Source organism: Oreochromis niloticus, unplaced genomic scaffold (genome assembly GCF_001858045.2).
Source record: "Oreochromis niloticus isolate F11D_XX unplaced genomic scaffold, O_niloticus_UMD_NMBU tig00002363_pilon, whole genome shotgun sequence".
Classification (NCBI taxonomy): Eukaryota; Metazoa; Chordata; class Actinopteri; order Cichliformes; family Cichlidae; genus Oreochromis; species Oreochromis niloticus.
Genome location: NW_020327624.1, coordinates 17,012 through 84,081, shown reverse-complemented (window position 1 = coordinate 84,081; position 67,070 = coordinate 17,012). Strand labels below are relative to the sequence as shown.

The 67,070-nt window shown below is 41.2% G+C and overlaps 1 protein-coding gene across 1 annotated transcript; it reads left to right on the top strand.

The window, feature by feature from the left end:
* Positions 1 to 8,025: 8,025 nt before the first annotated feature.
* Positions 8,026 to 18,754, top strand: LOC112845009 (junctional adhesion molecule C-like; the record flags this gene model as incomplete). Its single annotated transcript, XM_025904526.1, has 4 exons — positions 8,026 to 8,112; positions 9,131 to 9,457; positions 18,010 to 18,336; positions 18,663 to 18,754. Coding segments are annotated over 4 exons (833 nt in total), but the record flags the coding sequence as incomplete, so codon positions are not given.
* Between the last annotated feature and the right edge of the window lie 48,316 nt (positions 18,755 to 67,070).

Genomic DNA, 67,070 nt, shown 5'->3' with positions numbered 1-67,070 from the left:
GGCGTTTCTCTCAGTTGGTTGTGTTTAGGGAAAAAGCAGCTAAATACACTGAGACTGCTCCACATTGTTAGTGAGTTAACTCTGGATATCTGTGGGTTTGTCAAACTTGGAGTGAACAAAAGCAGAAAAACAGTAAAAGATGCAGACGGTGAAAGTCTGGTTTATTTTATGAACACATGAAACTTACAGTTTACAGAGCAAAGTAGCATACATGATAAATAGATACACATAACACGGACAGTGAGAAGTAAAACTCATCGTCTACCACATGTTTATTTCTGTAAACTTAAAATAAACCACTGAAATTAGAGTTTGGTGTTTTAAGTCATCCATTAAAAAACATGAGTCAACATTACTGAAGTGACACTTTAACAATGCTTCATGTCACAGTCTTTATGATGATAAAACATGTTCTCTCATTAGCAGATGTCTGCGCTGTCACTTGTCATGAAAATGTCCAGAGCCAGGGTTCAGCTTCCTCTTCAATTACCACTGATCATGTTGTGGCCATTTTTGTTGAATGTTTATAAAACGCAATTTGTATTAATTTTGTTTTTTTCTTTAAAGTTGGAAGAATATGCTGACCTAGTGTTGTTATGCAAATTGATTGGTTTTTGGAAAGTGATTGGTTTATTAGCTTATGGACCCTCCTATTACTCAAGGGATTAAGAGCACCCTAGAGGGGTGTGGTAAAGATGTTTTTTGTTTGCCAAATGTCAGATGGGATGACGGGAGGGTTTAAAATGATTTTTTTGGACCACTTTTGAAGTTGTGAAAACAAATTAAGTTAACTTTCGTTTAATTTTAAGTTGTAAGAAGTTATTTGGTTGATTTTTGTTTATAGTTTTCCACGAAATAAACGCCATATAATTTTTAAACAATGAAGTCAGAAGTGCGTTCTAAAACAAGCCTCCCGTTGCCACCCACGGCCTTTTCTTGGACTTTTTGGTGTTTGGAACATAAAAGGCTGTGACAGATCATTAATAGGGTCACAAAAGATTTGTCACATTATCCCCATAAACAACATGTTTTAATCATTGTGACACAAAGATTTATATTCTTATTTCACAATGTGCATGAACTCAAAATCTTTAGAGTTTCATATTTCTAAAGTGTTGAAAAGATACATTATTCCAATGTATGAATTTCATTTCTTGTAAGTAAAAAAAAAAAGAAGCTGAGGTATACTTCATGCACTTATCAACATACAGTTCAGAGGCTTGCATTAGAGTGCATTGGTTATACCATTGTGAATTTAGCTATATAAATATGCTCAAGAGTCTATCATATGTTTGACATGCAACTAAAAATTCGAAAATATATATTTTTAAATCAGTAACTTTGCAAATTTAGAGGAAATGTTTTTGGACAACAAATGTGTCACATTTTAAACAGGGTTTGAATAATCAGTGCTGACATACAGACATTTATGCGCTGGGTATAACAGACATGCTTACCGTGTGAAAGGACTGCGGATGTCTTGGCGCAGAGAAACACGCTGTATTGTTGTTTTTCTCTATTTGCATAAGTAACGCCCGACTGTCAGAAACGCTCTGTGCGGGCAGCGGGTAGCAAAGTCGGCTCCAACGCACCTGCAGGCATCTGTTTGAAAGAAAGGTGTCGCTGCAGCTAGGCTCTCGGGATAGTCAGGCTTTTATTTATATTTGCATTCTGGTGCGTTAAAACTCACAGCCTCTGTGTCCCGCTTGGATCACCATTCCGAAAATTCAGATATTTAAATAAAATGATGAATCGGCTAGTGATGAGGAGGCACGTAGATCCGTAAAATGAGGTTTGATTAAATTAAACTCTTATGAACAGCGATGCCTCTCTGCTGATGTGTTCCAAACAAACGATGCTTTCTACATGGTGTCAGGAGGAGAAAGATATTTTTGTGGCTATTTTTATGATCATTATTACTATTCCATTAATGATTAATATTGATATTGCATTTAGATGTTTAAACATATTGGCACCCAATTAAGCTTTTATTACAGGTCCAGCAAGAACCACTTTAAACTGTTGAGGTGAATCTATAATTTTAAAGGCTTTTGAATGTTTTTATATTTTTACACTGAAGACTTCAGTGGGTGAGAGACTGAGTTGCAGGCTGACAGGAAACTGCAGGTTTGCAGAGTGTGCAGGGTAGGAAGTGAAACCGAAAGCAGAGTCTGAGTGCAAGTATTTTGAGTAGGTTATGAATCTTTAGTATCTTTTATGTATCTATATCTTTGGATTAAGCCTTTAGTAGAGGCTCTTGATTAAAACATTTACTCAACATATTACATATATAGTTCCAATTAGGGTATTACATGTAAGGATGAGCCTCTGTTCTGGTGAAAGGTCAGAAGTGCAACGGGTGAGATGAGAGAGCATTTAAGGACGAGACACACATACACCCACATATTAGATAGACCCATATAGGTGAAAGTTTAAATCATGTTTTGCTTGCAACTGCAAAGTTGTGCCTGCCTATGTGAAAGTTTGTGCAGAACGTGTGCCTGATGTTCCAGACAGATAAGCGAGCGTCCGGGGACAACAGGAAGACACCTGGCTTCGACGCGAAGACAATGTTCTTTTTAAACTGTGTCAAAAGTTAACTGAACAGTTGTGGTTTTGGATTGACGTAGGAGATCTTGAGTCTGCCTGGCAACAGAAGGGGGCTGTACTATTTTACCCCTATAAAGTCTTTGTTCTGACTATTGTAAGACAGTTCAATACTGAATCTGCACAGTATTGGCTCCACGCTGCGTGTATTCATTAAATCTTCGTCTAATTGCACCCGGCCGGATCAGTGGTCATTATTTTGGATTCCTCCTTCAATTTCTGAACCCTAACAATGGCCACATTAAAGGATGTGCACAGTGACGGTGCTAACTACCTCACACTGTGTCTGGGGTCCAAAAAAGTTAAAACGATATACCTTGCGGCAGTTGTGAAGTGACGAGGAAAATACTGTGTCTGATGGGGTGTTTTATATAGGTGGACTTGGTTTCAGTTGGCCTCTGACATAGTTGTAAAGAAAAAGGTGGAAACTATAGAGGTATAGTTAGGGGTGTGCACCTTTCTATGTGAACATAGGGTGTGTGTGCTCGGATGCTCTTGTTAAGGAAACAACCTTTATTGTTTTTATGACTTGTTTTGCTGACTGTTGGGCCCCACCTGTAACCCCTATGTCTAATCATCGAGTCTTACTGTTGCAGTATGTTTGTGTGACTAGTAGATAACTATAGGGATAGTTGCATTAAAGGAACATTGGGGGGTCGATACAGGACTATTGTGGATAGGTGAGAATATGTGTATTTTAGAAGTATCACAAGAAAAGTTTATTTCTAAAGGGATAAATGTTATTTGTGGTACTCTGTTTAAAAACTACTAGGCTCTGTCTCTTTCGGAGCACAAAAGAAAGTGAAATGCTCCTAAACTAGTTAAATTAAATTATCTATGTCTAAATAACAGAACGCTGAGACTTATGCGATCCTTAAAAACAGTTTAATTAAAACACATAATGCTTTCATTAAATTAAACGCAAATTAAACACTTATGAACTCACATGACCCCTGAACTCACGTGAACAAGCAAAAGTACCTGGTATAAGAGCAGGTGCACGTGTACATGCACTCACATGAACGCGCAGGGTGGGGGTGGTGGGGGCAAAAAAAAGTGCAGGTATATTACTACTCCCATCTTTCCCTGCTGCTGCAAACCTTCCCACTGTCTCTCTGTCCTCATACATGTACTGCACCAACCATTGTTTGCATGCACACAGAAACAGTGCAGCTCCTCCTGACCTTCTCTGTACATCTGAAGTGCTTGTTCTTGTCATGAAGCCATCCTGCTGCTCACACGTCACTCTTCCACCTTCTCAACACACTCTTTACATGTCAGTACATTTACACCTCTATCTGTCATCACACTAACCTGCTGTAAATCCTTTCAGCTGGAGCTTCTTTGTAGACACTTCCCTACATTGCAGCCTGATTACAATGCAGACAGTCGGCTACAGTGTGGCTGGATTTCCTTTCTTAGCGTCCTTTGCTATAAAATACCAGGATGTTAGGCTGAGGCTGAGTCGCTCCATAATATGAGCCGCGGCCCGGAAAGTACAAAGATGGAATATTGTTTGTTGTTCTGGAAATTTCCCATGAAATAACCCAGCACTTAAAATGACTGACGCTGTACTTAAATGTACTTACAGTGTAATTATTTTATTCTTTCTGTACAAACCTACTTGTTACACAAACTTACAGGTAACTACAGGCTACTTGTGCCTTATTTGCAGGTCGTGTTATAAAGTGTTACTGAAACAGCTGCTGACCAAAGTGATGCACATTTAAATGAGTCAAAGTCCTGAAATAATTCAACAGATTAAAAACAAAACATAAAATGAGAAACCATGAGTGAAACAAACAGTATGGTGGTGCTGATCATTGTTGCCTCACAGCAACAAGTTCCTGAGGTCATTTCCACCACCTGAGTGGGGCCTTTCCCCCCACACTCCTCTCTGTGTGCTGTGAGTGTCTCTCTGTGTTAGCTGGGATAAGGAGAAGAGGAAGAGGATGGAGGCTGTTGAAGGTCTCTAATGTTGCGTTTTGTTCCACAGTTTAGGAGCAGCTGCAAAGCCCTGATCTCCTCTGTGTTTGAACCTGATCTGGAGACAGTGAGAACCAATAACTGAGGGCAAAATAAGGACACTCAAACTAAAAGCATCTACAGGGACGACTTTATGCTAAAAACACCAAACCATGAAGCACTGGTGCAGCTGACTCACACAGACTCTCCTCCACACTGTCCTCAGTTATAAAGTGCTTTACAAACTCAAACATTATGACTAACAGCTGGATTTTCCTGTTTCAGCAGCTCTGTTCACTCACACTTATTAATATTAATGCTCATTACAAATGTTACAGCAGCTGATCCACAAATCTTTGTCTGTGTTAATAAAGTTGGATCAGTTCAAATAGTTTGTTGCTCTGCACTTGAAAGCAGCAGTTTTTCTAATGCACCACCTTCATGTTTCCTTCATATTTGAATCCCCCTGTAGATACTGACAGGTAACCATGTCACACAGAGCTCAAGCCTTTGAATCCAGCTGTGATTGTTGATTTTCTATTGAATGGACTTTTTCAAATCCAGCTGTAGGCCTGTGTCTGTGAGCTCATTAACAGCTGTTTATTTAGAGATACGTGGTCCTCACAGGACAGCCACTACAAACATATGATTTTATAGAATATGATGCATTACTGCAGATTCAACACAATAGAAAGGATTTGAAATGAGCTCAGCCTTAAACATGTGCAGCAGTAATATTGATCCATAGACACTGATGGGAACATTTTTCTGCACAATAAGTACTTTGACTTTTCAGACTTTATGTCCAATTTGCCAGTACTGCAGTTTTGTGTGTAGTGAGGTGTTTTCATGGTGTTTTCATGGTGCTTTTACTAAAGGAAGGCTTCTATCAAATTCTTCCAAATGTTGTCAAACTGAGCTGTGTGATGAAGTGAGTGTGACAGAAACACTCAGACCAGGGCCGTGCAGAAACCTTTATAGGGGCGGGTGCTCAAAGTTAAAAAGGGGCACATCGAACCAGGCTGAATAACAACAACACACATTCATCAAGAATCTAATATGGGATCGCATCATACTACATCACTGTTGTGAGGTGGCGACAAGGCAATGCAAACGTAGCCTATGTTTTACCTGATGGGTACAATGTTACTGTTGAGGGGTTGCTGCTGGTAGTGCTGGAGGGCAGGGCTGTGTTGATCTGAGACTGTAGACATTAAAAAGTCCAAAGGAGAGATGGTAGCTGAGTAAACAAGTGTCATAAGATAATAACAAAATGCAAAGATTGGTGACAGCGCTTGGAACCATAAGGCAACAAAAAACTGTGAGAAATAAACTCGGCTCTGCCTGTGAATCACTCTTTGCTTCTCTTCTTCCTTCCATCCCCTCATTTCATCCACTTGCTGTCTATCTGAGAACAAGGCACAACTTGCTATCGCAATAAACTATAATCTAATTATCCACACCTAACAACTCTTGCACTTAATCTATAATAAAATGATGACAGAAAAATGTTATAGCACTGCCTTTAGTAGCCTCACACAGCTCCTACTGTTTCCTCCTCATGTCCTTACCAGGCATGTCTGGACAATGTTATATCATGAGTAATAATTTAAAAAATCCATATACATAAAACAAACACATGCACACACAGTGACATTTTAGACCTTCTTCAGAATACTGTATATACTGTGGGCATATGTTTCCATCATGGTGTTGATCCAGAATCCTTACATTATTATTTATTACTAGAGCTACAATAATAAAGCAATGAGGAGGGGGAAGCAATAAATATGAAATAATGTATATATGATGATTCCATTTGTTTCACTATCCACTCTGTGCAGGCGGAAAGCTTATTACATTTTTAAACTGTAGAGATACAATAATTTTACTGCTGTAAAATCCAAATTTGTCTTGTTTAAAATATAAATCTAATATAATCTGCTTCTTAATGTATGTTCTTTAAAATACAGCGTGTTTTTTAAAATATTATAATAATGCATAATTATGTGGACATGCATATTAGATCGTTTTTAGTGAAATATAATCCCCCAGAAAGGCAGGAAAAGCGCTGTAACTTACTTTAAAACTAAATGGTAATGGTAAATGGCCTGTATTTATATAGCGCTTTTCTAGTCCCTAAGGACCCCAAAGCGCTTTACATATCCAGTCATTCACCCATTCACACACACATTCACACACTGGTGATTGCAAGCTACGTTGTAGCCACAGCAACCCTGGGGCGCACTGACAGAGGCGAGGCTGCCGGACACTGGCGCCACTGGGCCCTCTGACCAAATATGTTCCCTAAAACGGTGCACAGAGCTACAGACCCATGACAGCCTTACCCAGTTAGCCAGCAGCTATGACCAGCACTACTTGTGCAGTTAATAAAAGGACAGGTAATGTTTGTCGCGCTGTTGCACACACAGCACGCTCATTTGTTTCAGTTCGTCAGTTGCCACAAGACAACTTACCAACGTGTACGTAATAAGCTAATACTCCTGGGTGCTATAGACTACAGTGTACGCTGTACACCTACTTACTGGTTTTGTCACATCAGTCTGTATGGAAGAAATATAGTAAGTCTGTGTCTCTGAGTTAATTTGTGTTTCTCCTACAGCTCCGGACTGCAAAAAAATGCGCGTGCTCTTTGTGAGCTCGTTCCCGGCTCGTAACCAGCGCGTTCTGCCGTCAAGGGCGATCATTGGTTAAATGTGATCATGTGACTGATGCAAGCCAGATCCTTTTATTTAGCAAAACTGTGATTAATAGTATATATTATTGTTGAGGGGCACAGACAGGACTCCGCACGCCCACACACATTAAAAAATTTTTTTATTTATTTATTTTTTTTTTAAGTTGCCTCAACAAAAGGGCACTTTGGGCACCCATCAGGAAAGGGGTGGGTGCTCAAGCCCCTCCAGCCCCCCCACCTCTCTGCACATGCCTGACTCAGACTGTGTTTCTCTGCTTCATCAAGTCAAATCTGGTCCTCAGAGACTGAATAAAGTCCTGTCCCACTAACAGCAGCTCCAACAGTCTGTTCACTGCTTTCTTCCTGTCAGTCTTCATCTTTCTGCTGCGTCTCCTCTTCACACTGACCACTTTCTATCTAACAGTGAGCTCCCAGTGAAGCAGCAGCATTCAGCCTGTTAGAGTCAACACAAATGTCTCCATCCAAGCTCATGTTGTGCTTTGTTGTCCTCTCAGTCCCCCAGGTGGAGGTGGAGGAGGGGGTGGAGTCTGTCCAGCTGCCCTTCAACACCACACTTCACCTGCCTGAAGACGCTAAAGTGGAGTGGAAGGACAGTGGATATGATAAGGTCCACGTGTATGAGAACGGCTCTGACCAGCCTGAAGAACAGCACCAGGTTTACAGAGACCGAACGAAGATGAATGAAGACCTGCTGAAAACTGGAGACCTCAGTCTGACCCTGAAATACCCCACAGATGTAGACAACTGGACCTACACCTGCACCGTCTACAGCAGGGAGGGAAACATCCTGCTGAAGAAACAAGTGGAGCTGAAAGTCAGAGGTCAGTGCTGTAGATACAGGTCAAAGGTCAGAGGTCATGTAGGAGTTTATTCCCTAAAAGCTTTTAGTTTGAATTTATTTTCATTTCATTCAAATTAAATAAATTCTTTCATGTTTTGATCTAAAAGCCAAAAATGTCAGGCGGAGCAACTGTGTGTTTAAATGAACAGACTAAGAAGACCATTAAACATGATCCTAACTTCAAAATAAAAGCCTCTGGCATGATTTGAGTTTGGATCAAATCAATAGTGTTACGTTCCCCCCGAAAGGGTCTAGGCATGCGAGTGAGGGGACCAGTAACAAATTAGTCCAGAAACAGAATGAAAAGGAAAACAGACAGAGTTGTTCTATAATAATATAGTTTTATTACAAATGACGTTAACTTAAAGATCCGGCAACGCCGTTTTACCAATAATGCCAAAGAAACAAAGGAAACACTCGCAGCAACAAAAGAAAAAAACTACCAAACAAATAAGGGAGACACTTCCAGGGCCCAAAAGCCCATCTACTCACTACTCGCAAGGAGGCTGTCTGTCCCAAAACCTAGCAAAAAAAAATGCGTAGAGCCACAGAGGGGGAAAACCACCCTTGCTCACAGCGCATCCCCAGCTTAAATAGCCTCAGAGGTGATTGCTGACTGGATTCAGGTGGCAAACGAGGCTAATCAAAAACAGCTGTCCTGGGGAGAGAGAGGAGAGTGAGAGAGACAGACGGGGTAGGAGTGGCAAGAGAGGAGGAGGCGGAAAGAGCGGGCAAACACCCCACCCACACCTTGTTGCTGGGCACGTGAACAAGTCTGGGACACAGCCAGCGGACAGACAAGCACTGTTTGGAATCCGGTTTGTGCCCATGTGGATAAGGATGGTGTCGGCCTCCAGACGGGATCATATTCTCCCAGGAAACTTGTCTCACTTTCAAGAGAAGAATAAATGTGTAGTTTAAGCAGTTTTTGTTCCAGCAATGTGATGGAGGTCAGCTCTGTGTTAAATATGCATTTATATAAATATATGTCCTCTCAGTCTGTCAGGTGGAGGTGGAGGAGGGGGCGGAGTCTGTCCAACTGCCCTGCAAAACAACAGAAAACCTGCCTGAAGATAGTAGAGTGGAGTGGGAGCGCATTGAACCTGGACTCATGATGGTCCACGTGTACGAGAACGGCTCTCACCAGCCTCACAGTCAGGACCAGGTTTACAGAGACCGAACGAAGATGAATGAAGACCTGCTGAAAACTGGAGACCTCAGTCTGACCCTGCAACACCCCACAGAGAGAGACAGTGGAGAATACAGATGTGACGTCACGAGGAATGGCGTGATTAGAAGGAAAAAAGTGCACCTCACAGTCAAAGGTTTGTATGTCTGTGTGTTTATTCGAGTTTCTGTGTGTCTTACTGTACCTGTTTTTTGTATCTTAAGTAAGTGTAAGGAGTAAATATTTAAACAAGACATTCTTCAGGCGAAATAAAGACACTCAAGACAGTTTAGATGGTAACAACGTGCGCACGCTGGGTGAGCGCTGCTGTCTCAGGCTCACAACCAGCGTATGTGGCAGTTCTTTATTTATAGCATTTCAGAGTATGTGTGTGTGTGTGAAGTTTATGATCTCAGAGTGTGTGTGTGTGATTCTGAAGAATGGGCCCCTCTTTGTATTTGGGAGTGTATAGATAAGAACGTCCTGCTCTCCCCTTCCTGGGAGTGAAACGGCTCGTAGAGAACCAGGTGCAGAGGAAATATACTGGGTGAATCATATCTGAGAACACTATGCTTTTGTCTTTCATTTAAGCTTCACTTCAGCGAAACAGTAAAATCATAAAATACGATTAAATGGAAAGAATAAATGGGTAAACAACTATTAACACTAAAATTAAAGATAAACTTTCAATAACGTACAAATGGCAGTGGGAATAATACTTGAAACATTTGAAAATCTCTTAACATATCCCTCCTGTTGTTAATTTGTTTTTACACATTTTAACTTTTATCAGCATACAGTCTCTGGACAGTGCATTTTTAACTGTTGCTTCATTATTAACAGGAGTGTCTTTTTCCTTTTAGTTACAGGTTGTTTCTTCATCTTCGTCGTCGGTGTTTGAGTCAGTGTCGGCGTGCTCCAGCAGTGTCATAATTTCTTTTTGGCCGACAGGGTCCGGTGTAATAGCTGTGGCTATCAGTCTGTTGATCATGGATCTTATGCAGGGAATACAACAACAGCCACATAGGGTCAATATGGCTGCAAAAACAGCTATTGACACTAGGATTGATGACACTAGGCTGCGGTACTTTCCAAACATGTCCATCCAGCTGTCCCACATGGAAGTGTCCACTCCAGAATGTTCTTTCATTCTCTCATTCAGGGTCTTCAGTCTTTCCAGGGCTCTGGTCAGACTGCCGTCAGCTGCAGTGTTGTTAGGTATGAAGGTCCAGCATTGTTCTCCACTTCTTTGTTTCTCGTTGCGCTGCGCGTTCTTCTGGGCATAGGCTGCAGCTTAAAAATGGTTCCCCTTTCAGGACACGTCACATTTGGAGCCTGCCGGTAAATCCTCGGGCAGTGTGGGTCACATGGGTTGCTGGTGCAGGCCGTGTTCATGCCTACCAGGGCCAGTGATAAGAATACTGTGAACACGAGCATGGAACACATCGTTGTGACAGTGGTCAGTTGGCATCCTCTTGTCCAGCATCGACGTCGTCTGTGCGGTTTCTCACCCTCAGGGGCATCCTGGTTTGCATTTAGTATTTCCATCTCCATCAGGTCTCCCTCTGTGAGCGTTTCTCCTCTTCTCGACCGTGGACACACCCTTGGCCTCCAATGAGTAGACACCCAGCAAGAGGAGCGAGTGTCTCAGTGTTGCCACTGATAGCCCTTCTCCCCACCGAGTGAACACCAGAGGTTAGAGCGGTCTGCAGTCTAGACTTTACTGCTCACTTTTCTATTCGGGAGATTGTGGTTCTTGGATTGGTTCAACCCTTTTTCAACCTGCAAGAAACTGGAAGAGAATCACTCGGCAGTTGATTGTTCAAAACTATTTCTCTGTTTTCCAGCAACTTTGTCATCCACTCTGCTAGAGTTGTTTCTCTTATTGACTTGTTTGAAATTTAATGTATAGAAGTGTCTTTAACTAGTGTTTTTAACTAATTAGACTCCCTCCTGTTGACGCATGAACAACTTCATGTGTCACAAGAGCTACTGTTTTTGTATAAAGACTTCGGTTGTAACGGTTTCCCATCACATATGATCAGATCATCCTGTAGAATTGCTCCGCACCTCAACCATTTCTTTCGCTCTAGTAATGGCACAAATGTGTGGTTCATTTCTCAAGATATCCAGTGGAATTTGCATAGAGGTGTTGTCACCATAAGTGCGTCTACTGTTTGTACTGCTACTGATTTTGCTGCTTGGTCTACAAAATTGTCGCCCTCTGTCATGCCATATTTTCAAAATGGCGTACTGCAGATCAAATTCATCATTGATAAGTCAAACCAACGAAAAAACAAAACTAGAAGTCAAAAAATAAAAAATAAAATAAAAAAAATATTCTTTCGTTAACAGAAATAAAAATAAAAACAAAAGTAAAACTATCTAAAACTGCAATGAGTGGTCACAAAATTAACTGATTTTGTAGCAAAAATGTGTTTAGTTTTAAAATCTTAAGTCAAAACTAAAGAAAAATAAAACTAATGAAAATTGCAAAACTATTAAAACAGTTAGAGTAAACATATTGGCTGTCTCTGTGTCTCTCTGTCTGTCTGCGTCTTGACACAGTCAGCTCCTTTGTACGGGCATGTAGTTCCTGTTACACGTTTTCCTGTTACAGACACATTTCCCGTTTCTCCAGAGTAATCGAACTCTTTGTTGAATTTAACTGTTTTCATCTAGTCTGCACTTCCACCTAAATGTAAGTAGAAAGGTTATATCCAAGTTACTGAATGCTATTTTTATAGATGCAGTAAGGAGAACAGAGCACATTCCACGGGAGCTTCACTCCCATCTCTGGTGGAGGCAGAAAAATAGGGAGCCAAGGTCATAACTCAGGCTCATTAAGAGTCAGAAAGAATGTGAATGCTTAGTCTTGTGGCTATCGCGCATTGTATATAGCTTCTTTTCTTTGTTTAGTAGCTTTCTGCCTTCACCTAAGGGTGTACCCTAAATATGTGACTCAGGTCTCCATAATCGGAGTTTATTTAAAGATAAATAAGATGATCCATTCATTGCTCGCAGATCATGCACTAGACGTATGTTGCAGTATTTAGCTTTCTTCAACACTTAAACAAAATATCACTTCTTATCCATTACCATTCTCTCGTATTAAAAAACAAACAAACAAACAAAAACAAACTAAGTTTAACTTTTCTGCTTTGTCACTTAAAACAAAGCATCGCTCTCAACCCAGCTCTCAGCTGGCTCCGAAATTATCATCATCAAGCATGAAGTTGCATGAAGAGAGCTGTTTCAGAAGTCACAGCATGGGGCACTTTGATGATTAAAGTGTGTCCTAAAACAATGTCAGCTGACCTTTTACTGCCTCTGCTGCAGCTACACCGGCCTGCACACAACAGAGTCTAATTTGCAGAAGTAAAATGCAAGCAGACGTTGTTTTTCTCCAAATGCCTGTGTTAAAACAGCTTTCATGCAACCTGCACTTCCAACCCTTTATTTTCATTCACTCGTAAGAGTGAGATCCCTTTATTTTCATTCACTCGTAAGAGTGAGATCCCTTTATTTTCATTCACTCGTGAGAGTGAGATCCCTTTATTTTCATTCACTCGTGAGAGTGAGATCCCTGACTTCCAACCTTTTAAACTGCAGAGTGACCCCACACAGGACCGTCAAACTCCGTCTTACAGGCGAGTCCTTTCACTCATAAGAGTGAGATCCCTGACTTCCAGTCCTTAAAGGACGAGTCTTTTAAGAACCGTGTCAATCTAAAAACCGATTTTAGCCGCAATGTGTTCTTGAGTGTTTATATTCACCTGCTTCGGATGAAAATGCCGGTCAGAGAGAATCCTCCTCGCTCCCTGGGATCGTGGACCTCTTGCTAAAAACGCTGGCCAACGGCGAATTCACGTAGTTGGTCTTTACTGTTTCACTAGAAACAGGCTGTCATGACAGACTTTGCAGCGTGGGTTCACGAATCCAGGAAACGACAAGGTCACTTCATCCGGCTCGAAGGACCAAATAAATGTAAGGAGTAAATATTTAAACAAGACATTCTTCAGGCGAAATAAAGACACTCAAGACAGTTTAGATGGTAACAACGTGCGCACGCTGGGTGAGCGCTGCTATCTCAGGCTCACAACCAGCGTATGTGGCAGTTCTTTATTTATAGCGTTTCAGAGTATGTGTGTGTGTGTGAAGTTTATGATCTCAGAGTGTGTGTGTGTGATTCTGAAGAATGGGCCCCTCTTTGTATTTGGGAGTGTATAGATAAGAACGCCCTGCTCTCCCCTTCCTGGGAGTGAAACGGCTCGTAGAGAACCAGGTGCAGAGGAAATATACTGGGTGAATCATATCTGAGAACACTATGCTTTTGTCTTTCATTTAAGCTTCACTTCAGCGAAACAGTAAAATCATAAAATACGATTAAATGGAAAGAATAAATGGGTAAACAACTATTAACACTAAAATTAAAGATAAACTTTCAATAACGTACAAATGGCAGTGGGAATAATACTTGAAACATTTGAAAATCTCTTAACAGTAAGTAAAGTTTATTTATATAGCACCTTTCACAGACATATGTCACAAAGTGCTTTACAAAGTAAAAACATAATACAGTCATAAAATACATCATAAAAACCCTGGTCTAATTAAAAGCTTTTTGAAATAAAAATGTCTTTAGCTGCTTTTTGAAGGTCTCCACTGAGTCCAAACCCCATAGAAATAGAGGAAGTGCATTCCACAGTCTGGGTGCAACAGCTTGGAAAGATCGGACCCTCGGGTTTTAAAACGAGTGTGGGGGACCACTATAAGGTTTTGGTTTGATGACCTCAGGTTACGAGTGGAGGTATGTGTACGAATCACATCAGCAATGTAAGGGGGGAGGGTGGGGCTGTCTCTGTAATGCTCTAAAAGTTAAAACTAGAATTTTAAAATGGAACCTGAATCTGATTAGTAGCCAGTGCAGCGACCTTAAAACAGGGGTCATATGAGCACCCTTGTTTGAGCAGGTCAGTAGCCTCGCTGCAGAGTTTTGAACAACCTGTAGACGGGCTAGCCCTTTCATGTTTAGACAAGTAAACAGGCTGTTACAGTAGTCAAGTCTTGTAGAGATAAAAGCATGTATTATCATCTCGAGTTCACTTGTTGACACGATGGATCTAAGTTTAGAAATGTTCCTCAAGTGAAAAAAGCAGGTTCTTACTGTCTGATTTAAATGTCCCTCCAAAGAAAAAGCTTCATCAAAAATAACACCAAGGTTTCTAAGGTTATGTTTCTGTGAGGAACCTAAGTCACCCAGTCGCCGTTTAATATCGGGTATTGCACTGCCTGGTGCAATAATCAAAGTTTCTGTTTTGGCCGGGTTTAGCTGTAAGCAGTTATTGTTTAACCATTGTTTACTGTTGGTTAAACAGTCAATCAGATTGGAGAGCTTATGAGCTTCAGCAGGCTTAAAGGAATAATATAGCTGAATATCGTCAGCAAAAAGATGATAAGATGATAGATGATTTCTGGCTTAAAGGAAGAATGTATATTAAAAACAGAATAGATCCCAGCACAGAGCCCTGAGGAACTCCACACAACAACTCTGTAGATTCCCACATGATCTGGTTTGCAGACACACTAAAACTCCTTTCAGATATATAAGATGAACACCAGTCTAGAACAGAGCCAGACATCCCAACCAGGTCTCTCAGTCTGTTTATCAGGATGGTATGATTGACTGTATCAAAGGCTGAGGTAAGGTTTAAAAAGACTAGGACTGTGTATTCTCCGGAGTCTGCTGACATCATAATATCATTAGTAACTTTCAGTAGTGCTGTCTCAGTGGAATGCAATTTACGGAACCCAGATTGAAAACGGTCATGGATGTTATATTTCTCCAAGTATGCTGTAAGGTGGACAGCTACTGCCTTCTCAAGGAGTTTTGACATAAATGGGAGTTTGGAGATAGGTCCTAAATTTGGAAGTAGTGTTGGGTCCAGGTTGGGTTTTTTGAGCCTTGGAGAACCTCTCAGCAGTAGTCTCAGTTATTATGCGTCTATGAGTTTTTAATTTCACAGGTGTTTATTTAGAGCTAAAATTGAGTTCAACGAAGATACAATTATGATCACTCAAATGTACATCCTCAGCAAACACATTGCCAATGTTGAGGCCCAAGGAAAAAACAAGGTCCAAGGTATGGCCTTTTAAATGGGTTGGACCGGAGACATGTTGGACAAAGTTAAAAGACTCAGATATAGATAAAAGTTCAGCTGCAGAGTTAGATGACGCATCATCAATATGAATGTTAAAATCCCCAAGAATTAAAACTTTCTCCAGCTTGATAATAGAAGATAAGAAGTCCATAAAATCCTTTAAGAACTCAGTAGCAGGGCCAGGAGGGCGATAGACTAAAACAATAAAACACAATAAAAGATGTTCGTAGAGCCTACCTTAGATGTTTGCGACTCAAAAGAAGAATAGTTTTCAGTTTGCATACCTCTGCAGGTGAAACTGTCCTTAAAGACAACAGCCAGTCCTCCACCACGGCGACCTAAACGGGGGGCGCCCAAGTAAGAGCAGTCTGCAGGACGCAGTTCGTTTAGGTGAATAAACTCGCCATCCCTCTGCCATGTTTCAGTGAGAAACAGAAAGTCCAGGTTTTTCCCTGTGAAGAGCTCATTCAGAGAGAAGGATTTGTTTGCGATGGAGTGGGCGTTCAAGAGCGCAATCCGATTAAAAGCTGGCAGTGCAGGTTTCCCATCAGCTTGTCGGAGTGGAACTGACAGCAAACACCGTGTCCGCACGCAAGGTCTCCAGCAGCGCCACGGAACCGGCGGGACCAACCACCGGTTGTGCGATGCAGGCTGTGAGGGCACAGCGGTGGGGAGATAATCGGCAAAATCCAGAGCATCAGATGGGCAGGATCCACGCTGTAGTGGCTGCAAGTACGTGTTTCCAACCAAATCCGGAAGGGTAACTGGCAGCAGAAACCGGGGATGCCTCCAGACGAGTCAGGAAATCTCCGATCTGTAGGCTCGTCTGATGTGTACCTGGATGCCAGCCCTACAGCCTCTTTTCCTCGATTTCTTCTTGGAATTGCTTAGGGCACATTTCGCAGGTAGCAAGAAGTAATCCGGTGAGGTGGAAGAGTGCACAAATGGTGGGGGGAAAGTTTTTCTATAACTGTCCCAATCATCATAAAGATGTTCCATAGACTCTTTGATGTGGAGCAAGGAAGAACGGTCGTAAATCACAGCAGCATAGCTCCATATATTAAACGTCAGGGCTGATATAAAAGCATAAAATACAATACAACGTAGTAGACGTCAAGCTGAGCAAAGGGGCCATCTTCCTGTCACAGTCATCTTTGTGGGAAACAAAATTTTAAATTTACTGTGGTTGTCCTCGTGGGTCCTTCAGACCAAAATCCCCATGAGTCTGAAGACATTTTTCAGACTCAAAATGCGGTTTTAGCGTCAGGGTTACAGTTGGGTTATAGTTAGGGTTTGGGTCAGGGTTTGATGGTTAGGATAAGTGGCTAGTGAAAGCATTATGTCAATTAGATATCCCCACTAAGTTAGCAACACCCAGCTAACTGCAGCTCTTTAGTAAATTCAGACAGCAGCTTTTGAACTGTTAGTAAATCTGACCATGAATCTCATTATGACACCTCTGACCACTCATTCTGTCTTTATTGGCTTTCATACATGAAACACGCTTAAAGTCACCATTGAATTTAAACTGGATGAAAGCAGCTGTGAGTCACTGCAGCAGCTCTACACCTGTGCCAACAACCAACCAACACCTGGGTGGAGTCCCAGCTGAAGCTGAGAGATACTCAGAGATCAGAGACAGAAGCAGCTGTATGTAAGCGTTCTACAGGACGGCTCACACAAACCTGATGTTACTGATGTCTCCTAGATAGATCTCATGGACCAAAGGCTGTCTGTGTCATCTTGGCTCCAGCTGAACTAAACTGAGAGTGAATTTGGGCTTTTAGGGAGGGGTGAAAGCAGAGCGCTGTAAAGGAAAGGGCTGTGATTGGTTCATAACACGTCAATGAGAAGAAAGGAAAGCTTCAGAGCAACATGAATGAAACAAAGTGTTTTGATGACGACTGAAAGCCAAAACTGTGACTGAAATCAGAATCCAGTTCATCTCCAGCCCTGTCAGCAGTTCCAGCTGTAGTGCTGTTACAATAATAGTCATCACTTCTAGTTTCACAGCAGGAAACTGGGAACATTCAGCGTCTCAAAGATTGACCTGTTAGCACCTGCAGACATTGTTGAGCTGGGTCTGCTGATCTTGTGGAGGTCTTCATTTCTCCACTATTTGGAGAAGCTTCAGCAGGATCCACAGTCAGAGTCAAAGTGGAGTTCTAGCATGGACGTAACGCTTCAAGAAGCTTCAGACAGACAGTGTTCTCCAAAAGTTCTGCTCTAAAAGGAAACTTTGAGCTGGCTCTGTAATTGTTGTAGTCAGAAGGATGGAGGCTGGATCTTTGATGAGTGCTTGCACACAGGCTGTCTTTAAGTATTCTGGGACACAGCCAGAGGACAGACAAGCACTGTTTGGAATCCGGGTTGTGCCCATGTGGATAAGGATGGTGTCGGCCTCCAGACGGGATCGTATTCTGCCAGGAAACTTGTCTCACTTTCAAGAGAAGAATAAATGTGTAGTTTAAGCAGTTTTTGTTCCAGCAATGTGATGGAGGTCAGCTCTGTGTTAAATATGCATTCATATAAATATATGTCCTCTCAGTCTGTCAGGTGGAGGTGGAGGAGGGGGCGGAGTCTGTCCAACTGCCCTGCAAAACAACAGAAAACCTGCCTGAAGATAGTAGAGTGGAGTGGGAGCGCATTGAACCTGGATTCATGATGGTCCACGTGTACGAGAACGGCTCTGACCAGCCTGAAGAACAGCACCAGGATTACAGAGACCGAACGAAGATGAATGAAGACCTGCTGAAAACTGGAGACCTCAGTCTGACCCTGAAATACCCTACAGAGAGAGACAGTGGAAAATACAAATGTGACGTCACGAGGAATGGCGTGATTAGAAGCGAAAAAGTGAAGCTCACAGTCAGAGGTTTGTATGTCTGTGTGTTTATTCGAGTTTCTGTGTCTTACTGTACCTGTTTTTCGTATCTTTGTGGGAAACAAAATTTTAAATTTACTGTAGTTGTCCTCGTGGGTCCTTCAGACCGAAATCCTCATGAGTCTGAAGACATTTTTCAGACTCAAAATGTGGTTTTGGTGTCAGGGTTACAGTTGGGTTATAGTTAGGGTTTGGGTCACGGTTTGATCGTTAGGATAAGTGGCTAGCGAAAACATTATTTCAATTAGATATCCCCAATAAGTTAGCAACAACCAACATTTTTGTGTGTGTCTGACTGTCTTGTGTCTCCTCTGCAGGGAGAGTTCAGGTCCAGGATCAAACAAGGGACATCAGTAACAGAAGCAGCTCCATTGATCTGACTTCTCAGATGGCTGATCAATCAGTTTGATCTGTGTGTTCTTTGATTATTGATCAGTGATGTCAGAGTGGAGTCAGTGTGATGTTGTTGTTGTGTGTTTGAGACTTTTAGGCTGTATCCAAATTCAGGGTCTGCAGCCTTAAAGTATGCAGCCTTAATGATCCACAAAGGCCGCGTACTCAAAGACCGCTAAGGCCGGAAGTGCGAGGCTTGTGAAATGGGACGGTCTAGCCTCCATCGCGCTGCCCAGGTTGCCTAGCAACCATGATACTAACAGCTGGATATGTTTCATACAGCATTGTTTGACAGAAATGAAGGAGAACATATGTTGTTCATTTGTTTGTTTGTTTTTACATGAGCTTTGTGTGATTAGTTGAGTATCTGCGGCTGAGACCACAGGACTGTGAAACATGATTGTTGGGCTTCATTTCTGTACTGAACAGTCATTTTAAGATTAGCTAATTGTTATTTACTAACTAATGTTGTTCATGAGACTAAAGTCATCTCACTTTGGTAATGTAAATATAATATGGCCAATATTATAGTTATTATTATATTAATCATTATTAGTTATTACAGCAGTGAACTTGAACTCCATGTCAAATACTGAGGTTCAGTAAAGATTCAAGTTGCAGTTATTTATATTTCCTATCACCTTAAATCTTCACTCAAAGACAAGTACCTTTGACAGTGTATATATAGATGTATTATAGAGACAAATATTGTTCTGTTAATATTTTGGCATTACTAAATTTGGCTCAATGCTTACATATATGTGTAAAAAGGAAAATGTACGAGCTGTGATAACTGTCTCTGATAGAATGAAGATCAGACTGATATATGAAATATTCCTTTATTGGGTGAGAAAATCAGACCATGTCATAACTGCTTTAAGTCATACAGAATAGATATCAGAGCCTTAAACAGGCTGACTTCTGCTGAATGGGTCAAACTGGGCAGAAAGTCTACAAACACATAACATCCTTATAGAATATGATGTAACACTATAGATCAACTTACCTCAGAATATATAAAGCATATAAACAATTACAGCAATATGATGCAACAAACACAGCAGTGCTACTAATCCAAAATACTCAAAGCTTCATAGAACTGAAACAAACATTTATTTTTAGCTCCATTCTGCTGCTGATACATACTTTAGGTTTCTGAACATTAAACTTGTTGCTGCCTTTCATAGTGTGTAACTTGAAGGCCCTGAGTACTTTCTCCCACACTGAAAACACTGGAATGATACCTAATAAGACTGATTCAGGACAGACAATTAGTTATGTTAAACTTTCCTAGCAGTCCTTCACAAACAGGGAACAGTCTGTCTATTCTCTCCATCTGTCAGCTGCTGCTGGCTCTTCCTCCTCCTCTTCCTCACACACTGCTGAGTTTGTCCTGGTGGATCATCAGGGGTGCAAAGCCTCACAGATGATGTGCAGCAGTGGGTCCCTCAGTCTGTCCTCACTCTGGACACTTGCAGTTGTCACACATGGAAATCAAATGTGTGAAAAGCTGCAGGATTCAAACACAAGTGTAACTTATAAATACATGTTCATACTTTTATTCCACAATCAGAGAGAAAGAAACAGAGAGAGAGTGCAGGACAGACAGACAGGTGACAGTCTCAGGTGTATGTGTGACTCCTGTGATTAAAGCATCTTTCTTTCAGCTTAACGAGTGAACCGTCAGCTCGTTCAAACACACGTTAAAGTCCGTTTGGCTCGACACCACCGAACAGAGGCAGCAATATAACATAGCTAACATTAACAGTGCAGTGAATCCTGCTTGTGCCGTCATATTCAGGACTGCAAACCGAGCAGCATCACTGACTTTCAGCTTGTTGTGTTTGTGGATATATGACTGACTTTAATTATCCATAAAATCATCACATTCTTTGTAAGATTAAGGTCAACTATTGGACGGCATATATTTTCATGGTATAGACTGATATATTTAATATATCACTCTACTCTTCATTCTATCAGAAACAGTTTTCACAGCTCGTACATTTTCTTTTTACACATATATGTAAGCACTGAGCCAAATTTAGTAATGCCAACAAATTAAATGAATCTGTATATATTAGGGGTGCAACGATACACAAAATTCACGGTTCGGTTCGATTCGATACTTTGGTGTCACGGTTCGATATTTTTTCGATACAAAAAAATGTTCATGCTTTTTTAATTTGTCACTTATTAAAATTATAAATATATATTTGAACTCAAAAGTACAGTTTTTAAATTTAATGTTGCTGAAACAACAAAGTAATAAAAAAATAAATCTATCTGATCGAGAAATCACTCATCTTTGGAAAAGAGAGTTTATTACAGAGAAATGGCTCTTTCCAAAATAAAAGCTACACTATCCAGTCGTTCAGTGATGACGTGACGAATCCTACTTCCGGGCCTAAAGTAGTCTGCGTTTAATATGGCTTTTATGTTGTTAACATGTTTAATGTTTCGTATTTTCTTCTATTTAATCTCAAAAATCTCCTAAAACAGTCAGTGATCACTGTTGATCCCTCGGCTTTTATTACCGCTAATCATTTATTTAAGCTCAGTTTTTAAAACCTTACAATGTAACTACAGCCCAGCCCGTGCAGCAGTATATGAATGACTAACCTCGTATTGTGGATGGATTATCTCAGTTGTTCTCCTGACTGAAGTTTGGTCCTTTTACAGCATCCTGCCATGCGATTACATTTGTTCCTGACCACCGAGAACACTCACGTTAACTTTTATCGAGTGGAAAGAAAGTTAGCTTGTTTTTTTATTATGCTAACATAGCTGTGTCGCTAGCGGTCACGTAGCACATCATTATATACCAGCTAGCCAAACTTCAGTAACCCTACAAACGTCACTGCTGTTTAGTTTTCTGTCTTCATTTATGTTGGAAGTGATAACAGAGCTGTACATTTTAACTTGTTTCCAAAACCCCGCAGTCAGGACATGCTATATTGTACTTAGATGGAAGCTAGCGAGCTAACTTCCTGCTAACTTCTAATTCCGTTAAATGTCATAAATTCCGTTTTCATGGATGCCTGGATGTTAAACTCAATTGTTACACCTGGTAGAGCACAACGCTGATCATTTTATTAAAGATGAAAGACTTTAGACAGTTTTTCAACTCCTTGTAATGCCACAGTGATCATTTGATATATGGACCTGCAGCGGAGTTTAAGCCCAGACACGGCTAGTGACGTCAGACTGAACGATCTGATACGCTTCTTCTGGGGTATACTCTCAGCAGCATATTAACATGTAATTTAAAAATGTTATTAAAAATGTGCAGTCATATTCAATGTGTTCCCACTAGTGCTGTCAGCGTTAATCTGAAATGACGTTAACGCCACACCATGGCAAATCTCCGTTAACGAGCTACCGCGGATCGTCCCGTGCGTGGGACTGGACGCGTCAACACCTTAACGAGCAAACTGCGCTAACGCAGTAGTTCCCACCCATGTAATTGAGCATTGCGTGGCACATCCGACATACTGTTTTACTTTTCTCCATGACGGGCTTACCTTCAGGGTCATACTTCACATGAAGACCAAAATAGTTCCAAAGGCCAGATCTGAAAGACGGTGGGGGAGGTTCAATTTGCCATGTTGCAACAAGCTTAGCTTCTGTCTTGCTAGCTTGCGCTGCTCAGTGGATCTGCGCTCCACAGTGCAGCCTATGCAGAGTAGTCCAACACAGATCCACTGAGCTCTCAAAACAGACAGCATTGTCAGAAGAAAAGTTGATAAAATAAATTAGAAATTTTGTATTGTTCGATACATATGCGTACCAAACCGAAAGCACTGTATCGAACGGTTCAATATCGATACGAGTATCGTTGCACCCCTAGTATATATACTGTCAAAGATACTTGTCTTTGAGTGAAGATTTAAAGTGATAGGAAATATAAATAAATGCAACTTGAATCTTTGACACAGAGTTCAAGCTTACTGCTGTAATATATATATATATATATATATATATATATATATATATATATATATATATATATGTAACCCAACCAGTGCAGGGCCTCCCTACACCCTGGACTCTGCGTTGTGTAAGTTTGTGTTGGATTGGGGTGCACAGTAGAGAGACCAGTCGGACACAGGCGTTCAATTTGTGGCTCGGACCGCGCCGTTTATTTAGATGCTGGGGCAAACACCACTCCAACTCTGCTGCTGGGCCTTTGCAAATCACAGTAAACACTGCGTGATTATCAACACATAGTGAAAGCCAACAACAAATATAAAAAAAAACACATTAAACAAAAATAATCATGTAGTCAAGGCATCCTTACAAAATTCTTCGGTCTCAGGAATGTGTATGACACAAAACTAACATAGCAGGACTACCAGCAAACTGTAGCTGAAGAGCTAATGCTTCATCTTGCATTACTTTGCCCAAATGAGTGCTCTGCTAACAAGCGGAAATGTAGCCCGAAATCGCGGCAGATATTACAAAATGAAACACGCACACAAACTCCTCGTACTCTCATCAGACAGTACATGAACCTCGCAATAAACACAATATATGCTTAGCAAATCACCATTTTACACAGTGAAACACTTATTTTTAAACAAAACCATTGCAGTACACCACTGACAGTGCTTACTTTTGCAAATCACAGTAAACACTGAACCAAGATGGCGCCTGCGCGAACGAGAAATCTGAACTACGGTGTCCTGCAGAGGACAAATGGCCAAAATTGCTTAAATCTACAATGTATATGCAGCTCAACAGCGACACCTTGTGACTTATTCCAGTCAGTGCCTTACATCCGCCCCTCCTTTAAGTGATGGCGTCCCAGTCATCAAACAGAACACTCTCACTATGTATAAAAGAATAACGGTGTGGGAAGATGTGCAGTGTAATGCGAAAATGTCTATGTGTGTATCCTATTAGTATGGGTACACTGGCTGTGTCATCCTACATGTGTCCTGCAGCCCTTCTTGCTTTTGCCCTCTGCCACAGCTTCCCCTTTCTATCTTCTTCTGATCCTCCCCTGGTTCAATAATTCTTGACCCATAAGTCAGTCTCTTTGGGGGATGCCAACTCCTCGGCAAGTTCCTCCTTGGTTCACTGGGTCTGGGAGGTGAGTGGGTGCCCCTGGCAATTTCATTTCGCCTCCATTCTTCACTCTCTTGTCCTGCCCCTGTGTCCCTTTCCTCTGGTCCTGTGGGGGCAAGTGCTCCATTTGCTGTTTCAGGTGAAACTCCCTCCACACCTCCTTCCAGTCCATCAGCCTCCCCGTCCTCGATCGTGTCCGACTCTTCCTCCTGTCTGATTACTTCACCAGCCTGCTCTCCACTGTCCTCTATGTCCTCAATCTCCCAGCTCTCCTCCATGTCAAGCTCCATTTCCTCCCTTGTCTACTCTCCCACCTGCTCCACGGGAAGAAACATACACTGTGTGAGTAAGTTGCGGTGGACCACTCTCTCCATATCACCATTTTCCGATCGCACCACATACACCGGCATGTCTGGCTGTTTCTTCACCACAATGTATGGACGTGACTCCCACTTGTCTCCTAGTTTGCTTCGCCCCTCCACATGACACACTTTAACAAGGACTCTGTCACCCGGGCTGAAGCTTTGACTCTTTGCTTGTCGGTCATAGTATCTTTTCTGGTGACCCTTAGCCTGGCGAGAGGCCTGATTAGCCTGTGCATAAGCCTGTGACAGGCAGTCATGCAGGGTCTGGACATACTCGCTATATCCACCCGACCCATTAGTGGCTGACAGCCCAAAAACCAAGTCAACAGAGAGCCGGGGATGCCTGCCAAACATCAAGTAGTATGGTGTGTACCCTGTCGAATCATGGCGGGTGCAGTTATAGGCATGTGTCATTGCATCCACATATTCGTGCCACCGGGGCTTCAGGTGAGGTTCTAGCATCCCCAGCATGTTCATGAGGGTGCGGTTAAACCGTTCAGTTGTCCCGTTGCCCTGTGGGTAATAGGGCGTGGTTTGGGTCTTAGTGATGCCGGTACATTTACAAAGCTCCTTCACCACAGCACTTTCAAAATTGCGCCCTTGGTCTGCATGCAATTTTGCAGGGAAGCCAAACCGACAGAAAAAGTTTCTATACAGCACCTTAGCCACTGTGCTGGCTCTTTGGTCTTTAGTGGGGTATGCTTGCGCATAGCGTGAGAAATGGTCAGTGACCACGAGGACATTTTCGATACCACCTTTTGATTTCTCAAGGGTCAAAAAATCCACACAAACTAGCTCCAAGGGGGCACTGCTGTGGATACTGACCAGGGGGCCCCTGACCCCTGCGGTTGGAGTTTTTCTAAGGCAGCACCTCTCACATTGCTCGCACCAAGCCTTGATTTCCTGAAACATCCGTGGCCAATAAAATCTCTCCCTTATCATGTGCAATGTCCTCTCAAAACCAAGGTGGCCTGAGTCATCGTGGAGAGCAGTCTTGACTGACATACACAAATCCTCTGGTAGCACTAATTGCTCAACTACTCCCCTTTGGCTGTCTTGGATGCAGCGGTACAGGATGCCATCCCTTACCACTAACCTTCTCCACTCCTTTAAGAGAAGGCGGCCGTGGCCTTCACCACTGATCTGCTCGCTTGGTTTCTGGTTCATACTCTTATAGTGCAAGACAGGGCCAATAACAAGGTCTTTTTTCTGCCCTGCACGGATCTCCTGCTTGGTCATGGTGGGCAGGGATTCCATCCCCACATCCCTGTAGGGCTCAGTGGATGTAGGGGGGCCGAGTTCAAGTTCCTCCCCTGCAGACGTGCCATGGCCAGTGAGGCTTTGAGTATTCTGGGTAGCCTGTCTCACACCATGCCCCTGTTTGTCGACATCCACCCACTGAGGGCATGTCTGTAGGATGTGCATGACCTCCTGGTTAGACATGCGAGAGAGGGCATCAGCATTTGTGTTGCTCTGTCCCCTCCGATACTGGACATCGAAATCAAAAGCAGCCAGCCTGGACACCCACCGCTGGCCTGTGGCATCCAGCTTTGCTGAGGACATAACATACTTGAGAGGGTTATTGTCTGTCTGGACAGAGAACCTACGCCCATAGAGCTGGTCATAGAATTTGTCTGTGACTGCCCATTTGAGAGCAAGGAACTCGAGTTTGTGTGCAGGATACCTTGTCTCTGCTGGGCTCAAACCTCTGCTGGCAAAGGCTATGACCCTCTCAGCTCCCCCTTGGACCTGAGCTAGAACGGCACCCAGACCTTCCCCTGAGGCGTCCGTCTGCAGAACAAAAGGCAAGCTATAATCAGGATATCCCAGCACTGGAGCAGCTGTCAGCTTTTCTTTCAGGGTCTGAAATGCCTTCTCGCATTCATCTGTCCACACAAAAGGTGGATCGGTGGCCAGGCTTTTCTTTCCCCCTCTCTTTTTCTTTCTGGGGTCACCAGCAGTTAGGTGGTACAGGGGAGCAGCTAGGGTAGAGTACCCACTTACATACCACCTATAGTATCCAGCAAATCCCAGGAATTGCAACACTTCTTTGCGGTTTGTGGGCCTCACCCAGTTTTTCACCCTGCTGATCTTCTCTGGGTCTGTCCGGATCCCCTCAGCAGACACCAAGTGACCCAAATACTGAACCTCCTTTCTCACAAGCTGGCATTTAGAAGGCTTTAACTTCAAGCCATGCTCCCGAAGCCGATCGAACACCAGCTGCAGTCTTTCCAGATGCTCATCAAAGGTTTTGGAGAATATGATGAGGTCATCAAGATAGATTAGAAGGTGGGTGAAGTTCAAATCGCCAAAGCAGCAGGTCATGAGTCTCTGAAAGGTGGAGGGAGCATTCTGCAGTCCAAAGGGCATTCGATTTGCTTCAAACAGCCCCATAGGGGTGCTGAATGCTGTCTTGTGTTTGTCGTGCTCCGCCACCTCTACCTGCCAATAACCAGAAGTGAGGTCAAGGGTGGAAAAGTATCTTGCCTGCCCTAGAGCCTCCAGGGCTTCCTCTATTCTAGGGAGAGGAAAAGCATCTCTCGTGCTACAGGAGTTCAGTTTCCTGTAGGCAATAAACAACCTTATAGTGATCCATCTTTCTTGGTTACGATCACGACAGGTGAAGCATATGGACTTTTGCTGGGCCTGATAACTCCTGCTGCCTCTATTTCTGTCAGCAACTTTCTCACATCTTGCCACTGTGATGGGGGGATCTTACGGTAAGGCAGTCGAAATGGCTTGGAGTCGACCAGAGGAATTTCATGTTGCACGGTCTTTGTATGGCCATAATCCATGGGATGCTGTGAGAACACACCTACGTTGCTTTCCACAAGCTCTTTAAGGAGGGAACGCTGGTGCTCGTTCTCGACGTCTGCTCCACTTAAATCCACTTCCTGACTTGCCACCACGTGGTCCATACCCAGGCATGCTTCTCTGCCTCCACTGGCACGATGACTGCCCTGCATCTTGTCTTAAAAGTCCACAATGCTTTCCACCAGAGACGCCTTGGCCAGATGCGTGTGAGGCTTGATAGTGATAGCATGCTGGGAAAGGTTAATCACTCTTACCGGGGCACATCCTTTCTTTACATCAGCAAGAACTCTGGCGACCAGGATGTCTTGGCTGAGCCGCAGGGAGGGGTGGCCTTCAATAAGGGCTGTATAAGTCTTTCTTTGTGGTCCAGCTTTTACTTTGCACGTTAAATCCATCTCTTTACCTGCTGGAATGTGTTCCTTATGGCCAGTGTAAACAACGGGGCCCACTGTGTCATCCATATCACACTGTTCAGTGCTCCCAAGCTCTGGCAGGGAGGTGTACCACTCCGGGTGAGTCTTCTTGACCTGGAGAAGGAACTGCTGGCCGTAGGTTGCCTGGAGGTGGCTTCTGGAGGCACAGAGGACATTAGTTCCCACAAGCAGGGGAACAGAGGAGCGGTACTCTGTGTTAGTGACAACAAAAGCAGGCACACCCTTAAACTCTCTCCCCAACAATTTCAGGTTGATGCGTAGCACACCATGGTAGGTGACAGTCTGGCCACCTGCACCTTCTATGGGTATCTTAGAGGGCTGTAGCTTTTGTTTATGGAGGGTGGGGTGGCTGCGCCAGTACTGATGCGTAATACTGGTTATCTGGGAGCCAGAGTCGATGAGTGCCCTGCACTTCATTCCGTTGACTTCCACTTCCCCCTCATTCCTGGGACCCACTAGGGGAGTGCTCTCTCCTTCATCAGTTTTGTTCACCTGCAGTGTGGGGACTTGCTGATCGTCCATGGTTGCCCCGATGACCATGGGCTCTATCTGTTTAAAGGCTGAGCTGAGTAAGTGTTTCCCTCCATGGGGGTCACAGGCTGAGGATCGTGTGCCCATGTCTGATCAGGCCCTGGGAGCACTGCTCTGCAAACCCGGGCTATATGTCCTTGCTTCCCACACCAGTAGCATGTGACCACTGACATTGGGGTTGTAGCCCCAGGAGGTGGTCGGAATCTCAGAGGGGTGGCAGAGGATGGAGCAGCAATTCTCGATTCAAGATGGGTCAACTTGGCCATCTGCTCCTCCTGGCTCAATGCTAATTTCTTGACCATCTCTGCTAGCTCTGACCACTCTGAGGAATGTTTAGCCTTTTCTGCTTTCACATTCACACTACACTCTGATGCGACTTGTACCTGGGCATAAGTTTTCTTTGACTTGTTTTGAGGCTGGAATCTTTTAGTTTCTTTCGTTAAATTTCGGAGCTCAGCCTGCAGCTCACGGAAACTCAAAAGCCGGGACTTCATTGGCGAGATCCTCGCATACACATCCTCATCATTAAGTCCCCGTATGAACTGCCAGGTGAGTTTACTGTCACGGTCAAGGAAAGGCTTGCCTCCTCTTTGGTTTTCTTCCACGGCTTGCAGGGTTGCCTCCAGTGCTATAGCATATGAACAGGCAGACTCCCCAGACCTCTGACCACGCTCATAGAAGTCAGCCAGTAGATCTGAGGAGCTCTGTGTGTCACCATACTCTGCTCTCAGTTCTTCGAATGCCCTTTCGGGTGTTTGGTCATGGAGAGGTAGATTCAGGACCAGCTTTCGGGCTTCACCAGTTAGGTGACGCACCGCCGTGGAAAAGTGGAGGTGAATGGGGAGCTCTATTGCCTCAAGAAGATGCTGCATGTCACAAATCCAGTCCTCTACAAGCACCTTGCTGTCAGCACTACCAGTGAAAGCTTGGACATTTTTCACTTGATGAGTCTGTATAAAACCACCGTAGGCAGCAAGTGGGGGGTTAGCGTTGGCTGCAGCCCCGCCAGGAGCACCTAGAGAGGTATGCACCCGCTGGGGGGGGGGGGGGGGGGGGGGTATACCTGGGTATGCACTAACATGGGGATCTAAGGCAGAGGTTGGTACGTGCATTGAGGCATGGGTGCCGGATGGGGCTGTAAAACCTCCATGGGTCGTGTTAAAGATGGTAAATGGTAAATGGCCTGTATTTGTATAGCGCCTTTCTAGTCCCTAAGGACCCCAAAGCGCTTTACACAACCAGTCATTCATCCATTCACACACTGGTGATGGCAAGCTACATTGTAGCCACAGCCACCCTGGGGCAGAGGCGAGGCTGCCGGACACTGGCGCCACCGGGCCCTCTGACCACCACCAGTAGGCAACGGGTGAAGTGTCTTGCCCAAGGACTGTCCAAGCCGGGGCTCGAACCGGCAACCTTCCGATTACAAGGCGAACTCCCAACTCTTGAGCCACGATCGCCCCGTGGGGTCATGACCGTGTTGGAGCTTATAGCAGAAGAATGGAGGGGAGCTCGAGGGTCATGGACAGCCGGTAGTGGCATGTGGGGCAAATGGGGGGTCAGCCCATGCTTTGAACTTTCAAGGGTCTGCTTGGCTGCAGAGGGATTATTCATTATGCCCACTCCTTGCAGTGTTAGGGAGCTTGGCATGGTGGCTTGGGGGGCAGGTGTGGAATACAGATAGCTGGTGTATGCTTGGGAGCTAGATGGAACAGTCATCGTTGGGTAAGGAGTGTTAAGTGATTGGTTCAGGGTGGGCTGCTGGGTAAGTTGCACCGCTGGGTAGTTGGGATATGAGGCAACATGGGGTGCTGGTGTAGCAGTGGGCCCATGGACACTGGCCTGAGGGGAAAGAGCAGGGGGCATAGTTATCTGGACATCTGGCTGAAACACTGGAGGGGCTGTAGTTAGAGGGCTGTGGTTGGACTGGCTTGTCTGATTGGTTGGCACTGAACTTGGGCGAATTTCAGATAGGTGTGAGGGCACCTGCATTTGGCCTCCATAGGCTGGCATTGGTGGCGCATGAGCCGGAGCCACACCAAGATCAGTCTGGGGTGAAAGCATGGTTGGTGGTGGGGTCTGTTGTGTGCTCAGCCCAGAGTCGGTGAGGTCCCTGATTGGGCTGTGGTACTGTAACTGCTGGCCAGTGAAGCTGGGGAACTGGGTGACTAGCTTCGACTTCACTGATGACTGTTGGTCCACTGTACTGGCGCTAGCTGTTGCCCCTTCATTCAAAAGGTGAGGCTGTGCCCTCTTTGGAGTGTCTGCATAGTCTCTCATCATTTTCACTGTCCTGTATCTCTAATTTAGCTGCACCAGAAAATGTGTGTGGGTTACTTGTAGTATGCTTAACTGTGAGTAAGTACAATCTGTAAAATAGAACACAACACAGATGTATGACAACTATCATCTCATAACGCAAAAAAGAATTCACAAAAACAGCATTAAACTCAGAGTGCAGTTAAACAACTATCTTCAGCACAGAGGTTGTGAATGACACAAATCAGCAGCAATTGCTTCACCGTATTCAATGATTATCATTATACACAGGGAACATCATTTAAAATTCTCACTACAATTCAAGTCTGAGTCTTTTTTTTTTTTTCCAAAACCCTCAAATGCAACCACCCCTAGATTCCACTTTCAAAGGATATGCCTGGGGAGATGAATGTCCCAGTAATACAGCTGTACAGGCAGTTGTAACTTAGTTCAGTACCCCGTCAGATGGCGACACCTCTTACTGCAGCAGTGTATCTGGGGGGGGATGTCGGCATAGCTTTCTCTTCGGTCTCGAAGTGCCACAAATCCGGGTCATGGCACCAAAGATGTAACCCAACCAGTGCAGGGGCCTCCCTACACCCTGGACTCTGCGTTGTGTAAGTTTGTGTTGGATTGGGGTGCACAGTAGAGAGACTAGTCGGACACAGGCGTTCAATTTGTGGCTCGGACCGCACCGTTTATTTAGATGCTGGGGCAAACACCACTCCAACTCTGCTGCTGGCCCTTTGCAAATCACAGTAAACACTGCATGATTATCAACACATAGTGAAAGCCAACAACAAATATAAAAAAAAACACATTAAACAAAAATAATCATGTAGTCAAGGCATCCTTACAAAATTCTTCGGTCTCAGGAATGTGTATGACACAAAATTAACATAGCAGGACTACCAGCAAACTGTAGCTGAAGAGCTAATGCTTCATCTTGCATTACTTTGCCCAAATGAGTGCGCTGCTAACAAGCGGAAATGTAGCCCGAAATCGCGGCAGATATTACAAAATGAAACACGCACACAAACTCCTCGTATTCTCATCAGACAGTACATGAACCTCTCAATAAACACAATATATGCTTAGCAAATCGCCATTTTACACAGTGGAACACTTATTTTTAAACAAAACCATTGCAGTACACCACTGACAGTGCTTACCTTTGCAATTCACAGTAAACACTGAACCAAGATGGCGCCTGCGCGAACGAGAAATCTGAACTACGGTGTCCTGCAGAGGACAAATGGTCAAAATTGCTTAAATCTACAATGTATATGCAGCTCAACAGCGACACCTTGTGACTTATTCCAGTCACTGCCTTACATATACATAGAGAGAGAGAGAGAGAGAGAGAGAGAGAGAGAGAGAGAGAGATAGATATAGAGATAGGGAATAGATATATAGATATAGAGATAGAGAATATAGATATAGAGATAGATATAGATATAGATATCAATATAGATAGATATATCATAATAATCTGACAATAAATATAATATTGGCCGTATTATATTTATATTACAACAGTGAGATGACTTTAGTCTCATGAACAACATCAGCTAATTGTTATTTCAGGGCTCTAGACTAACTTTTTTACATGGGCGCACCGGTACGCCTAACTTTAAAAATTTAGGCGTACCCGCACAAAAGTTAGGCGCACTCAAATTTTTCAACCGCATCGCTTAACACCGCAGTTTTACATGTGGGGGGAAGTCCATACAGACAATATACATTTCTAAATTATTAACTAACAAACTTGTGCTTAAATTGCTTTGTCAATATTGTAGAAAATGTTAAACTTAATCATCATCTTGGCTCCTCTGACGACCTGTTTGCTGCTGCCTGCTGCTGAAAGGCAGTGGGGAGAGGGGACACTTGGGCAGTGCATTTATTGTAGCATATAATGTGTTTTCTGGATACACTGCTGTTTTTTCAGCATTCAAAGATTGATGGCACCGTGTCAGAGCTGGCTATGAATTTCAGATGGTTCAGTCCTTAACTTAACACAAAAGTTATCAATAGTTCTTTTCATCTTTTCTTATTACCCACAGCTACATCCACTTCTGTCAGGCCTAGGCTGCTCACTAGGGCTGGGTATCATCACTGATTTCTATAATCCATTCGATTCCGGTTCTCAAAGTCCTGATTCGATTCAAACAACGGTAGACTGGTGGGTAATAAGCGAATGAATAATGCAGAAAACAGAGATTTGAGACGGGAAACTGTTCTTGAAGTACAGAGAGGGAGAGAGGGAGAGGGAGCTGTGCATGAAGTGTGATTTTTATCGTAGTGGAAGCAAAACAACAAAAGTAAGAGTGAATTCATGACGACATTGATCAAATGTGAAGCTTAGTTTGCTGCTTCTTTTGCTGCTGGCTCGGCGAATTTTGGTTGGAGAGACAAAACCTGCAGCTCAGAATCAGCGCAAAAAAGACGGAAACACAGCGCGGACCCAACGCATCAGAATCGCTAAGCTCCTACAGCGTGTCCGTGTTCGGGCCGTGGGGTGCGAAAGCCGAGAAAGACAAAGCTGATTCTGATGCGTCAGGTCCGCTCTGTGTTTACGTCTTTGTGTGGAATCCATTAATGAATTGATATCGCTTTATTCAAGCTACTCACCTCTCTCTTCCACCTGCACTTTCAACTGGACCACGGCCAATCAGAGAGGTCCCGCCCCTGACTATCTCTGATTGGTTTAGTCCACGATAGGGGCATAATGTGTGTCTGTTGTTGACCACATGGAGAGTTGCAGATTTTTTTTTTCTTACCCGAAAATATTTGGTCGCACCGGTGCGACCAAATATTTTTTTTTAGTCGCACCACTGAAAAATTTGGTCGCACTCTAGAGCCCTGTATTTACTAACTAATCTTGAAATGACTGTTCAGTACAGAAATGAAGCCCAACAATCATGTTTTTACAGTCCTGTGGTCTCAGCCTCAGATACGCAACGAATCAAAGTAATGTCATAAAAAAAAATAACGAACAAAAAAACATTTTTTCTCCTTCATTTCTGTAAAACAAAGCTGTATGAAACGTTTCTCGCAGTTAGTATCATGGTTGCTAGGCAACCTGAGCAGCGCGACGAAGGCTGAACCGTCCCATTTCACAAGCCTCTCACTTCCACACTTCTCGTACGCACCATACGTAGCACGCGAACTGCGCGTACTCCGGAGCGCAGTTCCGGAGTACGCTGTGGCTGTGAGCTCATTTTAAAAAGGGAGGTGTATTTACTCACACCTCCCTTTATGCTCGCTCCTCTTCAGCAGGGCTAGCTAGATGCTAAAGTAGCGCTAACACAACTTACAGACACCTGCAGTCGTTCAGGTGTCGTCCCAAAAACATATCAAATAAAAACATGGCCCACTGGACAGGATGTAGACGGGATATACGAGTGTGAAGAAAGCGAGAACAACGGAAACAGACAGCTGAGATAGCTTTCTAAGTGTTATAGAAAATTATCAAAAAAGGAATTATGTCTAAGTGTCACTAACTGTAACTGATGCATGTTATATCTGCTTACGCATGAAGGGGCGTGAACCCTGACATATAAAACTGTGTATCTAAGTGCTTCCTCTTTGAGATCTACGCGGATGGTGGCGTTGTGTACATCTCCCACATATATGTGCTTAATAAAGAAGTGTTGTTAACTGGACCTCCTCTGAGTATTTGGTTGTTTTTTCTCAGCCCAACATTAAAGAATTCGGGACACTCCCCTCAAATGTGTTAAACCTAAAGTAACCAGCCTGTTTGAACATGTAAGGAGTAGAAAGTACAGATACCTGAAAACTCTACTTAAGTACAGTAACAGAGTATTTGTACTTTGTTACTTCCACCTCTGGCCCTACCGTTTTATCCCATATGACTAAAGCCAGGTAGGGGCTGGCTGGATTCAGCAGAGCAAACATCTAATGTAGTCGTGGGCTCACAAGTTTCTCTCTGGATGCTGTCATGTTGTAGTTGCCATGGTTACACAAGGTTTGGCCCTGACCAAAGCGCTCGGCACAGACATGGTAGAGAAGGCCGTCACTAAATGATGGAGGCGGGGAAGCGAGCCTCAGAGGGGGTCAGGTATCCTGGTGTTACTGAGGAGAACTCTGCTCTCTCTTTCTAGTCCCTGTTATTTACTCACACTGTCCCATTTAAAGCCGCTGAATCCTCTGTGATGCTGTTCACACAAATATGGTTGGATCACACTGAGACTGAAGGAACTCTGACTGTCAGCTCACTCTTGAACACACTGAGTTTCTGGGAGTCTGGCAGATATAAGACCCTCTTCAGGAACCGACTCAAAGAAGAAAAAGTGTGGATTTTTTCATTTGTCCAGATTGTCATTTTTCACTGGACGTGGGTAAAACTCCTGGATATCAAAGACATTCTGAGGATCACTGAAGTTAAACGGCTGTTGCTGAAAGTTTAAAGAGAATTGTAAAATGATAAGATAATGATTGACTAATAAGATTATCTGACAGGTCCTTAAAGTGGCCCCTTGGTGGAGCTCAGCAGGACGACAGGTGGCTGTGAGCTCATTTTAAAATAATCATAGAATAAACAGAAACATTAGCAGATGACGTTTGAAGGCTTTACATGTGTTGGATGTGAATGTTTGAATGTCACTATGCTGAGTTGTGGGTGGAGTCAGTGGCGGTCCTAGCCTGTTTGGCGCCCTGGGCGAACACTCCCTCTGCCCCCCCCCCCCCCCACACACACACACACACAACACCCACACATATGAAGAGAGAGAGTATGCATAGTATGGAAACGGCTCCTAAACAGACATAATTTGTCATACAATTACAACAGGACAAATCAACAATTGACACTGACTAATTAATATTATATTATTGTATATATTGTTTGGAGTTTAGTCTGTTACTGTTACTATTTTTACCATATTTTCTTGGAGGAACTGTAACCCACAGGGATTAATAAAGTATTCTGATTCTTAATGTTTTAGGATACATGACCTGCCATTATCCAATGACACATCTGCTTACCTGTATCTTTTGCTCGTTTCTCCTTCTAGGAGCCATAATTAAATGTATTGAATTTTAATGATCACTGGGTTTTCATTTGTTTGGTTGCTATGGTGATGTGTAACGGGAGTCACGTGGGTGCTAGCGGTGACATTATCTGTTGTCAATCAAGAGCAAATCATCACATCAGAGAAAGCTGTCGTGTTTGTAGTGTCCTGTACTGTGACTGAGCTCAGCCCTGTTTCAGGATTTTAGAGCTTATCTGACAGAAACATGATTAACGTTATGCAACAGTCTCTACAGTAAGCTGAAGGAACGTCTCTCTAATCTGTCTTTCTCTCAGGTTTTGTTGTGTTTCCTCTGCTGTCTGTGATCCAGAGCACAGGTAGCATCATGTACGAGTATACGTGACTGAACCGTTTGTGTAAGAGCGTCACACACACACACACACACACACACACACACACACACACACACACATCTGTTCCCAGGATGATGTTGGAACAAGTGTATCAATCAAAGTGGCAGAAATGCCCCGGCGAGCACTCACATAGACGTTCATTGTGTTTGCTTTTACTTCCATCCAAGTAAATAAACATGTATGACCTTGTTACTCTGTGTGTCTCACTACATGGCGCTTCTGAAAAGGCCAGTGGCAAACAAATGGACCCTTTACAGGAACATCACAGGGATTTCTAAGAGTTGTTTCAAACAGGCCAGTTTAAATTACAAAACTTAAAACTATTCTTAAACTAAACTCTGAAATAATTCTGACACATTATTTATTAAACACAGTCAACTCTGGGTTATCAATGAGGACACTGATGATGATTTCAGTGACCCTACACTTAGATGAATAATCGTTTCTTATCACAGATATACAGACAAGCTGAAGCTTTAGGTTATTAGGACTTTGTGTTTCTTTGATGTTTTTACAGGAGGATGAAGATGTTGCTGATGATCCTGCTCCTCATAAATGGTAAGAAACTGAATGCAGATCAATCTGTGCTCACATCACAGTGTGTGATGATTTAAATTAATGCACTGTACAAAATACAAATGTAATGATGTGTGCACTGTGAGAGTCCAAGACAGAAGTAACAGAGAAGTAAGAGCTACTTTACATTTACAGAGTAAAGGTTCATGTTTAGGTCACATGTACACTTTGTTGTATTTGACTTTGACTGTACTTAAGATTAATGACATATTTTTGCATTTAAGAAAATGTTTTTTTGGTTTTTTTTTTAACTTGTAAACACGTAAATACAATGATGGGTTTAGCTGGGCTTTTGGACAGACGTTGTTTTAGTTCAACTTTAAAATTTTGCAACTTCTAAAATGTAAACCAGTTCATTCTGAAACACCCGTGTTTCTTCTCTTTGGAAGATTTACTATTTCTCAATAATTAGACAAAAGTATTTTATATCTGATAACTTCATTAATCGATGGAATAATGAACGGATTACTCAGTTATCAATTGCTGTAGCATTTTGGTGCTTTGTGGATTGGGTTGTGATCAGGGTGGTCCAATCCAAGTTGACAAATCTGGCTATCCGGTTGTTCAGTGATGACGCGACGAATCCTACTTCCGGGCCTAAAGTAGTCTGCGTTTAATATGGCTTTTGTGTTGTTAACATGTTTAATGCTTTGTATTTTCTTCTATTTAATCTCAAAAAGCTCCTAAAAACATTCAGTGATCACCGTTGACCTCCCTCGGCTTTTATTACCGCTAATCATTTATTTAAGCTCAGTTTTTAAAACCTTACGATGTAACTACAGCACAGCCCATGCAGCAGTATATGAATAACTAACCTCGTATTGTGGATGGATTATCTCAGTTGTTCTCCTGGTTGAAGTTTGGTCCGTTTACAGCATCCTGCGATGCGATTACATTTGTTCCTGACCACTGAGAACACTCACGTTAACTTTTATCGAGTGGAAAAAAAGTTAGCTTGTTTATATTATGCTAACATAGCTGTGTCGCTAGCGGTCACGTAGCACATCGTTATATACCAGCTAGCCAAACTTCAGTAACCCTACAAACGTCACTGCTGTTTAGTTTTCTGTCTTCATTTATGTTGGAAGTGACAGCAGAGCTGTACGTTTGAATTTGTTTCTAAACCCCTGCAGTCAGGACATGCTATATTGTATTTAGATGGAAGCTAGCGAGCTAACTTCCTGCTAACTTCTAACTCTGTTAAATGTCATAAATTCCGTTTTCATGGATGCCTGGATGTTAAACTCAATTGTTACACCTGGTAGAGAAGAACGCTGATCATTTTATTAAAGATGAAAGACTTTAGACAGTGTTTTAACTCTCAGTAATGCCACAGTGATCATTTGATATATGGACCTGCAGCAGAGTTTAGGCCCAGACACGGCCAGTGACGTCAGACTGAACAACCGGATAGGAACAGGGAGAGTCACCTGTCTGATGGGAAAGGAGCCTGAACTAGTGTGTGATGCTGGCTAGATGTAGACAGGCTCACCAGAACACACAGCTGTGCTGATCTGTTGTGGTGAAGATGGAGCTGAGCGTGAAAGCAAAGCTGCTGATTCGTCAGCCAGTCTATGTTCCTCATGGCCTCGAGCTCTGGACAGTGACTAAAAGAATGAGCTTGCTGATACAGCAGAAAAGAGCTTCCTCTGAAGGGTGGTTGGGCTCTCCCTCAGAGGCAGGAGGGTGGTTATTCCTGAGGGGCTCACAGTAGAGCTGCAAATACTCTACATTTAAAGGAGGCAGCTGGGGTCCCCAGCTGCCTCCTTTAAATGTTGAGGAGGCACCCAAGTCATCCTGTGGATTTTTCACCATTTGCAAGCCAGAAGAGTGATCGCTCTTGAAGTCTGGTTGTTGCACAATACTAGTACTATTAAAACTTCTAGTGCTACTGTTATTCCACAAATCGTATTGTTCAGGAATTTCACAAATTTTTTAAGTCTAATATGTTGGCTTACAGGTAAACAGTTTTTTTGGTAGGTGGATAGGATGAAAACTTCCAGCATGACACGTTTTCCAATCAGTAGGTTTGCAGTAAAAGAGAAGTGGACATATGTTTAGCCATGGGGTGGCTGTAGCTCAGGCGGTAGAGCAGGTCATCCACTGATTGGAAGGTTGGTGTTTCGATTCCTGGCTTCCCCTAGTCTCCATACCAAATATCCTTTTGTCAAGTTTGTTGTTCTTGGTTTTTTTTTTTTTTTTAGAGATACAGAGAGTGAGAGAGATCATGTTCTACAGCACTTAAAAAAAGTGATTTTCAGATATATGAAGCAGTGTTCATAGAAACATGGATCAACTCTGTTTATGGCATTAAGTGTTAAATTGTGACAGTTTCTTGCAATTCTTGCATTTACACTGGAGAGCAAAGAAGTGTTAGACGTTTGTTGTCCTATTGAAATCAGTTTCATAAAAACCACGTAAACAGACATGGAGAAGAATGTGTTTGTAAAACTAGCAGTAACGCGTGAGAACTATAAGACACACTGTTTCTGCTATCGAAACAGTTTGTGTTGTTAATCCTGAATGATTCTTGGTTTACAACATTTGCATCATCAGAGAATGGTCATTTTACTCCACACGTATTTGGAAAATCCTATAGTTTGACAATAAAAATCCCAGAATAATTAGTATTTGAGATTGCTGCAGCAACATCATTAAAGAAAAATATCTTTCCATGTCGCTTTGCTTTCATTTGAAAATATAAAAATTTGAAGTTTTTTATGTAAAACATAAAAAGAGGAAAACGTAGGACGTTAAAGATGGCCTGATGAAATTTGTGAATATCTAGATCATTGGTGTTTCTATCTGAGAGTCTACAGGGAATATGCCGAGGCTGTGTTTTAGAAATTCAAGATGGTGATATGAGACATGTTAACTTTGAGAACATTAACATCGGTGTGAGAAGTATGTGCATCATAGAAGCTAAAAAAAGGTGTTGCTTCTCCCTAGATTTGTTCAAATAAATTACAACTGATTTGCGTGAGTTTGTTGCATAATACAAAAAAAAGGTCCATGAAATAGTTCACATGATCTAAGCAAGACTCGATCGGAAATCAAATGTTAAAGTACACTTACTGATTGTACTTGAGTACATGAGCTTATGTAGATGCTCTAAAAGCACCCTGAGTAAAACAGAAGCACACATTTGGAGAAGCTGTGCTGTAACTTCACATATTGTGAAGTTTTCTGTCTTTTCTTTGAGAAAAACACAGAAGTCATAGACTCCTTGCCATGCTGATATTATGTAAGTAATGCACACAGACATCATATGATAAAAAAGGTGAGCTTAACAGTTAAGGTACAGTCCCCCATACAGTCCATACACAGTTTGTCATAGATGTAAGAGCACTGAACAAAAGGTGTAATAATAAATAAAACCATAAATGTTAATTGAGTCATTTTATTTTTTCTAAATTCAAAAATTACTTTCTGTCCACCATTTGTGTGACTAACAGTCTCACTACCAGGTGACTGATGTTGTAATTTGTTGAAATATAGATAAAAGTGAACTGAAACTTCTGCTGTACAGTTTACTAGGGGGCCTGTGATGGGCAGTGTGTAATCACACAAAAGAACAACTTAAAATTCACCATAACCCTCACTGGAGAAAAGGGCAGTTTGGAATTCTAATTGACATCACAACTGTTGCACATTACTCTAAAATCAGTGCAGTGGCTTTAAGATCACAACCTGATTTAAAACAGAATCTAACATCATCATTCTTGCCCCTGGAAATAGCTTTGGAGTTTCATATTTATAAAATATAAAGAAGAAGACATCTATTCCAATGTATGAACTACACTTCTTGTAAAAAGCTGTTTGGAAATGCATTCAAAAAGCTCCTGTCATGACCTTCCTTCTGCGAGCATGCACACACACGCATATACGCGCACAGAGAGAGAGAGAGAGCGAGAGAGAGAGAGAGAGAGAGAGAGAGAGAGAGTGAGAGATCATTAATACAAAGGATTGCTGCATCTTTTGAATTTTCAGTCTTTGTTGGATTTAATATGAACAGTCACATAAAATTCATTCCAAATTTTCGTCTTTGCTTCAATTAAGATGTGTCTTTAAATCTACGATACTTGTCTTGTTCAAATAGTAAAGAAGTAGATAGGGAACTCAGTAAGTATGAACAACAATAGTTTGAGAACACTTTCTCAAATAAAGAGGATTTCATCATCTGCAGTTCGTGAAAAAAAACAGGTGCTACATTAAAAACAAGATTCAGATTCAGAAATTATGGATACAGAGTTTTTCAGCATACTTCATGTACTTATTAACACACAGTTCAAAGGCCTGCATTTGAGTGCATTGGTGCAAGCTTGGGCATCTTTTATTTAGCATGGTTATACCATTGTGAATTTTGCTATATAAATATGCTTCAGAGTCTTTCATATGTTTGACATCCAACTAAAAACTTGAAAGATATATATATATATATATATATATATATAGATATATATATATATATATATATATATAGATATATATATATATATATATATATATAGATATATATATATATATATATATATATATAGATATATATATATATATATATATATATAGATATATATATATATATATATATATATATATATATATATATATATATATATATATATATATATATATATATATATATATATCACTCCGCTCTTCACCTGCTTTTACAGGTAACATATTTGTCATCGTGGTCTTCATCTTTGGGACCCGTAACACGAGCACACACAGTGGACGTTAGCGTGCTGCCCAACTTTTACCACGCTCATATTTATATTTTATTTTATTTCTTTTTTTTTTTTTTTTTTTTTGTGTCGCCCGCCCGTATCTAAAACCGCTACTGCATGATTCCAAACATTTTTTACAAATAAATAACTGAAAAGTGGGGTGTGCGTAATTATTCAGCCCCCTTTGGTCTGAGTGCAGTCAGTTGCCCATAGACATTGCTTGATGAGTGCTAATGACTAAATAGAGTGCACCTGTGTGTAATCTAATGTCAGTACAAATAGAGCTGCTCTGTGACGGCCTCAGAGGTTGTCTAAGAGAATATTGGGAGCAACAACACCATGAAGTCCAAAGAACACACCAGACAGGTCAGGGATAAAGTTATTGAGAAATTTAAAGCAGGCTTAGGCTACAAAAAGATTTCCCAAGCCTTGAACATCCCACGGAGCACTGTTCAAGCCATCATTCAGAAATGGAAGGAGTATGGCACAACTGTAAACCTACCAAGACAAGGCCGTCCACCTAAACTCACAGGCCGAACAAGGAGAGCGCTGATCAGAAATGCAGCCAAGAGGCCCATGGTGAATCTGGACGACCTCCAGAGATCTACAGCTCAGGTGGGGGAATCTGTCCATAGGACAACTATTAGTCGTGCACTGCACAAAGTTGGCCTTTATGGAAGAGTGGCAAGAAGAAAGCCATTGTTAACAGAAAACCATAAGAAGTCCCGTTTGCAGTTTGCCACAAGCCATGTGGGGGACACAGCAAACATGTGGAAGAAGGTGCTCTGGTCAGATGAGACCAAAATGGAACTTTTTGGCCTAAATGCAAAACGCTATGTGTGGCGGAAAACTAACACTGCACATCACTCTGAACACACCATCCCCACTGTCAAATATGGTGGTGGCAGCATCATGCTCTGGGGGTGCTTCTCTTCAGCAGGGACAGGGAAGCTGGTCAGAGTTGATGGGAAGATGGATGGAGCCAAATACAGGGCAATCTTGGAAGAAAACCTCTTGGAGTCTGCAAAAGACTTGAGACTGGGGCGGAGGTTCACCTTCCAGCAGGACAACGACCCTAAACATAAAGCCAGGGCAACAATGGAACGGTTTAAAACAAAACATATCCATGTGTTAGAATGGCCCAGTCAAAGTCCAGATCTAAATCCAATCGAGAATCTGTGGCAAGATCTGAAAACTGCTGCTCACAAACACTGTCCATCTAATCTGACTGAGCTGGAGCTGTTTTGCAAAGAAGAATGGGCAAGGATTTCAGTCTGTAGATGTGCAAAGCTGGTAGAGACAAACCCTAAAAGACTGGCAGCTGGAATTGCAGCAAAAGGTGGTTCTACAAAGTATTGACTCAGGGGACTGAATAATTACGCACACCCCACTTCTCAGTTATTTATTTGTAAAAAATGTTTGGAATCATGTATGATTTTTGTTCCACTTCTCACGTGTACACCACTTTGTATTGGTCTTTCACGTGGAATTCCAATAAAATTGATTCATGTTTGTGGCTGTAATGTGATAAAATGTGGAAAAGTTCAAGGGGGCTGAATACTTTTGCAAGCCACTGTATATATCGTCATATCGCACAGCCCTAATTCTTTGTATATTTATTCATTTTTCTACCTTAAACATAAACAACAGCAACAAAAAACAAACTTTTTAAAACGTCTTTTTGTTCCTCTTTTTTTTCCTCAGAATAAATTGCGACTAGTCTCAATGGCTGAGATGGAGGAGCGACACGTTAACCCCAACTGCTGCAGTTCCTGTAGTAACTGAACAACTGAGAACAAGGAGAAAGTGTGCACACACAACGTGTCACTTTATGCTTGCTCTTCTCCAGCCTCTGGTGTCACTTTGTCATTTTCTGTTTGGAGCTACCTGGTTCTGCCTCATCTTCACTGGCCATGCTGGTATTCTCTGTGCCTTCATCCACGTGGTAACTGTAAGCGCCGTTTATAGTTACTTCATGTTTTTATTTGAGGTATTGTGGAATTCTTATATAGCTTGATAACATTAGCTTGTTGCATTATATAACATTTGCAAAAGAATGTTGTTGCATTAAAGTATGAGAGGGTCATCTTTAGGTCAGGCCTTTTTGTGAGGGTAAGTTTCTGTGTAGCTCGAAGAGAGAAGTAATCAGGCAGAAAATAGCATTTACAAGAGAAGGGTGCAAAACAAGCATTAATAAGCAGAGGTGTGGACTCGAGTCACATGATTTGGACTGGAGTCAGACTCGAGTCATTAATTTTATGACTTTAGACCAGGGGCGATTTTAGCCCATTTTTGGGGGTGCTTCAGCACCCCCAAAATGAATCAAAGCACCCCCAAAGATTTCTTACTTTTTTTGACAATATTTGCTGTTTGTGTGACACACTACTACAAATATAAAAAGCATACAGTACTGTACTTGTTTGAGACGTAACATTTTAAAAACAAAAGTATAGATAACCCCCCCTGCCAAAATGGTTTGTTCCAGCTCGCCTCTCCCCTACTCTGGCTCTAGGCTAGCGCTCTTGCCAGTGTTGCCAACTTAGCGACTTTGTCGCTATATTTAGCGAGTTTTCAGACCCCCTTAGCGACTTTTTTTTTCTAAAAAGCGACTAGCGACAAATCTGGCGACTTTTTCTGGTGTTATTGGAGACTTATTTATGACGCGTTTTTGACGTGAAAGCGCGTATCATTTTTACTCTCAACAAGCAGCGGGTGCTCACGGGCGGAGGATAGTCCTCCCCCAGCTGCTATCAGGGCAGGAGATGTTCACACCTATGCGTCCAAACTGCAAATGAATCACGCATGAGCGAAGCCGCCGCTCCCGCACTGACTGTACCGCAGCCAGTTCTTCTTTTACTGTTATGATGTTTTGTGGATCACAAGCTTTAACACTACTTATAAACACACACACAAAGTAACTCTCCCAGAGTCCCAATTTTGGGTCACTTTTGCCGATCCAAGCCCGGATAAAGGTGCAGGGTTGGAATTGTGACATTAAAAAAAACACAATAATTGCTAAAAGAAATTTAATTTGTAGTTCTAAATCAATTCTAAATGCATTTAGGACGTTTTTTATTCACTTTATGTCTCTTCCACAATGTTATTTCTCTCTCCAACAACATAGGTTATAATTACATTAGCATGACCAATTATGCAAATTAGGCGATGACGTCATTTAGCGACTTCTAGCGACTTTTAGGACAGCCAATAGCGATTTTCAATACTGAGGAGTTGGCAACACTGGCTCTTGCTGCCGGAGCAATGGTGGCTGAGACGCAGCGGAGCGGAGGTGTAAGTGCCTGGCTTAAAACAGGACATGTTGGCTGCATTTAACCTTCCGTTACTCTTTATATAGTTAGGTAGGAGTCAGACCATGTTTCTTTTTAGCTGAAAAACATTACACCAGGTAACCTGCAGTGTTGAAAACGTGTTTTCCGTCAATGTTTGCTACTCTACAATCCGTCCTACTCTGTAGTAAATTCAGCGACATTTGACCGTCCTGTTGCTCCCATTGAAATGTATACAGCCTATTTAAAATCTAATACTTAAAATTGTCCGTAGCCTGCTGTTGTTACCACTGTCCTGTTTGAAATGGATACTAACTAGCTAACTGACTGGATGCCCATTAACCTTATAACTCCTGTTGTGTGTGTGTGTGTGTGTGTGTGTGTGTGTGTGTGTGTGTGTGTGTGTGTGTGTGTACAGAGAGACAGCCAGGCTCATAATGGATATGAATGGATAGGAAGTTTTTTCAAAAAAAAGGAGCCACATTCAGGTAAAATGTAAAGTGTAAAATCAAATGATCCGTTAATCAAGAATAACGTTGGATCAGTGTTTCAATGTTTATATCTTTTATTAGATGTTCATGTGGTTTGGTTATTTGCCTTTTGGTTGAAAATACACTGAGAGAGGACTTTTTGTTAGTGATCTTAATAGAATTTTTTTCACATTAATGTAATTTTTCATCTAATTGAATCTATTTGTGTATGATTGTCAGTCCAAAGAGGGAGAGAGGAAAGACGGGAACGTGAGGAGAAAGTACAAGGTCAGGAAGAACCAGGTAAGAAAACAGACAGGGAACAGTGACAGGCAAAACAGAAACTATTAAACTGACAAAGAGAAAAAAACTGATTTTACTCATACAATCTGGAAGTTGTGTTCTCCCTATATTAAAGCTGCTATACAGAATCTGCAAAACAAACTGTGTTGAAACATTTTTGACCCTCTTTAACAACATTCCAACATAACATTATCATTGATTGGGGAGATTAAAATTAATGATATATTTTTATGTGGTTCAGCCACAACTCTACTAAAACCTCAGCCAGTAATAGGTAGGCCAACTTTTGGACCGTCCAGTTGTCTGTATGACTGCTGCAGTACGTGCACCACATTTGCACACTATCAGAAAGTGCCAAACAGCCCTGGTGGAGTGAGGAGCTGTAAAGAGAAGCAGAGTGCTCTGTTTATATTCTAAAAATGTTTTAAGCTTGTTTCAAAGATTCTGTACTGCAGCTTTAAATGTTTTCCAAAAGCACACACACACTTATCAGTGTTTCTCAAACTTTTTACAGTGTGTACCACCTGATAAAAATGTCAAGCTCTCCTAAGTACCACTATGAAAGCATGAAAGTCATAAATCTTACAACACAAAATTATTATTATTAAATAAGTAAAATTAGTATCTTCAGTAAAGATTTTTTCATACATTGTATACATTCTACCACAGGCAAAGTTGCCTCTATTTTTATATATTTTTTATTAATATGTTGTAATAATTTATTTGTAATAATTTATTCTGTTTTGGGAGTATTTTTTATGTATCTGTATTATATTATACACACATTAAAAGTGAATCTCTATCCAAAAAATGCACTCAGTTTACTTTTTACTAACTATGAGCATCATTCATTTTTCTCCCCCAGTAATTAAGGTTAGAATATGTATTTTTTCTATTCCAATCCATTCTTCTTTAGCAGCATTTAAATAAACTTTATCAGATTTGATGGTTTTGTTACAGACTTTTCAAAAAAGTGTTTTGCTTTTCTTTCACAAATGTGGGGATTAAATTGTGTTAAAATGTACAAAACAATGATGTCATGTTTTGTGACGAGGACCCAGGCACAGAGAGACTTGATGAATTTAAGAATCTTATGATTTAATAAAGAAATTTGCAGACTTGCACAGAGATGGTAAAATTATGATGACTGATAACTGAGACGAAGACAACAGATGACGAGGACAGGGAAGAACATGGGTTTAAATGCACCAAAGAGAGAACTCGGGACAACATTTAAGGATGCAGGGACTGACAGAGACAGGTTTATCTTGCCTGGCTGGGCAGCTCTCTGGGTGCTCAGCACCCCCAAAGCTCTGATCCTAGAATCGCCCCTGCTTTAGACTTGACTTGAAAAAATGTCCTAAGACTTGTGACTTGGACTTTTACACCAATGACCTGGGACTTGAATTGGACTTGAACCGGTTTACTTGAAAAGACTTGATATTTCACCCCAAATATAAAATTTAACACGCATATTATATAGAACGTGTGCACCATTAATTCAGTTCATTTATTCAAACCACACTCCGTACGTAAGTGTGCGTGAGCTGTAGCACAGCCAATGAAATTAACCAGATTTTTTTTTTTAAAAAAGAAAAAAAAAAACGCTCAAAAATGCTGCAAGGAGTTATCTTTTTTCAGCTACATAAACTATGAAGTAGTCAACAAAAAACCGAAATGCAATATGCAAAACATGCAAGAAGAGAATCACAGAGATGGAACAACTTCCAACTTTCTCCGACAGTTGAAGTTGCATAAAGAACAGTAGGTGGTGCTTCTCTTTTGCTACGATGAGATAGCTGACTTCATCTAACTAGCAAATGTTGTCCAGGCTACGTTGGTGATACAGTTTTTTTTAGTGTGTATGATATTTTTGTCATGTGATTTTAAAGCCGGTCCTACAAGCGCATCCAAGAATAACATGCAGCTTATCTCAGAACTGTCGGTGAAAATTATTCTTGGAGCTAAGTTTAATTGAGCTGCATTTTATACAGGTGCAATTTCACAATTTGTGTATATTTTCTGAGTTCACTATTTCGTCATGTGTTGAGAAAAACAGATTGAAAAATTACATGGTCTAATATTTACATTTAGCATATAACTACAACATTCTTTTTTTGGTTTTTTTTGTTTTTTTTAAGAGTCGAAAGGACTTGAAATTCAAAGTTTCAGACTTGTGACTTTACTCGGACTTTTACACCAATGACTTGAGACTTGACTCTGACTTGCCTGACATTACTTGAGACTTGACTTGTGACTTGAGGATAAAGACTTGAGACTTACTTGAGACTTGGAAAACAATGACTTGGTCCCACCTCTGTTAATAAGCATCTAACACCTCAGGAGAAACAGAGAAAGACAGACCAGCATAGTAGGGAAAGCAGAACTTAGCAGCACAGCTTAAGGTGCACAGAGAGTTCATTCAGAGGCCACCCACACATAGAGGAAATGAGGGTATGTGCAGGGAAAATAGAAATAGAATTTGGGGCAGATAACTCTACAAGGAGGTGTTTTTATTGAAACTGTGCATGAAGAAGGGAGCAACAACACACTAAGAAAAACAGGATAATCTGACGCTGAATGAGGAACTCTGAAAGAAGTATAAATGTAACAGATCCAGGGACCGCCCCTCGGATCTGCTTAGGCTGTTATGCTGTGCACATCCCCTATGTACATGGTGAAATAAAGAATTGCTGAACTGAATTGTTCTGTTTCGAGTTTCTTGTACCAGGTCAGGATCAAAGGATCCAGGAGGGAATCTGAAATCCCAACAGAGGTCATTTGTTTGATGCATATTCTGAAATTTGATGTTTGAGAATAATGTATATCATTTCAGTTTATTTTGAAAAGTCCCAACAGGATCTTGAGCTTTATTGTGAAAGATTTATGTGGTTTTACCGTCGTTGTTGCTAACAAAACAGTCACTTGTCTGACCATAGTGTTGTCATTTTAAATATAAGAGAAAGAGAGAAGTTTAAGAAATTAATTAATATAGCCGCTACAGTGACCATCACAACCATGAAAAATATTGCCGTAAACAGTACAATCCTTTGTATTTTTATTCTCTTTTTTTTTTTTTTACCTTAAACATAAACAGCAACAAACAACAACCTTTTTAAAATGTCTTTTTGTTCCTCTTTTTTTCCTCAGAATAATGTCACTTTGTAGTCATTTGTCTTATTATTGTCTTATTTGTTGTGATTTAGGCTCTGTGGGCACAAGCAGAGGTTTTTGCTTGGGAAGTAACCGTGAGCTGGTTTTCAGGGGCTTCTCTAATATTTAGTGGGCGTGAAATATGTCAAACTTTTTCCTCTACTTTAACAGCTGAGAGCATTTGAACATAGCGGAGAAAAAAGTGTGCATTAAGGATTTTGAACTATGATGTTTAAGTGTTGTCACTGCTGAGGATTCGTGGACACAGATCTTTATTCACTACGCTGCTGTTTACATTTAACTCTTCATCAGAACAAGCTCTTCTAATTGTACTTTGCTACTCACTGTCTTTGAAAAGCAAGAGCTGACAAAACAAGTCCAGTAAATGCACTTTTATCTTTAAGTTTGGAACAGTATTAATCCATTTGTGTTTTATTTATCATATGTGGAAAAGTCCTGTCAGCCCTGTGCTGAGAGGGCTGTGCTCATCCATCCGTCCTGTTCTAATAAACCCAAATTTCAGGAACTCCTTCTTTAGGTCTGTTCAGCTTTATTCATGTAGCATCACTTAAACAGTCAACAAATCTTGACTCAAAGCACGTTATATTGTAAGGTAAAAAGCCCAAAGAGTTCATCTCAGACAAATGTTCACACAAATGTGAATTACATTCACTTCATTGATGAAGTAAATGTAATCCTTAATCAAATCTGTTTAGCTATAACTGACTACATGTGTATACTGTATCATAAGTGGACAGACATGGATGTAAACCACACCTTAACTGTTTGGCTGAGGCAAAACAACCACAAGGCAGTGATCTTGTAGGTTGAGCAGGTTGAGTTCTGACTGTTACTCCCCTCGAGTCTTAATAAAGCTCAACGTGCTCTTTGCGTTTAAACTGACATTTATTTTGGACAGGAGGATTCTTCGACATGCCTTAACATGTAATGATGTCCAACCACAGCCGATACAATGCCGTCAGAACTAAAAAGAAATACAAACTTAAATGAATATTCTTAATAAAGTCCTTAAGCATTATATATGACGAAACATTCCAACAAAAGGATCAATAAAATACACATTACACTTCACACTGCGGTAATTGCACTGAAATATCACGCAACACTAGCGTATTTACATACAACGATAATAAACAAAATAAAACATTTACCTTATTGGCCTCACTCAAAGGGAATAAAACTTTCATCTTTACGTCGTGGGGTAGTCCAAAATGGCACTCTTTTACAACTTTCTGTAGACGTGCAAACCTCGTGACTCGTCTCTTAATTAGCTTGCTGAGTATGTCAGCCAACAAAAATGCCCTCTTAGCAACAACAGACGGAACTATAGAAAAGGTTCCTATCTAATTGCACAGTTAGCACAAATAACACATTTAAACATATAAATCTAATCAACAAACATGAATTACTGTTTATTTATTATTTCTTAATATTTCAACTACTAATTGTTTCAACCTTAACTCCAATAAAATGAACTTAAACGCGAGAGTTGCCTATGACGGCAGCTACAGATCTGGATATTATTAAATGTGAACATATCGTTAAATATTAAATTTTTTTTTGTCAGGTGTCCTGTTTGAAGAAAACACTTTGGAGCCACTTGAATGAATGTAAATAAATACATTTACATGAGGGCAACCTGATTTCAAGGAAATAAAAATGCACAAATTTAAAAGTTTGTGAGTTTCTTTGTTCATTTATTAGATGTTTAGTTGTTTTATGATGAGATGGATGCTGTTCTTATATTTTAGTTTAGTTTTTGAGTTGAGGAGAATAAAAGAATATTTAACATTAATTGTACCAATGTTGTTGTGTATGAAGCACAAATTAATTTAAAAAAGTTTTATGAGTTTTTGAGCAAATGGTTGTAATTGCATTGAAATGTACGTTTAAGGATATAAACAACAATATTTAATCAGTTACAGTGAAAAGAAGTGCTTAGAAATAGTAATATAAACACAAATTTCAATTTTCTATTAACAAAAAACAAAAACTATCTGTTAATGATACAGAAAATATCCTGTGAATAAACTGAATTTTCTGTTTTATAGCTGAAGGAAATGTCTGTAAATAGTACAGAGAGTATGCTGTAAATCTACAGAAATTTCCATTTTATCATTTACAGAAAAGTGTGTAAACTTAAAAAAAAAATAGAAAATGTACCAGCAGAAAATTACCATTTTCCGTTTTTCTACAGTTTTTTTTTTCAGTGCTCATACACACACTCACAGTCTCTCTTTCTCAAAGTCTCTCACACTCACACACAGTGGCGGTCCTAGCCTGTTTGGCGCCCTGGGCGAACACCCCCTCTGGCGCCCCCCCCCACACACACACACACACACACACGAAGAGAGACAGAGTATGCATAGTATGGAAACGGCTACTAAACAGACATAATTCGTCATACAATGAGAACAGGACAAATCAACAATTGACACTGACTAATTAATGTTATATTATTGTATATACTGTTTGGAGTTTAGTCTGTTACTGTTACTATTTTTACCATTTCTTCTTGGAGGAACTGTAACCCACATAATTTCCTTAGGGATTAAGAAAGTATTCTGATTCTTAATGTTTTAGGATACATGACCTGCCATTATCCAATGACACATGTGCTTACCTGTGTCTTTTGCTCGTTTCTCCTTGTAGGAGCCATAATTAAATGTATTGAATTTTAATGATCACTGGGTTTTCATTTGTTTGGTTGCTATGGTGATGTGTAACGGGAGTCACGTGGGTGGTAGCGGTGACATTAAGAGGGCGTTGTCAGTCTGTCATTCACTGGTTTGATTTTGACAGAGAGGGCTGGGCAGCCGTAGTTTTTGTTGACCGCAGCACAACGAGTTTCCCCTTGTTGCATGAGAGCCTGTGATGTTTTAAGAATTTGAATCGCGAGCCGATCACATTGCTCTGTAAACTTTTCAAGCACTTTAATAAACAAGCAAGCAATTCCACCTCTCGCTACACTCCTCCTCTTCTTTTCTCTCTTTTTTTTAAACTTTAAAAACGGGTTGTGTGTGAGACTTTAAATCAACAAAATATAAAATATACATTTTTAATTGTTATTGATCCCTTTACCCCGAGTCCTGAAGTGTATATTTATTTTTTTACTCTTAAATATTTATTGTTCGTTTACTTGCACTGCTGTAACTGGAGCCTAGTCGTCTCGTCTCTCTATATACTGGACTGTATGTAGCGGAGATGACAATAAAGTTTACTTTGACTTCAGCAGCAAGCAGGCGCACCGAGGGCTCTCGTGCTCACTTCTCGCATATAGAAAATTTTGAAAAAACATCGGTGCAAATTATAAGTCTCTGTCATAATGTCTGGTGTTTTCGTGTTAGTTGGTTTGTTTTTATTTTGTTTTATTTTGCGAGTTGGTTATTAGATGCTGCTCCAGCCACACAGAGAATATCCCGCCGCCCCGCCCTCTCCTCCCTGTGCCGCAAGCAGCAGGCGCACCTCGCAAACGGAGGGCGCCCTTAGTCCCAGCAAATGGGCGATAGAAAACCGATCGGTGCTGACATTCCCAATATGCGCTGGCATGATGTCGGGGCAGCATGAGTACGAGCAATCTTTTTTTTTTTGCCGATGCCCGTGATGCCGCCCCCCACCACGATGCCGCCCCGGGCAACCGCCCGTGTCGCCCGTAAAACCGCTACTGCTCACACATCTATTAAATACACACTTTCTGTCAAGCAGCTTTTTGTTTTTCACAAATAAAATATATGCACAAACCTTCTTTCGAATTAAAATTAACATTCAAATAAAATTAATTGATCCATGTTTCATTACATCATTAGAATCAGAATCTGATTCTGATCATTAATATGTGTATTTAAAGATTTGGCCTCTGTTACTTTAGCTTGCTTAGACTTTTACTGCTTAAATATACTAAAAGTATTTTGTGGGTTTGAAGATTGAAACTCAGACATCAAACAAAACTTTAACTTCTACATTTGCAAAGTTCTTTATCAGAAGCAGAGTTTTTACAAATGTGCAGGAAATATTTTCTACGTCTCTCAGGACTGTACCAAAGAAATCACACTGTAAACACAGTTTGAATAATCAGTATTATAATTCTATATAAAAAGTAACTACAACAGACATTGGTCACCATCTGAAAGGGCAGAAACACCAGTTGTACCACTTAGTGGTGGGTTTTGATTATGAATTTTCCGATTAAAATCAATTCTAGTTTGAATAAATCGAAATGATTCATTAAAATCCTGAATTGATTTTTAAATATAAATTTCTTCATTGCCTGAAATTCCAGAATCTCAGGTTAAACCTCACAAAACTACTTTAACGACCACCAAACCGCTGAAACAAGCAAATGAGAGCAGGTAAACAGTTTCACACAAAGATGAAAACACAAAGAGCGGACCCGACACATCAGAATCAGTAAGATGCTGGCTTTCTCACCCGACACGAACATGGACACACCGTCAGGACTGAAAGCCGACATCCAACCAAATTCCCTGAAACAGCAGCAAAAGAAGATCCAAACTACGCTTCACATTTTGCTTCACATAAACATTGTCTCAAATTTACCATTCTGCCATTTATTCACTCTCACATCCACACACTGGTGGAGGCAAGCTACACCAGTGCTTGTAATAAAAAAAAGGACTTTCTATTGCTTGTAACCTATAGAGTACCGTGCAAAGAATTTCATACAGGCCGCCCACTCATCTCCTTGTATGTGTAAAAATAATCCTGAGTAAAAAAAAAAAAAAAAAAAAAGCACCGCGCCCATATTCAGAACTCGGTCCTATTTAGCGTCCCAAATAATTTTATTAAAGCAATTTCACCCCCGTGGGAAAGAGTTTTCTTTTTTTAGAGTCGCTTTTACAACAGGAAAGTGGGTTTTCTTATTAGCAAGAAGGAGTCAGACGCCCGTCGCCCATAAAGCAAGCAAATAACCCCTCTCTAAGCGATATTATTACCGTCGGAGATGCGAAAAACAGACAACCGCTGCAAAAAGGCAGCCCTAAAAGAAAATTACTGTGAGCAGGGTATCTTCTTTTTTTTATTATGTCACTTATTTATGTGCAAATGTTTAATAATGAAGAACACTAAAACATTACTGTTGGCCACATGTCAGCAACTTATGTGATATTAGTGACGTTTGTACTAACTTAGTTTAAAAGCCTTTACTTTAAAATATACGCCGTTCAATAGTCGACCTTAATCTTACAGAGAATGTGATGATTTTATGGATAATTAAAGTCAGTCATATATCCACAAACACAACAAGCTGAAAGTCAGTGATGCTGCTCGGTTTGCAGTCCTGAATATGACGGCACAAGCAGGATTCACTGCACTGTTAATGTTAGCTATGTTATATTGCTGCCTCTGTTCGGTGGTGTCGAGCCAAACGGACTTTAACGTGTGTTTGAACGAGCTGACGGTTCACTCGTTAAGCTGAAAGAAAGATGCTTTAATCACATGAGTCACACATGTGTCCACTGTACCATCTGTACCAGCCTCGCTTCTGTCAGTCTGCCCCAGGGCACATGTGGCTCCAACCGTAGCTTGTCTCCACCAGTGTGTGAATGTGAGAGTGAATGAATAGTGGAATTGTAAAGCGCTTTGGGTGCCTTGAATAGACAGATTGTTCCCTGTTTGTGAAGGACTGCTAGAAAAGTTTAAGATATCTAATTGTTTGTCCTGAATCAGTCTTATTAGGTAATGTTCAAAAAATTTCATAATTCCAGTGTTTTCAGTGTGGGAGAAAGTACTCAGGGCCTTCAAGTTACTTTCTGCCCAGTTTGACCCATTTAGCAGAAGTCAGCCTGTTTAAGGCTCTGATATCTATTCTGTATGACTTAAAGCAGTTATGACATGGTCTGATTTTCTCACCCAATAAAGTAATATTTCATATATCAGTCTGATCTTCATTCTATCAGAAACAGTTATCACAGCTCGTACATTTTCTTTTTACACATATTTGTAAGTATTCAGACAGATTTAGTAATGCATATTAAAAGAACAATATTTGTGTCTAATGTATAAAATATCTAATAGATCACACTCAAAGATACTTGTCTTTGAGTGAAGGTGATAGGAAATATAAATAACTGCAACTTGACACAGATTTCAAGCTCACTGCTGTAATATATCCTGTAAAATATATATATATATATATATATATATATATATACACACACATATGTATATGTGACAATACTATAATATTGTCCATATTATATTAACATTACCACAGTGAGATGATTTTAGTCTCATGAACAACATGAGCTAATTGTTATTTACTAACTAATCTTAAAATGACTGTTCAGTACAGAAATGAAACCCAACAATCATGTTTTACAGTCCCGGGGTCTCAGCCTCAGATACTCAACTAATCAAAGTAATGTCATGAAAAAAAACGAACCAACGAAAAAACGTTTTTCTCCTTCATTTCTGTCAAACAATGCTGTGTGAAACGTTTCTCGCGGTGAGTTAGTGAGCAGCGCAACGGAGGCTAGACCGTCCCATTCACAAGGCTCTCACTTCCGCCTTTGTTGCACTTCGGAGTACCCGCCCCACTTAGTCGGAGATGCTACACACGGAGACTTCTTGTTAACGCATAAAGCTTGCTTTCGGTTTAACACATGAGTTGCTGTGTCCAGGTGTGGGATCGAGGACTTAACGGGACTTTGTGTGGGTTTGAGTTGTTTTTAAAGGAGGATGAAGACGCTGGTGGTGTTCCTGCTCTTCGTGAACGGTAAGAAAGTCTCTGCCTGTGTCCCAATTGAGGGTTTACAGCTTGAAGTACATATATATATATATATATATATATATATATATATATATATATATATATATATACATATACATATATATATATATATATATATATATATATATATATATACATATATATATATATACATATATATATATATATATATATATATATATATATATATATATATATATGTGTGTGTATATGTGTGTGTATATGTGTATAGATATATATATATATGTGTGTGTGTGTGTGTGTGTGTACATATACACATATATATATATATATATACACACACATATATACATATACATATATATATACATATACATATATACATATACATATACATATACATATATATACATATACATATATACATATACATATACATATATACATATATATATATACATATACATATATATATATATATACATATACATATATATATATATATACATATACATATATATATATACATATACATATATATACATATACATATATATATACATATACATATATATATATACATATACATACATATATATATATATATATGTCAGCAGTGAGCTTGAACTCTGGGTCAAAGATTCAAGTTGCAGTTATTTATATTTCCTACCACCTTAAATCGTCACTCAAAGACAAGTATCTTGACAGTGTATTTAGAGATGTATTATACATAAGAGACAAATATCGTTCGTTTAATATTTTGGCATTATTACATTTGGCTAAATGCTTACATATATGTCTAAAAAGCAAATGTACGAGCTGTGATAACTGTTTCTGATAGAATGAAGAGTAGACTGATATATGAAATATTCCTTTATTGGGTGAGAAAATCAGACCATGTCATAACTGCTTTAAGTCATACAGAATAGATATCAGAGCCTTAAACAGGCTGACTTCTGCTAAATGGGTCAAACTGGGCAGAAAGTATACAAACACATAACATCCTTATAGAATATGCAGTGGCGGTCCTAGCCTGTTTGGCGCCCTGGGCGAACACTCCCTCTGTTTTAGGATACATGACCTGCCATTATCCAATGACACATCTGCTTACCTGTATCTTTTGCTCGTTTCTCCTTCTAGGAGCCATAATTAAATGTATTGAATTTTAATGATCACTGGGTTTTCATTTGTTTGGTTGCTATGGTGATGTGTAACAGGAGTCACGTGGGTGCTAGCGGTGACATTAAGAGGGCGTTGTCAGTCTGTCATTCACTGGTTTGATTTTGACAGAGATGAGAGCTGGGTAGCCGTAGCTTTTGTTGACCTGATTAGAGTCTGTGATGTTTTAAGAGTGTGAATCGCGAGCCGATCACATTGCTCTGTAAACTTTTCAAGCACTTTAATAAACAAGCAACCAATTCCACCTCTCGCATTATTGCGTAAAGTTGACAGCGCGTCAGGCAAATAGGCAGGCTCAGTCCCCGGCCTCTAATGACTGTGGAAGTCGCTACACTCCTCCTCTTCTTTCTCTTTTTTTAAACTTTAAAAACCGGTTGTGTGTGAGACTTTAAATCAACAAAATATAAAATATACATTTTAAATTATTATTGATCCCTTTACCCCTAGTCCTAAAGTGTATATTAATGTTTTTACTCTTAACTATTTATTGTTCCTTTACTTGCACTGCTGTAACTGGAGCCTCGTCGTCTCGTCTCTCTATGTACTGGACTGTATGTAACGGAGATGACAATAAAGTTTACTTTGACTTCAGCAGCGAGCAGGTGCACCGAGGGCTCTCGCGCTCACTTTTCGTGTATAGAAAAACATCGATGCAAATTATAAGTCTGGATCATAATGTCTGGTGTTTTCGTGTTTGTTGGTTTGTTTTTATTTTGTTTTATTTTGCGAGTTGGTTATTAGATGCTGCTCCAGCCGGTCAGAGAATCCCCCGCCGCCCCGACCTCTCCTCCCTGTGCTGCAAGTAGCAGGCGCACCCTGCAAACGGAGGGCGCCCCCAGCAAATGGGCGATAGAAAACCGAGCGGTGCCTATGCCATCCCCAATATGCGCTGGCATGATGTCGGGGCAGCAAATTTTTTTTATTTATTTTTTTTGCCGATGCCCGTGATGCCGCCCCTCCACCACGATGCCGCCCCAGGCAACCGCCCGTATCTAAAACCGCTACTGAGAATATGATGTAACACTATAGATCAACTTACCTCAGAATATATAAAGCATATAAACAATTACAGCAATATGATGCAACAAACACAGCAGTGCTACTAATCCAAAATACTCAAAGCTTCATAGAACTGAAACAAACATTTATCTTTAGCTCCATTCTGCTGCTGAGTTTTGGTTCTTCAGAGAACCATTGTTTGAAAGGTTCTTTGTGGCACCAAAAAAGGTTCTTCTATGGCATCAGTCTAAAGAACCACTTTTGGTTCCAGTTGGCACCTTTATTTTTCTGAGTGTAGAGGCTTTAAAACCAAGTAAATGCTGAAAGTACAAACATCACTAATGTCACATAACTTTGCCGACATGTGGCCAACAGTAATGTTTTAATGTTCTTCATTATTAAACATTCACACATAAATAAGTGACATCATATTCAGTACTTACTTTTGACAGTTCAATCTTCGGCCGCTCCCTTCTGCCGTATTTTGGAGAAGGGTCTGGCTGCAGCCACTGGGGAGCGCCATTCTCGTGGGGTATTTTGCGGCAAAATTGTCCACACCCACCGCCGCGCTATGAATTTTGGGATATATGGGACCACGAAGCGTACACCGGACCACGCTTGATATTTGGGGAAATCGACGGCGCATTTGGAGTATGCATTTGAAGTACACTTCGAATTGGGACAGCCGTCATCGCGTGGCGGTGACGTAATCGCACTCAAAATGCGTACTTCAAGCGTGCAGACCCTGAATTGGGACACAGCCTCTGTTTAACCTGCAGCAGCTCCGCAGACAGTCCTCTGTGACCGGAAGTGTTACACTCAGGTGCAGCTCGTGCCTCTGACGTCATGGAAATTCACACAGTGTTGGAAATACAGATTTAATGATGAGGCTTTAATAGTAAAAGTATGAGGGAAGGTTAGAAACAGACCAGACTAACAGACTGTGGACTTTGTAGTCAGACATGGGTCACTTCCGGTATGGCAGAGCTAACCATGCTAAAGTAGCCTCGTGTTTGCGCTGTTTCCGGTCGGGGCCGAGCAAATTCAGCCCTTTGAGCTCTGGCCATTTCTCAATACTAAAGTACGCGAGTCCGTACTCGCGCTTTCGGTAGTCCGTACTTCGTAAGTTCACACTTCCCGATAACGCGAGAAATCACCACCGATCATTCTACAGTTGGAAGGGCCGTGTACTTGGTGACGTCTCATCTCCAGCGTTTTACTGCCAGCCCCCATTAATTAGCTTAGCTTTAGCTAAACCGATTTACTCAGGAACAAATAAAATACTAAAAAAAAGCCAAACAATAACATTTTTAAGTTATCTAAGTGACTTATCATGTTTAACTTGAGTAGCGAAAGACAGAGGTGAGTTTGAAAACGATTTGCCGGGAGTTCTCTGGAAATTAATATATTCAGCCAATATAGTCAATTCATCAACATGGCTGGAGAGTTGGTAGTTATATAAGTGTTGTTAATCTAATAAACATTTGAATGAGGTGGCAGTTACTGTGAAGTTACAGCAGTTACACAGTGATACAGAGCCAGTGAGAGTGAGTGGATTTAAGAAAGTCAGTGATTCAGGTGTGTCGATTGGTTTGTCATCTGTTTTTGAGTCTGGAGGAGACGTAGAAATCTTTTGTTTTAAATCTAAGTTAGGAAGATTCCTGTTTTAAAACGAGCACTTTTTGTGAGAAATGCAAGAAGTACATCTGCAGAAAGCACACAGTTACATTCTGTCCATCATGTGGACAAAATTGAAAATGTTGAACATTGAAAAACTGAGAACGTTGGGCAAGTTCAAAAGAAATGTGTTTGTAAGAACGAAAAACCTTTACCAAATTGCTCCTAAAATAGTTATGGAAAGTCTAACTGTTGTATGTCTGTGTTCTACATGTTTATCTAATGGAAAATAAAGTTGCTATTGTTTTATTGCAGTTTTTTGACAATTCTGAGTGGATTTACACAGTATGGGTCAAAATGACCCGCAACAAAATCAATGTCATTTTTTTGTTTTTCAACATAATACAAGGGTTAATTTCCAAAACGTGCATATGATCTTCAATTTGTAGCAGATCCACTACCACATAGCAGCTGGAGCAGTCTCCAATGGAGGTCAGTCCACTGCTGCCACCTGTGGCCAAACACCATAGCCTACTACTAGATTAACTTGTGACACATCTGCACCTACTGCTAGGATCACATTGAGTAGAGGCTGAGTGGCTGCACTTACCCCTGGTACATCCAAATCTACCCACAAACATGTTGAAAGATGCAATGCCAGCAATGTGGATTGTCAACACTAAAAACAAGTAAGCAAAGACAACAGGGATCAATTTTTTCTGTTTATTTAGCACCCACAACATTTGTAGTTGCCTTCTGCACAGGGGAAGTCCACACACACTGTGTGGTACCACTTTCTGCAGAAGGTGCATTCAGTCTGCAAGATTGAATGAGATTGTCAGGGTCATTGTCTGACTGTTTATTACTAATCACCTGCTGTACATTCACAGTAACTGCCGTATCCTTACAAATGTTCATTAGATTGACCACACTTATACAGACTGTATATAACAACCAACTCTAAAATGTTCGTTTGCAGAGAAAAGACACAGGCAGACTACGCTAACGAGATGTGATGTTACAACACTAGTGAAATACTAGAAAGCGAAAATTTCAGAAGAAATTTTATGTGTGCCTATGCCGCTGCTAATCAGTGTAGTTTGCCATTCATACGGCTACAGAGAGCAAAACTCAGCAGAGCAGCCATTCTCCACCATGAATTATGATAAAAACAAACACCGCTCGCGCCTCACAGATGACAGCTTACAGTTTTGGGTAAAGATGAGGTGACTTCGTACAGCCCCGATTTGCAGACGCTGTGCACAGAGGTTCATGAGCAGAAGTCCCATTGTATCACGGCAGACCCCGACAATGTTTGCATGAACATGCTTTGAAGCATTACGTTATGGACCACTTTTCACACATGGTTGGTGTACCCACACAGGCAGCCGTAGCTTTTCAACTCATAGCCCAACACACACCCAAAAAACAGCCAAGAGAGCACAGACTTTACACCCGTGGGTCCACCTCCCCTGCAGCGGCACTGCAGACCACGCCCCGACACACATCAAACACATAAAATAAATATGTATGCACTTTCGCATTCACTTTTTGTTTTTTGTTATTTTTACATAGTGTTCTGAATGATGAACAATGGTCTACAGCCAATCTTGTGTATTATTATACAAACTTTGGTTGTAAGATTCAGATAACTATTTAATAAAAGCTAAATATTTTATACAGGGAGTGCAGAATTATTAGGCAAATGAGTATTTTGTCCACATCATCCTCTTCATGCATGTTGTCTTACTCCAAGCTGTATAGGCTCGAAAGCCTACTACCAATTAAGCATATTAGGTGATGTGCATCTCTGTAATGAGAAGGGGTGTGGTCTAATGACATCAACACCCTATATCAGGTGTGCATAATTATTAGGCAACTTCCTGTCCTTTGGCAAAATGGGTCAAAAGAAGGACTTGACAGGCTCAGAAAAGTCAAAAATAGTGAGATATCTTGCAGAGGCATGCAGCAGTCTTAAAATTGCAAAGCTTCTGAAGCGTGATCATCGAACAATCAAGCGTTTCATTCAAAATAGTCAACAGGGTCGCAAGAAGCGTGTGGAAAAACCAAGGCGCAAAATAACTGCCCATGAACTGAGAAAAGTCAAGCGTGCAGCTGCCAAGATGCCACTTGCCACCAGTTTGGCCATATTTCAGAGCTGCAACATCACTGGAGTCCCCAAAAGCACAAGGTGTGCAATACTCAGAGACATGGCCAAGGTAAGAAAGGCTGAAAGACGACCACCACTGAACAAGACACACAAGCTGAAACGTCAAGACTGGGCCAAGAAATATCTCAAGACTGATTTTTCTAAGGTTTTATGGACTGATGAAATGAGAGTGAGTCTTGATGGGCCAGATGGATGGGCCCGTGGCTGGATTGGTAAAGGGCAGAGAGCTCCAGTCCCACTCAGACGCCAGCAAGGTGGAGGTGGAGTACTGGTTTGGGCTGGTATCATCAAAGATGAGCTTGTGGGGCCTTTTCGGGTTGAGGATGGAGTCAAGCTCAACTCCCAGTCCTACTGCCAGTTTCTGGAAGACACCTTCTTCAAGCAGTGGTACAGGAAGAAGTCTGCATCCTTCAAGAAAAACATGATTTTCATGCAGGACAATGCTCCATCACACACGTCCAAGTACTCCACAGCGTGGCTGGCAAGAAAGGGTATAAAAGAAGAAAAACTAATGACATGGCCTCCTTGTTCACCTGATCTGAACCCCATTGAGAACCTGTGGTCCATCATCAAATGTGAGATTTACAAGGAGGGAAAACAGTACATCTCTCTGAACAGTGTCTGGGAGGCTGTGGTTGCTGCTGCACGCAATGTTGATGGTGAACAGATCAAAACACTGACAGGATCCATGGATGGCAGGCTTTTGAGTGTCCTTGCAAAGAAAGGTGGCTATATTGGTCGCTGATTTGTTTTGTTTTTGTTTTTGAATGTCAGAAATGTATATTTGTGAATGTGGAGATGTTATATTGGTTTCACTGGTAAAAATAAATAATTGAAATGGGTATATATTTGTTTTTTGTTAAGTTGCCTAATAATTATGCACAGTAATAGTCACCTGCACACACAGATATCCCCCTAAAATAGCTAAAACTAAAAACTACTTCCAAAAACTTTCAGCTTTGATATTAATGAGTTTTTTGGGTTCATTGAGAACATGGTTGTTGTTCAATAATAAAATTATTCCTCAAAAATACAACTTGCCTAATAATTCTGCACTCCCTGTATGAGAGTAAGAAAGAAAGGTATATCTTTGTGTCCACCTTTCTCTGTTAATGCCCTACCTGGCCCCCTGGCAAAAGCTTTGCTAGATCCGCCCCTGCACAGTTACCAGCTGTCAGCTACACAAAAAAATGAGCTTGGTGTTTGTCTCAGAAACAGTTCATAACTTCCCTTCAACTCATTCATGTCACCTAAGGGTAAACCTGTTTCTCCATCACCTGTTCAGCTCTGATGATTCAGTAAGGATATCTGGTTTGGAACAGCCGTTTTTACAGCTGTGGCTGCAGCAAACATCAGCTGATACTAGAAATTAAAAGCAAATGAATTCTAACAACAGCTGATCAAGCTTAAACGTGCTGCTGTTGTTTAGCGCGATAAACAAACAAGAGAGAAAAGCCGATCATTGATCAGTTTCATGACTGAAGTTTCAACAGGCGAGAGAATGACAGGGGAGGCTTCGTAACGACAGAATAAATCGTAATATTTTCTCTGAATGTGGCACGATTCCGTTTGTACGGCAACTCTACGAACGAACCCTTATGAATAAAATAAAGTCCAACGTCAGTAACTTAGCGCGCACACAGCTGTATATAAACTCCCGTCGCGCTAGCTAGCACGCAGTACGATTGTAAAAAGTCAGCACAACGAAAATAAACTACACCTAAACTCTGTTTATATCTGACCCAAATAGAGTGCAGTTCATAACTTCTTACCTGAAATTCAGTTCACCTCACGCTCCTGCCTTCGCTTTCCCTGATCCATGATTGACCACCGCGTTAGCAATCGCCTGCCCGGCCTCATATGTCTCGTTGGCGGCATGTCCTTTCTGTCACACACCGGTGGATAGCTGCCCTCTGTTGTAGCTCCACCACCAAACAACTCAGTTATTTTTTCCACATCGACCAGCATCATCGGCCCATATAAACGAAAAATAAGTCCAGCTAAGACACAGACCCTTGCCGAGCGATCGGGCGATTAAACAAATTTTAGCCACCTCACTATCAGCCAAGCCTGGGTGGTTTTTCACGAAGGGTCGCTAGCCGCGCTAGCTAGCTAAGCTAGCGGCGCTAGCTAGCTAGCCAGCCGGCTATCAGCAACACGTAAGAGAACTGTTGCTAAATAAACTACACCTAAACTCGGTTTATATCTGACCCAAATAGAGTGCAGGTCATAACTTCTTACCTGAAATTCAGTTCACCTCACGCTCCTGCCTTCGCTTTCCCTGATCCACGATTGACCTCCGCGTTAGCAAACACCGGACGATCGGCGGTAGCCTCACCGCCTTGTATGTCTCGTTCGCGGCATGTCCTTTCTGTCACACACCGGTGGATAGCTGCCCTCTGTTGTAGCTCCACCACCAAACAACTCAGTTATTTTTTCCACATCGACCAGCATCATCGGCCCATATAAACGAAAAATAAGTCCAGCTAAGACACAGACCCTTGCCGAGCGATCAGGCGATTAAACAAATTTTAGCCACCTCACTATCAGCCAAGCCTGGGTGGTTTTTCACGAAGGGGCGCTAGCTAGCTAAGCTAGCGGCGCTAGCTAGCTAGCCGGCTATCAGCAACACTTAAGAGAATTGTCGCTAATATGGGATGTCTTGATAAAACGAGCAGATATTTGAAGTTTACACACCTACATTCTCGCCTGAAAATATCTTAAAAGTGTATTTTGTGACCTAGAAACACGAATAAAAGACATATAAAACGAAGTGGTGTCCGCCATTGTTTAACTCGGCAGAGGGGTGCTATGAATTATGGGATATGGAGTTTTGTAACAAGCATACAGATTTTCAGCCGTACTACTCCCGGTATACCACTAGAGAGAGCCAACCCACCACAAATAAAGTCTGTTTCTATGGAAATTGGCCTAAATTTGCACTAAAATCTAAATATTTCAAAAACTATAAAAGTCATAAACACCAAAAGTGTATACCATACTAGTCCAGCTCCAGCCGCACAAAATGATCTAACATATGTAACCCTATTTTCAAAACTGTTTGGCAGAGAAGCGCGGGAAAATTTTCACTAAAATATTAATATTTAAAAACTATAATAGTTATAAACACCAAAAGTCATAGCACACCATTCCTGATCCAGCCGCACAAAATGAGGTAACATATATGAAGCTTGTCTCAAAACTGCGGGGCGAGTTTCGCTGCAAAATTTCAGGCGGAAACTGAAGAATAATAATAATAATAATAAATCCGACGAATAGTAATATGTGTGCCTCTTGTCATAGGCACACATAATAATAATAATAATAATAAATCCGACGAATAGTAATATGTGTGCCTCTTGTCATAGGCACACATAATAATAAATCCGACGAATAGTAATATGTGTGCCTCTTGTCATAGGCACACATAATAATAATAATAAATCCGAGGAATAGTAATATGTGTGCCTCCTGGCATAGGCACACATAATAAATCCGAGGAATAGTAATATGTGTGCCTCTTGGCATAGGCACACATAAATAGTAATATGTGTGCCTCTTGGCATAGGCACACATAAATAGTAATATGTGTGCCTCTTGGCATAGGCACACATAACTAGAAAGCGAAAATTTCAGAAGAAATTTTATGTGTGCCTATGCCGCTCCTAATCACTGTAGTTTCCCATTCATACGGCTACAGAGAGCAAAACTCAGAAGAGCAGCCATTCTCCACCATGAACTATGGTAAAAACAAACACCGCTCACGCTTCACAGATGACAGCTTACAGTTTTGGGTAAAGATGAAGTTACTTCGTACAGCGCCGATTTGCAGACGCTGTGCACACAGGTTCATGAGCAGAAGTCCCATTGTACCACGGCAGACCTGACAATGTTTGCATGAACACGCTTTGAAGCATTACGTTATGGACCACTTTTCACACATGGTTGGTGTACCCACACAGCCGGCTGTGCATTCACTTTTTGTTTTTTGTTATTTTTACACAGTGTTCTCAATGATGAACAATGGTCTACAGCCAATCTTGTGTATTAATATACAAACTTTGGTTGTAAGATTCAGATAACTATTTAATAAAAGCTAAATATTTTATACAGGGAGTGCAGAATTATTAGGCAAATGAGTATTTTGTCCACATCATCCTCTTCATGCATGTTGTCTTACTCCAAGCTGTATAGGCTCGAAAGCCTACTACCAATTAAGCATATTAGGTGATATGCATCTCTGTAATGAGAAGGGGTGTGGTCTAATGACATCAACACCCTATATCAGGTGTGCATAATTATTAGGCAACTTCCTTTCCTTTGGCAAAATGGGTCAAAAGAAGGACTTGACAGGCTCAGAAAAGTCAAAAATAGTGAGATATCTTGCAGAGGGATGCAGCAGTCTTAAAATTGCAAAGCTTCTGAAGCGTGATCATCGAACAATCAAGCGTTTCATTCAAAATAGTCAACAGGGTCGCAAGAAGCGTGTGGAAAAACCAAGGCGCAAAATAACTGCCCATGAACTGAGAAAAGTCAAGCGTGCAGCTGCCAAGATGCCACTTGCCACCAGTTTGGCCATATTTCAGAGCTGCAACATCACTGGAGTGCCCAAAAGCACAAGGTGTGCAATACTCAGAGACATGGCCAAGGTAAGAAAGGCTGAAAGACGACCACCACTGAACAAGACACACAAGCTGAAACGTCAAGACTGGGCCAAGAAATATCTCAAGACTGAGTTTTCTAAGGTTTTATGGACTGATGAAATGAGAGTGAGTCTTGATGGGCCAGATGGATGGGCCCGTGGCTGGATTGGTAAAGGGCAGAGAGCTCCAGTCCCACTCAGATGCCAGCAAGGTGGAGGTGGAGTACTGGTTTGGGCTGGTATCATCAAAGATGAGCTTGTGGGGCCTTTTCGGGTTGAGGATGGAGTCAAGCTCAACTCACAGTGCTACTGCCAGTTTCTGGAAGACACCTTCTTCAAGCAGTGGTACAGGAAGAAGTCTGCATCCTTCAAGAAAAACATGATTTTCATGCAGGACAATGCTCCATCACACGCGTCCAAGTACTCCACAGCGTGGCTGGCAAGAAAGGGTATAAAAGAAGAAAAACTAATGACATGGCCTCCTTGTTCACCTGATCTGAACCCATTGAGAACCTGTGGTCCATCATCAAATGTGAGATTTACAAGGAGGGAAAACAATACACCTCTCTGAACAGTGTCTGGGAGGCTGTGGTTGCTGCTGCACGCAATGTTGATGGTGAACAGATCAAAACACTGACAGAATCCATGGATGGCAGGCTTTTGAGTGTCCTTGCAAAGAAAGGTGGCTATATTGGTCGCTGATTTGCTTTGGTTTTGTTTTTGAATGTCAGAAATGTATATTTGTGAATGTGGAGATGTTATATTGGTTTCACTGGTAAAAATAAATAATTGAAATGGGTATATATTTGTTTTTTGTTAAGTTGCCTAATAATTATGCACAGTAATAGTCACCTGCACACACAGATATCCCCCTAAAATAGCTAAAACTAAAAACTACTTCCAAAAACTTTCAGCTTTGATATTAATGAGTTTTTTGGGTTCATTTAGAACATGGTTGTTGTTCAATAATAAAATTATTCCTCAAAAATACAACTTGCCTAATAATTCTGCACTCCCTGTATTTGTCTGTCAAAAATAGTTCATAACTTCCCTTCAACTTATTCATGTCACCTAAAGAGTAAACCTGTTTCTCCATCACCAGTTCAGCTCTGATGATTCAGTAAGGACATCTGCCGTTTTTACAGCTGTAGCTCCAGCAAACATCAGCTGATACCAGAAATTAAAAGCAAATGAATTCTAACAACAGCTGATCAAGCTTAAACGTGCTGCTGTTGTTTTGCGCGATAAACAAACAAGAGAGAAACGCCGATCATTGATCAGTTTCATGACTGAAGTTTCGACAGGGGAGGCTGTCATAAAGTTCAACATGCGCACACAGCTGTATAGAAACTCCGTCGTGCTAGCTAGAACGCAGTACGAGTTATTGTACGTGATTGAAAAAGTCAGCACAACGAAAATAAACTACACCTAAACTCGGTTTATATCTGACCGAAATAGAGTGCAGTTCAAAACTTCTTACCTGAAATTCAGTTCACCTCACGCTCCTGCCTTCGCTTTCCCTGATCCATGATTGACCACCGCGTTAGCAATCGCCTGCCCGGCCTCGTATGTCTCGTTGGCGGCATGTCCTTTCTG